Here is a 60,948-nt window from a genome sequence, read left to right as displayed (position 1 = left end):
CGTCAAATCACGGTATCAAGGTCTATCATACAGAAACATTGACATTGCCCCCCGTTCCAGTCCGAGCGGAGCGGAGGAAGTGACCATTTATGACGACTATTTTAAACTGACCGACATGTGTAGGCGGCCCATTAAGGTTAGTAAGCACGGGGCATATGTGTAACTTTTTGACTCAAGAATGTTTTTTTATTAAAAACAGAAATGAGGAATTGGCTCATAAAACGAGCGTTATTGATCTAAACAAGAGAATTGCAATCGCAATCCAGCGCGGGAATGCTGCCTGCGTGTTGGGCGCCCTCCCGAGGGCACCTTTTGATAGGTATTCTTAATTTATAGTTTTAGTTATTTTAATTATAGTTAGTTTTAGTTTTATATTCCTGTTTATGACCTTTAATAATTTATATTAATACTTACCCCCTTATTCATAAACGTCTACTAAAGTTGACAAGCCGATAATAATCGTTTGTAGAGATGCCCCGAATAGTGAATTTGGCCGAATACTGAATATTCTGCCCCTCTCTCGGCCGAATACCGAATATTCGGCGACCGAATATTCGGCATGATATGCGAACATTTTGAGTCACGATTATTATGAAAATTGTTCGCCAACAAAGCACAACGTTTGCTAAGATGTTGAACTGAATTAATTAATGTAGTTAGAGTCAATCAAATCAGACCCATGATAAAAATAAAATATTTTGTAATCAATAAATGCTCAAAAACGTACCATCGTGTCTAACTATACTTTCCAAGAATACATTTCAAATATCAAATATAGGTACCTAGTTTTTGGTTTTTCATTTTAGGTAGGTGCAACAGATATTCGGTATTCGGCCGAATGGTAGGCAACATTCGGCCGAATACCGAATATTACGCTAAGTGGCCGAATAGGCCGAATACCGAATAGTTGCCAAATATTCGTGGCATCTCTAATCGTTTGTCCCTTTCCGACGTATTGATGATATGATGGAAAGGGACAAACGATTATTATCGGCTTGTCAACTTTAGTAAACGTTTATGAATAATTTTTAAGAAAAAAAAACCGACTTCTGTGGGGCCGGTGAAAGATTATGGTAGATGGTACACTATGTAGAAAAGGAGGTAAAACCTCCCACTTTTCTACTAGCATTTCGGTTCTGTAAGGGTCGTAGTTCTAGCCTAACCTAACCCTTGTTGGGTTCTGTGAGGATCGCAGTTCAAACCTAACCTAACCCACTAAACGGCGGGGGTTTAAGCGGGAGGGGCTAGTAAGATTGGTATCATCATACTTTATACCTACATTTTATGGTAGGTAATCATAGTGGTTTATTTAGTTAAGGGTATCATAGTGGTTTTCCGGGTCAAGGTCCGGGTCCGAAACCGAGTCCGAGTTCGGGTCCGAGTCCAGGTCCGAATCCGGGTCCGAGTCCGGGTCCGGCTCCGGGTCCGGGTCCGGGTCCGGGTCAGGGTCCGAACCGGATCCGGGTATGAGTCCGGTTCTCGGTCCGAGTCCGGGTCCCAGTCCAAGTCAAAATCGAAATTCGTAATCACGAAACGTGTACTCTATGCGTCGTTGAAGAGTTCTGTTCTGGTCATCATCAGCAGTTTCACTTCATCAAATGCGACAGTTTTTAATGAAAATGCTTGATTTTATGATGATAATACAAAAATCTCTATACGCATGCCTTTAATATTTGAGGAGTTCTCTAAATTCCCTATGGATCCCATCATGAGAACTGGAGCTTGACAAAAATGTGCCTTAAAAACTAAACTTGCTTAACAAACATAACGAAGAGGAAAATTCGCCAAACGTGAACTATGCGTCGTTGAAGAGTTCTGTTCTGATCATCATCGGCAGTTCCACTTCATCAAATGCGACAGTTTTTAATGAAAATGCTTGATTTTCTGATGTAAATACAAAAATCTCTATACGCATGCCTTTAATATTTGAGGAGTTCCCTCGACTCCTTATGGATCCCATCATCAGAACTGGAGCTTGACAAAAATGTGCTTTAAAAACTTAACTTGCTTAACAAACATAACAAAGAGGAAAAATCGCCAAACCTGAACTATGCGTCGTTGAAGAGTTCCGTTCTGATCATCATCGGCAGTTCCACTTCATCAAATGCGACAATTTTTAATAAAAAAGGCTTGATTTTCTGATGTAAATACAAAAATCTCTATACGCATGCCTTTAATATTTGAGGAGTTCCCTCGACTCCTTATGGATCCCATCATCAGAACTCGAGCTTGACAAAAATGTGGGTTAGAAACTTAACTTGCTTAACAAACATAACCAAGAGGACAAATCGCCAACCATGAACTATGCGTCGTTGAAGAGTTCCGTTCTGATCATCATCGGCAGTTCCACTTCATCAAATGCGACAGTTTTTAATGAAAATGCTTGATTTTCTGATGTAAATACAAAAATCTCTATACGCATGCCTTTAATATTTGAGGAGTTCCCTCGACTCCTCATGGTTCCCATCATCAGAACTCGAGCTTGACAAAAATGTGGGTTAGAAACTTAACTTGCTTAACAAACATAACAAAGAGGAAAAATCGCCAAACCTGAACTATGCGTCGTTGAAGAGTTCTGTTCTGATCATCATCAGCAGTTCCACTTCATCAAATGCGACAGTTTATAATGAAAATGCTAGATTTTCTAATGTAAATACAAAAATCTCTATACGCATGCCTTTAAGATTTGAGGAGTTCTCTCGATTCCTCATGGATCCCATCATCAGAACTCGAGCTTGACAAAAATGTGGCTTAGAAACTGAACTTGCTTAACAAACATAACGAAGAGGACAAATCGCCAACCATGAACTATGCGTCGTTGAAGAGTTCCGTTCTGATCATCATCAGCAGTTCCACTTCATCAAATGTCACTTTTTTGGATGTATATGCTTGATTTGTTGATAAAAACCCAAAAATCACTATATGTATGCCTTTAAGATTTGAGGAGTTCCCTCGATTCCTCATGGATCCCATTATCAGAACTGGGTTTTGATAAAAACGGGACCAATCTGTATGCATATACATTCAATCAAAAAAAGAATTTTCAAAATCGGTCCAGTAATGACGGAGATATGGAGTAACAAACATAAAAAATAAAAAAAATAATAAAAAAAAACATACAACCGAATTGATAACCTCCTCCTTTGGGATTTGGAAGTCGGTTAAAAAGGGGGATAAAATTTAGTTAAAATGTTGGAGTATTGCATAAAAGTTAGTTCCAAATTGAGGAATACTTGCTAGAGTCTGTGCGGAAAGAGAAGAGTCGTGGGATTTGAGGGCGCGCCAGTGCTATTTTATGGTTTTTGCCATGCTGACAACACTGGTCACGTGATTATAGTACGACACTAAAGGTCATGATACTTGAATCCCTTTTGTTCCGGTTTATTACCACGGCTTACTAAACGGAGCCTGGTGGTGGTGTCGGCTCGCCAACTCAATCCCCTGATTTAGCGCAGGCACTAGTTTTCTTTTTAAAACACACTTGTTTTTATGTCTCAGATACTAAAAAGTGACAGTGCGATTGACAAAACTGCTAAAAGTGTTAAAACTAGTTAAGGCACTGGTCCCACCGCGAGCTAGTAAGCTATGAGCTATCGGCTATAAACACGAACAAAAGATAAGCACTCCCGTGTAAATAAAAGAGACACGGCGATATTTATAGTTACTCGCCCAGCGGTGAGCTATAAATATCACCGTGTCTCTTTTATTTACACGGGAGTGCTTATCTTTTGTTCGTGTTTATAGCCGATAGCTCATAGCTTACTAGCTCGCGGTGGAACCAGTGCCTAAGAATCTGCCCAATACAACTGTAATTTTAGTACCAAACAAGATAGAGTCTCATTTATGTACTGCCTAATCTGTGCAGTCCAACAGTTATTAAAACCGGGTAGATCGGGTAGAAATTGGGCAATAGAACTGTAATTTTATCTGGGATATATTTCACCCATTGTAAACTTGACTTGTAATGTATGTGTACATTATTAATAATAAATATGGATATGAATAAAAATAGTGCATAAGGGATCATCCATTAATTACGTCACACGAATTTCTAGGTTTTTTGACCCCTCCCCCCTCCTTGTCACACTTGGTCACATTTTGCAAATCCCTCCCCACCTTGTGTGACGTCACATTTAGGCAATTTTGTTTTCAACGAAATCGGCAATACTAACTCGGCTTTATTTTTTTTATAAAAAAATATTTTTGGTAAAAGAAATATGTATTAGTAATTTTATAACGCAAAACCAATTAGGAACGAAAATTACCTACCTACTTCCAAAACCTCATTACTTAAATGTACTGCGATTAAAAAAATATAAATTAATTTTCGGTTACTGATGAATATTGATGAAGTTAAAGTGACGTCACAATGTTTATGACTCCCCCCCCCCTATGTCACAACATGTCACATTTTCTTGACCCCCTTGCACCCCCTAATCGTGTGACGTAATTAATGGATGGCCCCTAAGTAGATAGGCCTTATTGGGATATGTCCGGTTCTCTCATCTCACGATATTTTACTTCACCGAAAAGTCACTGCTAAATATGAAATATAATTTCGTAACTAACAGAACCTACAAATAAAGAAATATTTTATTAGAAAAAGTTTTATTCTTTGTAATCGAAGTCTGAATTAAAATATTCAATGTCACTTATGTTTGAGCTAGCTTCAGAACAACCAGGGACACTCATAGAACTATCTTCATCTGAACTCGATGTGCTTGAATCCGGCACGCAGATAACGAATTCTTGCGTATCACCTACTTAGCGGTCTTTTATTCGAGATACCGTAGGTACTTTTACACAAACCTGAAAAAAAAATTACATATAAATATGCATAAAATGGCAAGTATCAAGACTATTTGTCAGTTATTTTAAAGACCATGAATGACCTGCATATTTATGAAAATTAATATTTTTTGAATGAATATACTTACCGATTATGTACCGGAGACAAGTTACTTAGGGGGCTTATTAAATAGGTAATTATTTAATATTAAATACAACATCAATACCCGCGAATAGCGGAAACACGTTCCGCGACTTTTTGTAAGTCGATAGTCGGCTTTTAGCCGTTTTCTTCCCGCTGACAAAACCGAACAATGTTAAATATAATTTTCCTTGTGGTTTTATGTACGGTTTTATCGTGTTTTGAAAATATTTTATACATAAAACTTGCGGTTTTTGTTAATAAATATACAATGACAGAAGTTTGTTTACTTTTTACATGACAAGGTGTCAAAGGTTTGATTGCCATATAAAATTTAAAATGTTAGTTCCCGTTTCTGCCACGACTCTTCTCTTTCCGCACAGACTCTAAGCGGGCGGAGTGTTCAACATGATCTTGACGCGATTTAATTGTTAAGACGAAACAGGAGCTGAGTTTTAAATATTTTAGGTACATAAAATACTTATACCCGTCTCGCTAACGGAAGCGGCTCCTAAAACTATAAACTATAGTGCGATAAGGACAAGGCGAAAATTCCTGCGTAAAAATCTCAAAAATCGTGGTTTCGTACTCGACTGTTTCCTCCTCCAAAACTTAACCAATCGTAACCAAATTTGGAAACTTAAATGATTATGAAATTAGCTGTGTCGGACCGTTTTGATTTTTTGGCTAATTGATATCAGTTTTGAATACTACGCCTCTCATTGCGGCATAGTCAATGAGGCCATTTTGGCCATTTTTGAAGGGCTCTAGCGCCTTAAAAAACAAAAATATCAAATAAAGCAAAACGGTCCGACAACGTTCGATATTGACAATATTAATCTGTGTTGAAAAAATAGTCGAGTACGTTTGTATGGAGAAATGACCACTCCTGTTGGCTCTTAAGGGAATAAGAGTGCGTAAAGGTATTTTTGAACAGCTTGCCCGCTTAGCAACTTTTGCTGGCTGTACTGTACGTGGTTAATGGTTGGGGTTTATCCTTTTAAAATAAGAACACAAAAACTTATCTTATTGTGCAAAAGTGCTCTGCGAGAATTTTGAAGAGCATCTTTTAAACGAAATGACTTGATACAATTCATTGTTTTTTTGCTCTAACTCTGATTCATTTGTACGTCAAGTGAGTACTTAATGTTTATTAATTAAACCAGTACAATATCTATGTAGTTTATATAAATACTTTACCAATTATATTAATGTACAGTCATTGTCAATTTTGTAGTCACGGTACATTTACTGCCATCTATCGACACACGATTAAAACTTAAAATAAAATTGAAAATGTATAAAATAATCAAAATATGTTTACGGATAAATGATTCTTAATTTTTATTGTTCCATACTGGCCCATGTTCTTTCACTGATGTGTTAAAATTGTTAAATACCAAACGGTGTCGTTAACGCCATCTAGCCGAGAATAGGCCAAAGGTAATGGCGCCATCTATTCGAGAATGACTTTTCCTTGGCCGTCCGAGGCACGTGTTTTTCTTAGACTTTATTTATCTTATACGGAGTTATATATATATATCTCTGCTAGTACTAACATTCATTAAAGCAATTAATTAAATATTAAGTAGGTAAGGAACTTGTACTTATCACTATCTCTATCACTACACTTTATAAAACAGAGTCCCCCGCCGCGTCTGTCTGTTTGTGTGTATGTAGGTATGTTCGCGATAAACTCAAAAACTACTGAACGTTTTCATCTATCAATAGAGTGATTCTTGAGGGTTTAGGTATATAATTGATTACCTACGGTTTTGTGTAACCGGTGTGGGTCGCTAGTATAATGCTAATTTAGTTATTCCTGTTTGGTATTGTCTACGTGCTGGCTCAAACACGAAAATCAATCGGTTGAATTATGATTCTCAATTGACACGAGTCTCGATTGTAGTTACGCATAATACCGTGTCCTACAGACCAGGACGGGCACAAACATTCATAATCGAAATATTGTCCGACTATCCAATCGACATTTATAGGTACTTACATAAACCAAACTTTTCCATACACTTTTCGTCGGGTAGATGCACAAATCTCTGTTTTGACATTTTGCTGGGACATCAGTCAGCCGCGACCACGACCAGTGAAACCTGTGTCGAAACGTCGGTAAATCAAGGTAATTGAATATAATTCGCGTTAGACCCGTCTATAATGTGAGTTAATATGTATTCAAAACGAGAAAGTTTAAAATATTATACTTACATAAAGTTAAAATGCTGGTTTCAATACTTTAACAATTACCGTGAAACGTAGCTCAATTTCCTGTCAATTCAAAAAGATGCGTTCAACCGTGCGATGCCTGTGCGATCCATTTGAATAAATATGGTCTTCCGCCACAGAACTTTATAGAATTTATACTGAGTAGGTACTTTGAAAAAAGTGATACCGAAAAATTGCATCTCGTACGATTAAAGGATGACTCACGTTAGACCGGGCCGGGGCCCGGTGCGCGGCGCGGGTAGGTACTAACAGCCTGCTTACAGCACCGTCATCACCATTACATGTTTTCTATTGTATTTTATGTGCATTTCAAACACAATCTTGTGTTGTTAATGAATAAATAATTAAATATGATGACGATAATGATGATGATGATTACACGAGCGAGGTGATAAGGGTCAATTTTGATTAGCAATAGGTAGTACAGTCGCCATCAGATATAAGACATCAGAGCGGCTGAGGTGCATAAAAAAAAGTTTATGGCAAAAATTTCATTTTTGGTACAAGCTTTTATCGCTGACTGTACTTTTCTTACGACAGGCAACTAATACTTATCGAGACAATTCTAAAAACCCCTAACACAATTATCTAATTTGCAAGATTTGACAGAACGACAAACATCGGGACAGGTGAACCTAAATAAAAGCTTGTAATACTAGAACACGCACTCTAACGCGCGTTCAGATATTTGTGCGCACCTTGGCCGCTCCGATATACCTATCTGATGGCGTCTGTACAATCACCTGCAATAATATGTTACACAACGAAGACCGCAAAAATATCTGATAAGCTCTTATTTGAAGAGCCATAAGGGTGGAATCACATCTATCAGCATCGAGCCGCATTTTATATTATGAGAAATCGTTCGTTAGTATGAAGATGAAAGCTGAAAGCATGCGTAGGTACGCATCTTCGTACTAATGAGCAATTTCTCATATATAAAATGCGGCTGGATGCTGGTAGATGTGATTCCACCTTTATTAGGGTCACATATTTTTGCGGCCTTCGAAGAGTAACATATTATTGCAGGTGACAGTACATCCGCGCTTTCCGCTTCGTCAGTACCATGCCCTTGGATTGTTTAAACAGGGTGATTAAAAATACGGGCACGTATCGCGGGTTTTTCTCGAGAACCTGTCGCTGTCGTTGACGTGACGAGAACGTGATAGAATGAAACTGCGATTACTTAAATCTTTAGTGAACCTAATGCGTATTTGTGATCCCGTCAAAAAAGTCTACAATCATTATCTGTTTCTCCGTCGCTCTTACATGCTCTTATCCCTTCGGGTGGCAGCACCTCCGGTTGAACGGCAGGAGAAATGGCGCGGCCATTTTTTAAATATGCCTTTGCGTGGCAGAGGCCGCGAGAAGGTTCGGTCATAACAAGCCCGTAATTGGCAGAGACCGTCTCGCGGCATCTGTGCGACGCTGCATTTTGCGCCTAAAATAAAACCGTTAAAACTATGCCTTGCTTGCTCACTCTTGCAAGATGCATTCGTCAATAAACAAGGATAGTATTCCCTAACGGTCGAATTCCCGCGTAAAACAAAGTCACGCGCCAAATTCGCGATGATCACCCATTGAGGCCCCGCCACTTGACGTAAGTATATTTTTCCAAAATGGCTGCGCCACTCAACGGGCTTGTTATGTCTGTCCTCCTCGCGGCCACCGCCACTTACCGTAGAGACCTCGAGGAGGACAATGCCACTCGAAGGGTTATCTACCTGATTTTATCTGGGAGTGTCATTTCTAGACATACCTAGAGATTTTTCTAGCACGAACGAAGCAACGCTAGTAACTTCCTTCCGATATTTGGTTTATCGATACTCGTAATACCTAATCTTATAAGTTTCATATACAAAGGCCGTATCTTGGTCTGACTCACACAACTAGTTACGGTTTAGACGTTTAGTTTACGACGTTGAAGATAGCTGCATGGCAAATGAAGTGATAGCTAGTCCTGCACGAGATAAATGCCAATCACCAAGACGACCGTCATGTTCGTATCAAAACCAGTACGGATATGATGGTCCTTCTTGTCTACCAGATAGCTTGATAACACGATGTCCGTCACTTTCTGTCCCACGGAGATAGATACTGCGGCAGATTACTGCGCACCTGGCTAGGTAGTGAAAATACCAACAAGTCAAGCTGAACGAGGCCATGCGTTGCATCTCTGGCACTTTTAAATCTACTCCGGCCCACTAGCTGCCGTTCAAAACTATAACAAGTTGTTATATTTGTATCGGGCCCCTATTCTACGCTTGGGCTGCTAAACTATGTTACTACATACAATGTTATTGTGATTTTATCTTGAAACAAATCCTTTCCAGCAACATAAAGGAACGAAAACTTTTACACAGAATTGTCGAGATTGTGAGAGCCAAAAGGTGTTCGACAGACCATTTGGAAGTAACGGCCTCATACATTTTATCTGCGATTCTCATCTTTGCGGTTAGGAGCTTTTACGTGCGGTAAAGCGTTTTGTGGATATGGTGGTTGTCAACAGCGCTGGGGCCGCATTAGAACTTTCAAAATATCAACTTGATTTGTTAATAAGTTTATTGGCAAAAATTTGTTTAGATACAGGCTCTCTAGCGCTCGAATACGCAAGAGGGATAGAGAGGCAGATAGGAACAGTCGAGTGTAAAAATATGGGTGCACACATCATACCCAAAAATATGTCCCATGTCCCACAGCTCTTGAATATGCCAGCGAATGAATAACTATGGGACATATTTTTGAGTAAGTTATAATACTTATAATTGTGCAATCATACTTAAAGCGTCGGGCGTAGCCCGACCTACGTGGCGCGCCGAACGCGTACCAAACCCGGGCGCCTTCGGCGCCCTCATACTAAGAGTGTCGGGCGTAGGTAGCCCGACGTATGTGGCACGCTGTATGTGTTCCAAAACCGGGCGCCTTTGGCGCCCTCATACTTAAAGCGTCGGGCGTAGCCCAACGTACGTGGCGCGCTGTATGCGTTCCAAAACCGGGCGCCTTCGGCGCCCTCATACTAAGAGTGTCAGGCGTAGGTAGCCCGACGTATGTGGCGCGCCGTACTCATACTAAGAGTATCGGGCGTAGGTAGTCCGACGTACGTGGCGCGCTGTATGCGTTCCAAAACCAGGCGCCTTCGGCGCCCTCATACTTAAAGCGTCGGGCGTAGCCCGACCTACGTGGCGCGCCGTACGCGTCCCAAAAGGTGTTCGACAGACCATTTGGAAGTAACGGCCTCATACATTTTATCTGCGATTCTCATCTTTGCGGTTAGGAGCTTTTACGTGCGGTAAAGCGTTTTGTGGATATGGTGGTTGTCAACAGCGCTGGGGCCGCATTAGAACTTTCAAAATATCAACTTGATTTGTTAATAAGTTTATTGGCAAAAATTTGTTTAGATACAGGCTCTCTAGCGCTCGAATACGCAAGAGGGATAGAGAGGCAGATAGGAACAGTCGAGTGTAAAAATATGGGTGCACACATCATACCCAAAAATATGTCCCATGTCCCACAGCTCTTGAATATGCCAGCGAATGAATAACTATGGGACATATTTTTGGGTAAGTTATAATACTTATAATTGTGCAATCATACTTAAAGCGTCGGGCGTAGCCCGACCTACGTGGCGCGCCGAACGCGTACCAAACCCGGGCGCCTTCGGCGCCCTCATACTAAGAGTGTCGGGCGTAGGTAGCCCGACGTATGTGGCACGCTGTATGTGTTCCAAAACCGGGCGCCTTTGGCGCCCTCATACTTAAAGCGTCGGGCGTAGCCCAACGTACGTGGCGCGCTGTATGCGTTCCAAAACCGGGCGCCTTCGGCGCCCTCATACTAAGAGTGTCAGGCGTAGGTAGCCCGACGTATGTGGCGCGCCGTACTCATACTAAGAGTATCGGGCGTAGGTAGTCCGACGTACGTGGCGCGCTGTATGCGTTCCAAAACCAGGCGCCTTTGGCGCCCTCATACTTAAAGCGTCGGGCGTAGCCCGACCTACGTGGCGCGCCGTACGCGTCCCAAAACCGGGCGCCTTCGCTTGTATTTATCGGTTAAGTTAATGGTAACATTCCATTTCTGCCCGCAGCTGCACTACTAGTAACGTCTATGTCTCGATATTAAATTTGTAATTTAAGTTGTTGGTTTGACGTAAATAAATGTATTTTCTTTCTTTCTTTCTTTCTTTCTTTCTTTCTTTCTTTCTTTCTTTCTTTCTTTCTTTCTTTCTTTCTTTCTTTCTTTCTTTCTAGTACGAACGCGTCGGTTTTATAGTCAATTTCCATAGTAAAATTTGGTAAAATTAATGGTAGTGCTGCTGTCGTTCGAAATGGACTGTCACCTTAAGAGTAGGTAACTGTCAAGTAATTATCAAATCAAGTTAGAGTTGATAAAGTCGTAATGCGGCTGCTGTTGTAATGTGGGCTTCAACGCGCGGTAATGGCTATTTGATGGTTACAGTATCCATATGGACCATTTGTGCGATATTTTTTATAAAATGTGTGGTGATGTAACGTTCGAACAAAATATTATGTGGGTAAGTGTAGGTACCAAAGTAGTACAGTCAACTGCAAAAATATGGGTGTAGCCAACTTATTACAAAATATGTCCCATAGTTCTTAATTCGCTGACATAAGAGCTATGGGACATATTTTTGAGATGATTTGTGCACCCATATTTTTACAGTTGACTGGACAATCAAAGAATTTAAATTCCTACCCATTTGTACTTTGTCACACTGACAATAGTATGACGTCTCTAGTCACTAGCGACTTTTATACCGGGTGTGGCCTGTTATATGAGCAAAATAATAAACTGTAGGCTGTACTCCTCATACTGAACAACATTTGTTCAGCGACTTTTAAAAATAACTTGTTGATTTTTAATAAATTTGAAAGTTTTTTCTAAGACGCAAAGTATTGCGAATTTTGTTATGTTTAAGGCGTGACAAGCCACGTCAATCACAATGATATGGCGTGGCGATGGCGTCCATTGAATATAATATTTATTTTGTATGAAAAATAGGGAGCCTTATAATTCATAATTTTTTAAAGTTGTCGAATAAAAGGGTCACCGTTTGAGGAATACAATCTATGTTTTAATTATTTGCTCGTGTTACAGACCACACCCGGTATTCATTGTCACTGTGACAAGGTACGATATAATATGGGTTGGAAATTAAATTCTTTGACTGTACAAAAAATACACGTTAAATCAGTCTTACATTCTTCACTACAAAAATCTATATTGGTGATAAACTCAACCACAACTCACTCATTTGCCCATGAACTTGGGTCGTCTATTTTTGTCGAATAAGTGAAAAGGGCGAGCATGATTAACTCACACGAATGACATTTGAAACGGACACGTGTGATCTTAAGGTGGCCACTGACGAGCCTTCTAACAGTCCAAATAGCGTGGCTGCAATCCAAAATGGATCCGTGAATGTCAAAAACGTACAATGTTTAATATTAGGATGCCGTCCATTTGGATGAATCCATTGTAACGACATCCATTTGGAAGGCTCGTCAGTGGCCGGCTTTAGATTCTGCCCTACAATCTACAACGCATGTAGGTACAGTCAGCAGCAGAAGTTACTAAGCGGGCCAGGTGTTCAAAATGAGCTTGACGTGACTTTATTGTTGAGAGGATAAAAGCGTGTCAAGGTAATTTTGAACACCTCGCTCGCTTAGCAACTTCTGCAGCACTCTATAGATACATTTTTCCGGCATTGGTGTATTTGGTCCAAGGGCCCAACGTTTTCTGTTCTCTTTCACGACGCAGCAACTAGTATCATTTCTCTCTCCTCGCTCTTTTAAAATGCCGTTTGTCAAAAAAGGACAACCATACTGTTGACAAGGTGGACTTCAAATCAAGTGTTGCCTTCAAGGGCGCAACCTTTTCTGTTCTCTTTCACGACGCAGCAACTAGTATCATTTCTCTCTCCTCGCTCTTTTAAAATGCCGTTTGTCAAAAAAGGACAACCATACTGTTGACAAGGTGGACTTCAAATCGTGTTGCCTTTCTTGATGCGCCCAGGCTGTGTATGTGTGCGTAAAAGCGTATATGTGTGCTCTTTTAGGGATGTGAAAAGTCGATTTTAATCATGTTATATATCGATAAACGCTACACAGCGGAACGAAATAGCGATTAATTGAAGCTTCAATATCTTCGTTAAACATAAACATAATTGAAATGCTAATGGATAATGAATATATTATAATATAATAATATAATTCAATTATTGCGGAACACCTATTTTAGGAGGTATTTATGTATTTTAATTAAATATCTGAACTTTCCCTTGGTTCCCTGCTGGGGCGTGACTATAAAATTGTGATATGATAACCACAATAAAGAATAAAAGCGTTTTTGGTCATTTTAGGTATCGTTAAGCCTTTGAAGTAAAATTAAAATTGCAAGAAATGTCGATAGTTTATCGATATGATTTTATCGACATGGCTACAGCAACGTGGGCCTCATTGTTAATCGTACACTAAACAAAAGTGGCAACAGTGACAGCTCGCTGAGACACCGTCTATATATATATTATGTCTATGGTTGCCTTTCTTGATGCGCCCAGGCTGTGTATGTGTGCGTAAAAGCGTATATGTGTGCTCTTTTAGGGATGTCAAAAGTAGAATTTAATCATGTTATATATCGATAAACGCTACACAGCGGAACGAAATAGCGTTTAATTGAAGCTTCAATATCTTCGTTAAACATAAACATAATTGAAATGCTAATGGATAATGAATTTATTATAATATAATAATATAATTCAATTATTGCGGAACACCTATTTTAGGAGGTATTTATGTATTTTAATTAAATATCTGAACTTTCCCTTGGTTCCCTGCTGGGGCGTGACTATAAAATTGTGATCTGATAACCACAATAAAGAATAAAAGCGTTTTTGGTCATTTTAGGTATCGTTAAGCCTTTGAAGTAAAATTAAAATTGCAAGAAATGTCGATAGTTTATCGATATGACTTTATCGACATGGCTACAGCAACGTGGGCCTCATTGTTAATCGTACACTAAACAAAAGTGGCAACAGTGACAGCTCGCTGAGACACCGTCTTTATATATTATAAGTCTATGATTTGGTCTATCTATAGTTGACGCCGTACTTACAGCGTCTCGTTCCATGTAGAAATGCCGTGGCTTTGGCTTAGCTTCGAATTCGATATTATGACATTATGAGTTTATGACACTGTAACCGCATACGATGTTAACCAACGTAAAGTTATGTGATGACCTCTTTTCCCGCGCCAGATTTTAGGCCACGGCCCATATTTTAAGTGTCACAAGTCAATTCAATTCTGTTAAACAATTATTCAGATGCCTGTAACTTCCATAAAAAATTGTCTAGACTGTAATTAAAGCTTCCGCTACATGTAAATTATGGGACAAACAAAGCTCACATTCTGAAAATAAAAAAGATCTTACAACTATCGAGTATTCGAACGAATTGCAGCCCTAATAATAAGTGACTTATGGTTGAAATTAGAATAACGTAAGGAAGTTGTAGTAAGCTTTTTAATCACCAGTAGTACAATGTAAATGACGGTTCAGTACAAGTTGCATGTATTGTTGGTGCAGTTCTATTCAACTGTCACTGCAGGCCGCGACATGCAGCGTGAGATGGGAAACTCACTGCAGAATACAGGAGCTGATAGTCCAATGGTGAAGTTAAGGTTACGATAGATTAATAATAAATGTATTTCTATAACGGCCCCGACACTATCATGGATACTGACATTACTTTGACGGAATGACGTTTTTAGTGATAGTGTAGGGAGTGTCATGAAACTCATGAAGGAATGACGGCAAGTAATGAAGTTTATTTTAATAATTTCCGTCAGTATTGGAGTTGTGTCAAAGTAATGATACTAGAAATGACATTATACTGACAGTGAAATGATTAGAAAACACAATACCTGTATTGTTTTTTTGAATAAATATAATAGGTACCTATACCTTATGACTATGACCATTTTTTCTCAGAATTTCAGCGCCTGAGTTTCATGCGGCAATGACCGTTCACAAAATTCAATGAGTAGAGTCTGTACGGAAAGAGAAGAGTCGTAGAATGTAAATGAATTGGACCCAGGATTGAACCCCATACTTACATTTCAGGTCTTTTTTCCCGCGCAGACTCTATACTCTTGCGAGTTGAGTATGTGTTGTGTACCTACTTACCTACTCTAAATTCCTTTCATTTTCATGCCACAACACAACTCATTCCGTGGTTTTTTGTGTTGAGTCGCTACTCGCTCGGTCATTTTATTGACTTGTTGGAAAAAGATACCTATTATGTACTTATACAACTAACACATCTCGATTTCAGGATTCAGCTTATTTCTCATCCAAGGGTAATTATTATACAATTACCATTGTTATCATAAGGAGTCGTGACAATTACTTTTATGGGTAGGTACATACCTATTACTAGGTAGTAACCTATCTAGGTATAAGAATGCTTCATTGATTGGCGTAGAATGAAATTAATAATTGCCGATATTGTACGGTGTCGCTATTAATAGGTACCATTCATTCACGCAAAGGCAATTCAAAATAATCACAGTGCAATTGATCCAATTGTTCTGGTACTTGTTCAGGGCGTTACGTAACATAGCTTATTATTAAACACTGCATGAGAATGTGTGAACTTTTACTCGTACCTGCTAGAAGTAAACTTACCCTTAAATAGCCTAATTTAAGCTTATAAGACAAGTAGGTAGACTAGGTAGTACAGAGTGACTCAAAATTACGTTGACTAAAAGGCCGTCATTTACAAAATATACCTAATTAAAAATTTTACCTGAAATAATTTTTACTGAAACAAAACCGGCCGAGTCGGACTCGCGCACGAAGAGTTCCATACCATTACGCAAAAGACGGCATTAAAAAACGCATTTGTTGTATTGTATGGGAGCCCCACTTAAATATTAATTTTATTCTGTTTTTATTACTTATTTCTTGTTATAGCGGCAACAGAAATACGAGTACATCATTTATGTGAAAATTTCGACTGCCTAGGTATCACGGTTCATGAGATACAGCCTAGTGACAGACAGACCGACAGACAGACAGACGGACAGCGAAGTATTATAATAGGGTCCCGTTTTTACCCTACGGAACCCTAAATATATTAAGCTATCTTCATAATATTTTCCTCTGACTTTGATACACAAACGTTTATATTTTCAAATATGCGGAATACTTGAGGATTTATTTTAATTGCCGTCTGCCTGCCACCAACATCGAAAAATCTAAAAAGTTATCTACCTCTCTATCGCTTTTGCTAATTCGAGCGACAGAGAAGTAAAATAAAGAAATATCGAATTTCGGTTTTCGCGGTAGAACCTCTGGGGGCCTACCGCGAGCCCCATAGTTCGCAAATGCGGTCATCTTTTTCTATCACTCTAATTACGCCTTAATTGGAGTAAAAGAGAAAGATGCCTGCAATTTGAGAATTACGGTTTTCGCGGTTAGCCCTCTGATAAATCATTTAAACGACAAATAATAACCATTTGACTCGCGTTTAATTAATTTACTCAAACAGTTTGCGAGTTTGTGGGACGTTCCGAAATAGTAAAAATAAAATATTCAAAGCCCTTTTTTTGACTCCGCACTTGCGAGTGATGAATAGAATAGTGCAGTAACCGTTTTTGCATCAACATATTCTAAAATGCGAATAATGTTTTAATGTTCCAATAAAATTCCAAAATACTTTCACTTACTGTTGCACTATTATAAAGATTTTAGCTTTGGAACGGCCTCTTGTTTTCTTGTTTTTGACGTTGACAATGACATTATTATTTGACAGGAGACGCAGGGACGCAGGAGATGAGAAGAAATGAGTGAAGAAGTTCGCGGGTAAAATTTCGAAGTAAATTAATAAACTAGAATCCTGAATCATTTTCTAACTTTCCATTCAATCGGCGAAGAAAATAGAAATGAACATTTCGGACTTTGCACTTGAAGAAATAAAGGATCTTGTACCTTCATGTGTACTAAACGAAATAGCATGTTTCGTATTTTACGACGACCACCCGGCACAAAGTAAGATATGCGATATCACAATATGTACGAAGTATGGAGAAGTTAAAGAATACTACAAGTGTGAAGAAGTATCGTCCCTGTGTCTTGGCAGTGAGATTCAATTTACAAAGATGAGTATTCTTAGGAATAGCCAAGGACAGCTTTTCTACCTGTTAGCGTCACAGAATGATATTATAATTTTATCCAGAAAAGACAAACTTGCAGTTCATAAAAAAGTATCAAACGTTGATTATTACGATATTAGTGATTGCGCGTGTAGAGGTGAAGCGTGCCTTAAAATTGTCTTAAAAGATGACGCGGTGCCTCTAATATTTGATGATAACTTTGAGAATTTAGGTGAAAGAGCTGCAGCGCTAAGTGCGATGCATGCCGATGACTCTTTACCGATTCTCACACAACTAAAGAGGAAACTCAGTCAGGCTCGATATAGTATACAGTGCAATGAGAAGACTCTGAGAGAATTTATGGATCTGCGTAAACTTACAGCTTTTGCTGCGGCAAAGAAACTGCACCCAAATTTAGATGATTCCGTGATAAATGATAGCTATAATCAGGTATTTATTATCAAATTTTCTATGCATGTACACCCATTACATTTACACAAGTTTCTTAATCTGATTACATAAACGTAGCTGCTACAATAAGTTATTATTTTAGTTTCAAACAACATTTTGAAATTTTACATACAAAAATACTACTCACTCTATTTTGTCTGCATGTCATTTTAACGACGAACCTCAATGGAAAGAACTAGAGGAGGCCTTTGCTAAGCGGCACACTGAGCTTAGAGATATACTCTAACTCAGAACAAAGGGACTAGATAGATAGCTATATAGAATTTTAACGCATTCACTGCCAGGGGGCGTGGCCTAGGAACAAACTTGTATGACGGTGAATGCACATGTGCGTCAGGGACAGCGAATGTGTTAAAATTAGTGTGTAACTCACTGTATGAGAGTGGCTGTTTCGCTGTGGGTTTGTGTGACTCTTAAGAATTCTTAATAAATGCCTATATTTATTTTCGTATAATTGTAAAATGCTATTGTAAAGATGAAGCACAATGTCAAATGAAATTTTTATATTTATTAATTATTCTGCCCTGCGTTAACATAATAGTTTGTTGGTCGGCCCTAAAGGTGCATCCACACCTCACTCAACTTTTGTGGAGCAACACTGTGCAATACGGTAACATTAGGAGTTAACATTATTTTACCTAATTACTGTTGTACCACCCACATTCTTAACTGTCCATCGGTGAACCTTATGCCTTTTGGAATAAGGGCCACCGATGGACAGTCAAGAGTATTGCTGTTTGTACAGTGTTGCTCCACTAAAGTTAACTGTGGTGTGCATACACCTTATAAGATGAGAAACAATTACCTGCATATTCTGTGGCCCTAGTGAAAAAGGGTACAAGTCTCACGCAGCTTAGGAGTAAAAGGGCATAGGTGTTACTTGGAACTTATACCCATTTACAACCGCGCTGCCCGAGACTTATACCTTTTTTCACTAGGGACACAGAATGTCTCTTGAAACTATGTCATACAACTTGTAAGCTGCTATGTCCTATATGATAATTAATATATAAATAATAATAGCTATAAATGACTCAATTTCCAGGTTTCTGAGCAGCTGAAACTGATATCACAGACTCCAAGTGTTGCAGTTTGTAATAAAAAAGTTGTTATCACACTGAATGTTATCAATAAGGGTAAAATGTAAGTATGAACATTTTCTATTATTTATAGAAAACATTGAGGTATTTTTTATGAGTTTGTTTATAGGGCAGAGGGAATATATTTCCTACAGTGATTTTGAACTTTTGCATAAATTCTGAGACCCTTAGGGGCTGTCCATAAATTACGTCATCGATTTTTGACGATTTTTGCCCCCCCCCCCAAATTATCGAATAATCATGCTTCAAATGACCCCGTTTCCTACATCATGCTGCCGTCATCCGAGGTCCAGACCCCCCCTAATTTCAAATGACGTAATTTATGAATAGCCCCTTATGTCTGTTAAAGGGTAAATCTTAACTGAATTCAATCTGGGCCACTTACTAATATTCAAACCCTCCATAATTTCATCACGATTACTTTCATCATTTCTTACTTTTAATTTACTTGAATATAGAAAGATTAGATAAATATTAGCATTGCCTACTTAGTGGAAGTCTGCCCATGACTTTTCACATAGATATCTACACTCGCAACAGTAGTACTGCCTGCCATACATAACTTTTGTACCCTTTTTCATGATTCTAGGGATAAAAAGTATCCTACATTATGTTAATCTAGATTTATACCCTGTCAAAAAAGTATTAGGTACTCTCAAGCTCAGTATTTCCAAGTTAAACATATTTATCATCATCATCATCATCATCTAAGCCATAAGACGTCCACTGCTGAACATAGGCCTCCCCCTTGGACCTCCATTCGTACCGGTTGGAAGCGACCCGCATCCAGCGTCTTCCGGCGGCCTTAACAAGGTCGTCCGTCCATCTGCTAGTCCGTGGTCTCCACTCAAGCACTTTTCGACCCCATCGGCCATCTTCTCTGCGCGCAATGTAGCCTGCCCATTGCCACTTCAGCTTGCTAATCCGGTAGCATATTTTTATCTCCAACTTAATTACATTTTTCAGGTCCCTCCACGATGTTGGCATACTCCTCCACTCCGAACAACCATCAATAGTCTACACCACCCACCTATACCAACACACAACCGTCAGTCCCCGCTGGAAAGAAGTACACGAGCTACAACCAAATATACAAACAGCCGTACTAGCTGTTGTTGATCTAACTGAACTGCAGTATAGCACAAGTAGATTAGACTTTAATGGAGTAATTTCGTATAAGAGAGAGGGAAAGGATTATTTGATGCCGTTTGATTCTGTTGTGTTGTCATATTCTGAGTTTATGGGGAAAGAGTATGATGTGCTAGCTAATGAAATTAGTAAGTATTTTAATGATTGAATTGAAATAGCCTTTATTTCAGATAAGTATTTTGTAGTACATTTCATTTTGTTGTTAACATATATATATATCTAATCTAAATTTATATCTGTATGCATTTTGTAGGCAAAGGCCTCCCCTAACTCTTTCCATTCATCCCTATCCTTTGCTATTGTAGTCCAGCAACCTCCTGCTGCGCTCTTAATCTCATCATCCCATCTTCTTGTTGGCCGGCCACGCTTCCTTTTTTTGTCTCCAGTAAACCAGTACATTATTGCTTTAGACCACTTTTCTCTCCCTCTCATTGTGTGACCTGCCCATTTCCATTTTAACTTCTTAATTGTTGTAGTAATATCTTTTGTTTTAATGATAGTAATTAATAAAAATATTCAATCAATTCAATATTCATACTTTTATGATGACCAGCGGGCGCAGCATGGTTCCATTTTTATCGCCTGTCACTATGTCCGTCACTTTCGCACTTGCATACTTGTTAGAATGTGACAGCCTATTTCGTCTAAGGCTGCGTTTCCAACAGAGATGTGCGAGGATGCGTAGCGAGGGATGTGTTTTTAAGAACCAATATGTATGTACAGTCGACATCAAAAATATGTTTACACTTTTCGCCTTATTGCAAAGGAGTAAGGTGCAAAAGTGTAAACATATCTTTGACGTCGACTGTACAACATATAGAAAAAGTAAAAATCTCTTTTATTGAAATTACCTGTTTTCGTTGATTTGAAACCGTTTTTATTCTTTAGAGTCAGACCGAGAAAAGTCGGCAGCGATTTTGATAGCCCATGCAGTGCAAGTGTCATTTAAACGTCAAACTTCCATGAAATGATGACGTATAAATAACACTTGCACTGCGTGGCGTGGGCTATCAAAATCGCTGCAGACTTTTATTGGTCTAGCCCTAAAATCTTCTATTTATCCTTTTTCAGATGACACCAGCATCCTTACAGTTCTGGCCACAACTAAAAAGTTAGATCTGACATTAAGAATAATAGACAACGCGTCAGGACTGACATTGACTGACATTTTCTGTCAACACATGGCAATGGAATGTGTGGCTGGAGTAAGCAATGTGGTTATACATAAGATATCACCATATCATGTGCTGAATGGTGTGATGGTGGTGTTTGAGGATGAGAATGCCTTTCGTACGCCTATAGCAGTGTATGTCAGGTAAACTGAACTCATAATACTGGCACTTGTACATTGATCAATAGTGTTTTTTATTGGAGGCTCATAAATGTCAATAATATTGTCCACGACAAACCATGAAAAATATCTTACCCAATCAAATTTGTAGAGGCAGAAGAATGTGCAATTTTTTTCGCGCTTTCTATGTGCAAGTGAAAATTATTGCAGGTACAACTATAAATATCGCCAGGCGTGGCTCACTCCGCGATTTCGTCGCTTTGCTACATGTAGCTAAAAGTACATCCATTCGACCCCAATTTTGGGGTTTGCCATAAGCCGCGCGTGGCGCTGTCGCCACCTAGCGGCCATACCTGTGCTGATCGTGACAGACGCGTTTTGTTAGAGAGTGAGTCTTCTGTACCTAGTACTATTATTTATTCTGTGCCCGTACGCTGCTTACAGCGTCTCGTTCCATGTAGAAATGCAGTGGCTTTGGCTTGACTTCCAATTCGATAGAACATTATGATTTATGAGTCTATGACACTGTAACCGCATACGATGTTAACCAACGTAAAGTTATGTGATGACCTCTTTTCCAGCGCGTTTTGTTAGAGAGTGAGTCTTCTGTATCTAGTACTATTATTTATTCTGTGATATCGCTAACATAAGGATCATTAGAGGCAAAAATAATGCTCTCATGGGGCAACTGCACCTACTCTGACCCACCCTTACCACACTTTTCCTTTTCTTACTTGGAAAAGAACCTCTAACTCTTATGCCAATGTGACATCTCCATTCGCTACGGTAACTGCTTGCCATCAAACAGAATGTGTGCTTGTTTGTCATGGTTTATGTGACGTGGTGTATGAAAAACCGGGCAAGTGCGAGTCGGACTCGCGCACGAAGGGTTCCGTACCATAAAGCAAAATAAAACAAACGGAAAAAAATGCAAAAAGAAAACGGTCACCCATCCAAGTACTGACCACGCCCGACGTTGCTTAACTTTGGTCAAAAATCACGTTTGCTGTATGGGAGCCGCACTTAAATCTTTATTTTATTCTATTTTTAGTATTTGTTGTTATAGCGGCAACAGAAATACATCATCTGTGAAAATTTCAACTGTCTAGCTATCACGGTTCGTGAGATACAGCCTGGTGACAGACAGACGGACGGACGGACGGACGGACGGACAGCGAAGTCTTAGTAATAGGGTCCCGTTTTACCCTTTGGGTACGGAACCCTAAAATCCCCCAACTGATCTTATACTTACATGAAAAATGTACCTATACTATTTATTTCAGATCATATAGTCAAGTGCTACCACTGATACACTACATCCACGAAGCCATTCCACATCGCATCATAATCACGCCACCGGATCACAAAATAACAGCCACCGAACACTCCCTAAGCAAATATAATGAAGATGTCACAGAAAAGAAAGAAAAAGTAGACTATGCGAGCTACGCTCCATCTATGCTACGCCAAACGGCTACGATTTTAGACTATTTAGATAGTTGTATAGTGAAAATGAATGAAAGCAAAGATCCTAAAGTGCAAAGCAAAATTGGGAAAGAAATTGATTTATTTGCCGGAGGATTGGGATTGTTTACGGAGTTTAGAAGCGAATTGTTGGCCGAATCAAGAAAAGGTGCCAATGCCAAGTGTTTGAAACAACGTGAAGTGAAACCAGTGGATATTGAGAGCATGTTTCTCGATACTGAGTGAGTTTTGTTTTATACCTTATGTTGATCGGAGTAAGGTTTAGATTAGCGTAATTGTCGATTTTGCATGTACTATGTAGCTGTGATATTATGTTTAAGAATAACTAAATCTGACTATGAATCGGTTTATTTTTATAATAAATGAAGTTAAAAACATGATAATTGTTTTCTAAGTTAAAGTAAAAGAAAGGTCTGTGTTTAATAAATTTTAATTCTTGTTCATCACTGTTTCGAATTAAATAAGTAAATTAAAACCTATGTAAAATAATGTTACATAAAAATAAAAAAAATAATTAAAATTCTAATTTAAATTTGTTGATAAATTAACATACATTAAATCTTACAGTCAGACAATAAAAAAGGGAGCATTATAATATTTATTTCTACTTATAAAATTCATAATTTAACTAGAATACAAAAATATTTTACAGTAATAACTTCATTTATATTGTAACAACAGATATCTTGTTTTGAGCATTAAATGTCACGTATTTCTATATTATTTATTTAACTTAAATAATGTCCTTATAAATTATATAATACAAAAATACACACAAGAACAACTTGTATAATTGTTTAAGTATACTAAGTACCCGGTTTTACCTTTGTTCTCATTAGCACCATAACATCAGCTTTTTAAGTAGCAATATAAAATATATTAAACTGTACAAAATGAATTCACTACTTAAATACAAATTAAAATATCAATAATGTTTTAAACAACCCACAACCGAAAAAATATCTATAGTGTATTATTTTAGGTAAAATAACAATATATATGTCGGCGGCCGATCGTAAGATCAGGCATATCGTGAAATTCCTAGGCATATCGTGAAACGTGTAAATCTTTGACTCGTTCCCTGAGTCGATGCATCCCTATTTCTGGGCAGTTTGCCCTTCGGGCATCTGAAGCATCCTAACGCTACGTCTTACGTAGGCGAACAACGCGCGAACGCGGCGCGGCGCGGCGCGGCGAAATCAATCCTTTGATGCCCATAGAAGTGTCCTACGTAAGCGATCTCGTTGCGAACGCGGTGCGGCGCGATTTGCACGCGAATGTCAGGCGGCGCGGCGCGGCGCGGCGCGGCGGCGGCCGCTTTCGCCGCGCCGCGCCGCGCCGCGTTCGCGCGTTGTTCGCCTACGTAAGACGTAGCGTAACGAACCTATCCTTCCTATATATATTGGTTTAATGTGACTATCATCAAAACATTGCACAGGAACATTACGATCTGCCTAATCTTACGATCGGCCGCCGACATATACACAAACAACATGTGTATTTCAATTTATTAAACCACAGGACTCGTTTGTTAAGCCAATGATAGTATTATTGATCGAAAGAACGACGCACGAGCGAAGCGTTTTCGTTTTTCAGCTCTGGCAAAAAATCCTTCGTATACCTGCCTGGCTGTTCTCTTTTACAGGTCGCATTTCTTTATTAATTATCGTGAAATTTTGTAAGTTCGATAATTATATGGTATTTTTTGTTCATTCGGTTTTTACAATTAGCCACAGAACGAGTCACGTGGTTTTGTTTCTATATACGTTCTACAAAATACCTAAAATAACTGACTATAGCAATTATTGGCAACAACTAAGGTAGGTGATGAAAACTTTGATCATGTTTCGATGTTTCCAATATTTTCAAGGTATTTTCAGTGTCATTTTCTATCAAGGGAACTAACTATAATGATGTCATAAGATATCACGAGGTAAGTAAATTAAATTTAGTCCAATTTGATGTCGTTATTATTAAAGGGGCCCACTGATTAACAGTCCGCCGGACGGTATCGGCCTGTCAGTTGTTCGGAACTGTCAAAATTTTGTTCTAACTGAGAGGCCGTTACCGTCCGGCGGACTGTTAATCAGTGGGCCCCTTAAGGAGGAGGGAGGAGTCGGTTCACCGACAAAGTTTTTGAAAAATCGTAGCGCTTTTATTAAACCGTATGTGGTTGGCGTTCGGAGAAGAACCTGAACTCACTGCACCCTCGACACCTATCAATCAGGTTTAAAGAACAATATTAGTTGTTGCCAACAACACAACCAAAACCCATTTGTGCTCTAACCTACAGAGGGGACTATCCATTCCTTTCAGGATTGGCTCCCGCTCCGGAGCACCAATGATTGTCAGGTACTAGGAAGCATTAGCTGCCTGACTCTTTCAATTGCTTAGCTAAACTTAAGTATAATAATCACTTGAAACTCTTTATCCTCCTGAGTCCCTGAGGCCGATAAAGGATTGAATCCAAATGGAATTTTGAATGAAAATGGAATATACTTAACATGGTTCCAAATTCAAAACTGCAATAATGACAAGGGGGACTCGGGTGGCTATAGTACTATAAAATATCTAAAGTTTTGAAAGTCCGAATTACATTTGTATATCGGATTTAATGTTTCGTTTAGAAACCGTGAGCCGCGTATAGACCTAAATCTTAATTAAAAACCATCACGTAACCTTTAATATCAGTGTGTTCGAATATTTGATGTAGCAATTAGAACGTTTCGGAACGTACCTTTAAATTTTAACGTCTTCTGTAATTTATTTAAAAACTGCCTTCAAATCGGCCAAACAGGTTTGGAGATAGATGGGAAGATCGAATCGTGCGCACAAACATACAACCAGCCTCCGACTAAAAAGGCATAATAATATACCGTCTCCATTCGGTTGGGGTGAAAATTTCAATCGCCCTTTTTTGTGTTTTATATTTATTTCCAATATGCTATAGAGTTTAAAGATTCATCATCATCATCATTCTAGCCTTCAGTCGCCCACTGCTGAGCATAGGCCTCTCTTCGTGTACGCCACCCAATCAAAAGTCACCCAAGCAAAAGTCTTTCATTAATAAAGGTTTTTGGGATTTTTCCCCCATCCATGCTACGCAAGCCTAATGCCAATGCGGACTTTACACAGATACCCACACACGCGCGCACGCACACAGTCTTATTTAATTTATTTTAAAGTTTCACTTCGAATACCACACACATGTAAAGATGTAGTGCTTAAGTACATGATTATTCTCCATCGTATTTTCACGGAAACATACGAATGTGTCTTGCTAAGTATTTCAGTCAGTCTCGGTACAAAAAGTACTAAGATTGACTGATGTAGCATGACAAATACGAACGTTGCCGTGAAAATATTACGGTAAACAATTATGGACTACATCTGTACCTGTGGTTACACTGGTTACTTTCACAAAAGTAAGAATAGAAATGAGTTGAAAACCCTGTGATGTTTACAACATCAAAATAACTAGCTTATTCTATTATTGCATTGCACAACCGGCCATTTATTTATCTAGGTACATTATATCTACCTAAATACTATTGATTATTTGCAACGTAAATAAATAATAACTATTAACAACTCTTATTAGAGGTATCGTGTATCAGTACTTGTGTATTTTACAAACAATAGTAAATTTTAATTAAGAATACATTTAATAATTACTTACAAATGGATATTGCACATTATATTGCACAAATATTTTTTTGTTGCTTATTGTTATCACTGTAAATTGTTTCTGAAACGTCTTCCACTACTTCTTGCACTTTTGTCATACGTTAGCATTTTACTGTCACTTTCTACAACATTTACTTCTTGCTTTCTATAGCTATCGAAATACACCGAATGTGTCTCTACGCTCTCTGCACCTGATTCACTCCTAGCCTCATTTTCAGTGTCATCACTTTCACTACAACTCACTATTTTAGCTATCACTAATTTTCTTTGAACTTGTCTTGAGCCAGCGGAGTCACTACTGAGATATCCTGAGTCTTCAACGTGTTGTCCTTTTTTGCGTTTCATCCTAAAAGTTTTGCCAGAAGTTTCTTTAGGTTCTTTCACAAATGTGTTGGTGTTTATTGGATTGCTGCTGTATCTTCTGTCTGTCCGTCTTCTATTAGATATCCTACATAAATCTTCAGTCTCTCTTGCTGCTCCTTCACACGCGTCGACAGTGTCAATGTTTTCGTAGTCCGAGAATGGCATTTGGGCAGAAGCTCTCGTTGGACCGCAAGGATGTCCTATACTAGATTTACGAACGTTACTATTTCTAAAGCTAAGGTCAGTTGTCGTATTCTTCGTAAATGTTCTCGGACTGAGGCTTCTGCCATTCAAGTTTTTTGAAAGATTTTCTTGTGGTAATCTTGCACTTTCTACTCTGCGGGGTGGAAAGCTCGGCTGTTCATATATTGGATGGTCATTTGTTGGAGGAAGTGGAGGCAGAATGTCTGGTCTTGCTAGACTTTTCATTTGCTTTATAGTTGGTGGTGTACATTGCCGTTGTCTTTTCGAGTGCCTGAGTTCTAGAGTAAGGATACGGCCTTCTTCTGTAGCCCAGTCCGCTGCGACCTCTTCCCAGGCTTCCGACGTATCGTCTAGACTTTTAGAATCATTGAATGTGGTAGGAGATAATTTAGGGCGCTCATAAATATTTTTTCGGTACTCGTAATCGTTTCTTAAACTATTGAATTTTGACGCGCTGACCATCGCTTCTGATTTTTTGAACGTCCCGCTGCTGCGTAATTGAATACGTTGATTGACAGGACTACCGTCGATATCAATGTTTTTAATGAGGTCCTTTCTGCTGAACTGACTATTTTCGTCTGTCTGTTTAAATTTGGAATGTTTGCGATCCAATGTGTCGGGCTCAAATCCATCTGATTCATGAATCTTTATGTAATTTTCAGGAGGATCTTTAACTTCAATAGTAAGACAGCCAGGTTTTTCCTCGGAGTTATTGCCAGCGTGACGTAATTTTCTGCTTCCCATTGAACAATCAGATCCACTTGGTGAAGTAGGAGTACTACCAAAGTTGTAATTATTGTTAACATATACCTCGCTCACTAAACTATAGCTGTTGTTTGGGCTGTTGTTGTTAGCTTCTATATTATTGACGTTATTTATTACTTTCTTGGACTCTATTATTTCATAATGATTTTGTTCAATGCATACATCTCTTTGTGGGGAAGGAGTGTTGCTATTGCTTCTCGAATGCGTCTTATAAACTGCATTAGTCATTGTAAGTTCTTCTTCTAATGGTAAAGCATTGCTCAGGCTTGGACTAGCTTGAGAAGACGGCACATCAGGGTATTCAGGGGGAGTTGCCAACCCCTTTTTGGTTGATGTTCTCTCTAAACTATCAGTTTCATAGTCATTAATGGGTGGGCTTTCAGAGTGCTTTCTAGCAGAGTTCGTACTTTTCTGACAGACTCTTTCTTCGTCAGAACTGTTGTGGTTGTAGGATTTGCCACAGTTTTCAAGAGCTATAGCTTCATTGACCATATCAGGAAGAGAATTTTTATTGGTTATAAACTTATTTCTGTGTTGGTTAGTGATAGGGTTACTTCTTAGACTCCCGGTGCGATAATCGCACAGTCCAATTGGTCTGATATCATCTATTCTGGAAATAGTCTCTCCATAGTAGTTCCTGTTGTTATTATGTGTAATTTTATCAAATTCAGGTAAAGGTAGATTATAGCTATATGTTCTCAGTGGTGGTTCAGATCTCACAGACATAGTTGATGTTTTTCTAGACTTTGTAATGTTTTCAGTTAAATTCATAGGATTTGACGCTGTAAAACTGTTTTGTTTTCTTAATTTACAATTTGTTTCCGCACTTGGAAGAGTTAAAAGAGAGTTAACTAAACCATTCTGGGTAGCTGGTTGGAAATCATTATAGAACGATTGTTTTCCAGTAGGAATGTTTTCTAGCCACTTGCGAATGCTGTTTTGCTTTTCTCCTTTACTACTTAGGCAGCTTGAGCAGGCAGGTATGTCATATTTTATAAAATTATGTACTTCGCTTCCATTTTCCGTTTTACAACCTGGACATCCTACGCAATTTATAGATCTCTTTCTACTATTTTCCCTCTTAAGGCTGACAACGCTTCCGCTTCTCTGACTGCCTAAGCCTTGGTATATGTCTAAACTGTTTCCATGTGAGGGATAGGTCTCTTCTTCTGGTATCTCATTTAGAACTGGCTGGAATCTTTTTGCTGCCATTTTATGTTTAGCGACTGCGATGACTTCTCTAATTTTAGTCAGGAATTCTAAAGCTGCGGGTGGTGGCTCCTGTAAAAGAAAATGTATTTTCGTTTACTCAGTGTATGTTATTATGGTTCCCGAATATGAAACATTTAAATCATACTACTGGCGTACATATGTACGTACATAAACAAGCGCTGGTGGCCTAGCGGTGAGAGCGTGCGACTTGCAATCTGGAGGTCGCGGGTTCAAAGCCCGGCTCGTACCAATGAGTTTTTCGGAACTTATGTACGAAATATCATTTGATATTTACCAGTCGCTTTTCGGTGAAGGAAAACATCGTGAGGAAACCGGACTAATCCCAATAAGGCCTAGTTTACCCTCTGGGTTGGAAGGTCAGATGGCAGTCGCTTTCGTAAAAACTAGTGCCTACGTCAAATCATGGGATTAGTTGTCAAGCGGACCCCAGGCTCTCATGAGCCTTGGCCAAATGCCGGGATAACGCGAGGAAGAAGAAGATAAATCATACTACTGACCGCCATGAGGTGTGGTTCAAAATAAGCCGGATTAAAGTATAGCTTTCTTCTTGTAGTGCCGACTGGCCGTGCTATTTCCCGGTCGTCAGTTGTTTCCACGATGGATACATGTTCGTCTGGAAGGCGTTCGATTCCCGACTCATCTCGGTGAGTTACGTCAGAACAACTGTTTCTAATCTTCACTTCTGAATAGTGGGAATGTATAAGAGCTGATGTAGTCTGGTCCTGAAAAAAAAGACACACCATTAAACATGACCATAATGTTTGTTTAGTTTAATTGTTTTTGTATCTTTTTGTTTTTTATGACAGCACCGAGAGGTTTCTGAGAGTTCATTCTGAGCCAAAAAAAGGACTAGTTAGTGCGAATAAAACTTTCTTATCTTGTTCTTGATGGCTTTCTTGTTTCTACTTACGTTGAAAGTGTGATCTTCGCTTCTAGCGCTACTCTCAGCAAAGTCTTCCGAATCAGACATGGTACTGCCAGAATCACTTGGAAAGCTGTGCTTAATCTGATGAAACGATCGACTCATTCCTATCAATGGATTATTTTTGACTACACCATCATCAGTATCCAAAGAACTCGGTATTGACTGGACTCTTTCATTGTTGATTCGAACTATGTCGCGTTCCGTTATGATAGAACCATTTTTGTTCTTCAAACTTTTCAATCGTCTCGAGCTCGCTTCGGTTGCTTCAGAGCCTTTCTTTCTTTTTCGTATGTGTAGGTAAAGGAAGACTGATGCAACATAGATTAGACCGAGAAGGAGAGAGCTGATGCCGATCGCAACATATTCTGTGACAGTTAGTCCTGATGTGGCCGTTGCTCCTGATGTCTGCGCGTTTGGAGCAAATTGGACTTCAGTTACATCTGAAACAGATATAAAAGATATATCGATACTGTTTTCATGATTCTCAGACATGTTTTCTTTAGATTTTATAATAGTGTCTTCTATGGAATCGACGCACTTCGTGAAGCGCACTACAATCATTCGTACTACTGCTAACGTACGAACTTTAACGCCATCCTTGCTCTGAAGAACTATTTTCTATATTTAAATAGTTTGTACTTGAGAGTGGTTTAGGAGCGGTCCCTTGCACCCTGAAGGCGACGCATGGCGTGAAAACTCCCCTCAAGTCGAGAGGAGAGGCGGGAGCAGCGGCAACATCTCGACACAGCAGGCGCACCACCATCATTCGGCCCGACATACTCGCTCGCACGTCGTCCTCACCGCTCCACTGGAAATATTATAATAATTGGTCAGTTTATTCTTATTCTCATTCACTTTCCTTACGTGAACGGATAAATTAAAATTCTCATTGCTATTTTTGGGGCAGTTTGCATCGGCTTGGGGCTTTTATAAAGATCTTTATGGTATGTGGTTAGAAAACGACGTCATCACGTCAATTACATTATTTTGTCAATTTGCCATCGTTTTCCAATCTGAGGAGGCTATTATGTATCTTCTCTATTATGTTAAATGCAAGTGAAGTATTTAAAATCATCTTTTACAGAGAGAGGTTATCCTACTGTTTGCCACAAACTTTAAACTTGCCTTCTCTCACTTTACGGCTTCATCATCTTGTAGAACTTCAACAATTTAACATTACTAATACGATGACATTTACCTGCCTATTTTGCTTGTAAAAGTTTATCACATGTAGATTGCTTACCTGTAGAAAAGTCCGCCCCTCATCGCGAAAAAGACTGAAAGGAACGTCTGCGTCTAGCGTGTTGCGAAGATCTACGAAGCCTTTTGGAGTAAGGAACTGAGCACCAGACACTGCGCATATAGGAGTCTTGACACCTGTCAAAAATAATTTAAATATAACCATTTCGAATGTGCTATATTTATATACAGGGTGATTCATGAGACGTGAGCAGGACTAATCCTGCACACTCAGTAACTGATAATTGATCGATCACCGTCGTATTTAGGTGAAACAACCACACTTTTTCCTATTTTTTAACTTTTTGGCGAGGGCAAATTTAATTCTGTACAATCATGGTCACCCTACAAGACCTAATTAATAAACATAAAACCTCTTTAACCGTAATGAGAGCATTATGATTACGAAGAAAATAAACTGTCAAACTTGAGTGAGATACGTGTTTTCAAAAGTAAACAGACCGTAATGACATTCAATTTGACACAGAATATCGGTAGTTTAGTATTCCAATTGTAGAGTGACCATGCATGTCGTAAATAAATTAATAACTTTTTTTTTCAACACGACTAGAAAATTAACGTTAACCTCACTAATACTGATACGAAACAGTTGCTTATAATTTAAGAAATGCGCAGTGTTAGTCCTGCTCACGTCTCCTGAATCACCCTGTATATGTACTAAGTTACATATTTGTTAGACAGCAAAATATTGGAATAGGTTTTTTTACACTAAGTATTTTAAAACTTAGTGGAGAAACGTAAATACATCTTACATAGGAATTAAAAAGTATGCAGTGAAATATAGTTCAGCTATCAAGCGTTCCTAGATGTACTACTTGTGATTCGACTTGTACTACATAATTAAAGTTGTTTTGTCTAGATACCTATGGTAGAGTCGATGCGGAAAGAGAAGAGTCGTAAAATGTATTGAATCCCATAGATTTCACAACTCTTCTCTTTCCGCACAGACTCTACCTACATACCACTTATTTAATCAACTTAGGCTTAGTTTAGAAACATATGCATTGAAGAACGTTCAGGTAAGATTTAAGCTTGGCACGGCAGGCTTAGCGCAGAGTTCAACGCTTGAGCGCTGTCACACAAATAAGGACTAAATCCTCACCTTGAAAGGTAATATCCCTCGACGGATGAATGATTTGTCCTTTCAGCGGCAGATACACGAACGGTATCCGCTGCACGCCCACGCCCGTCCCGAAGCTCGCCAGCGAACATTCTGCAAATGAAATTAATCCCTTCATAACAAAGGCTTAGGCTCGTATTCAACACATGTAATTGTCAAAGCCGATTAAGCTACCAATTTTTTTGCGCTTTACTAAATATACACACAAAAATAACACAAAACCTTAAGAGTGCACAGTCGCTTATGGCGTTGTTTCTCGATATCTTCGCTTATTAAGCTCCTCATTTGTAATGGAATTAAGACTAATACCTGACCGTGCAAAAGTTAAGCTTATTTCGGAAATTCTGTATTATTAACGGTATAAATTAAAACATATATTTTACGGCATCCGGTTAGGTAGTTGATGCGATTACAACTCCAATTTATGCAGATTAAAAATATTGTGTATCGCGAGCTTTATATGTGTCCCGCCGAAACACTGGACAAATACTTCGGAGTGTGCTATTAAAATGTCCTATAAAAGCTTTATCTCGTTATGATATAATTTATCGTGGCGTCTTATCGTATGCATTAAAATATTTTCGAAGAGGGCCCTATTTCATATAATAGTGGCAATATTAGGTACTTTGTCACTTTCTGAAAATCTTCATCGGCATAGTTTAGTCAAAAGGGCGCGGGTCATTGGTCGAGTGTGTGTCAACTCAATCGCATCAAAGTTACAGAGGGGTACCGCGAAAACCGAAAATCGCAAATTGCGGGGATTTTTCTCTGTCACTCTAATTACGCCGTCATTGGAGTAAAAGGCTTGCTACACGGTCGCCGACAAGCCCTCAGACCGCGTGGCCTTGGCCGGTCCCGGACCGTGTAGACAGTTGTTACCAACAAAATTTGACCAAAACTGACCAAGGACAGACCAAGGTCAGACGGTTAGAAGGCTTGTCGGCGACCGTGTAGCAAGCCTTTAAAAGAGAAAGATCCCCGCAATTTGCGAACTTCGATTTTCGCGGTTATAGCCCTGTTCGTTGCTGTTAATTGTGGCTACAAGGCTAACCGTGTAAGCGTGTAGCTTTATAAAATAAGGCCAAGATTTTCATTAGTGCTTTGCGTACCGTAGACGGGTTTATACTGGACAGTTTGAAGGGTAACATGTCCATGAGGGTTCGGTAGTGTGGGCGAACGGAACGTGTAGTAATGTCTTCACATACAACGTATGCAACAAGGCATTTGATAATAGATAACACAGCGGGAGGCAACGCACAAGTGCCGCCTTCACGTGTTTAACTAAAACCGTCGGTAATTTGTCTAAAAGTTTTGTTCGTTGGATACTATGTCCCAATTTTGTGACAACAATTTGGTGAAATACAACGCTTTGGCTCTTAAACTACAACAGCATCATTGACCCCATTCTGTTTATCCGTTTAACGTTCATTTCGACAGAAGCGGTATCATGGTCGCATTTTAATCACCTGTCATGCCATGCGTCACTTTCTCACTTACCCATTTGTTAGAACGTGACAGGCATGGTGACAAATGATAAAGAGCCGACCATCTTAGCCCTACTGATCGCAACTACGATGACAATGCAATAATCAAAAACACTCCATTTAAACCGTAATTTTTACCTAAACTTATTTACGACGTCGATGGGCGTCGAAGTGAGTTGTTACTCTAAAATTCTATGTTTGCCGGATTTTTAAGTATCCCAATGTTTGGCCAACACCTAAATGACTCGAGTATTTTGAGACGGTGAGTAAATACGTGTCTTTGTCAAGCAAACGAAGACTCAACTGTGTCTACTTAAGAAAAAGCAGGTGTCTTGGCGTTGGAGACGTGCTTGTGAGACAAGCATCTAGATGAGATGACATCACGAGTAACGCGATTTCGATTATGACGCACTTTCTTGTTTTTTGTACGAACAAAAAGAAGAAATTAGTGAGCGTTTCGTCATTTGACGTTAGCATGCTAAAAATAGATGATTTCTTTCTAAACAGTTATGAAATTTTATTTATTACGCCTGTTCAGGATCCTTAGGTTTTATTAAAATTAATCTGTTGGTTAATTTTAGTTTTTGGTCCTAGGAAGTGACACAATAATGAAAATAATACACGGACACGGCGCAGATAGTCCGCCGGTTCCTCTCTCTGCAGCCCTGACCACGGGCAGCTTGGGCCTTGCCCCGCTGCCGGCGGCACCCTAGGTTAGGTTTTTTATAATGTGTTTATTTGTATTTTCATTGTTTTGTGTTTTTACACTTTACTTTTATATTAAAAACAACCTAACTTGAGATGAAGAATAAATAAAGTTAAAAATAATAACGAACAAAGACAGCGAATATAGTTAGCGGTGACGAGCGCGCATACGGAAGTTTCAGAATATCCTGAAAGCAGATTCACTCTCAGAAGCGAGAAAAAAAGGATAATAAAAAAATACGCCTGTACATGTTGTCGAGTGAGAGTACCTGGCAAGTCGTCGACGCACAGTTCCCGGTCCTCTCTGAATAGTGGCGCTCGGTGCGGGCACGCGCAAGTGCACACGGCGTCGGCGGCGCGCGCGCCGTGCTCCGCGCATTGCGTGGGGCCGCATTCAACACCTGGAATATGATGAAATTCAATCTTGACGAGTGTATCTGGATGTTAGAAAAAATAGACAAGCATTAGGTTACAATAAGAGTATAATTAAAGATGCTCACGCTGGCGCCCGCCGCGCTCGCTAGCCCTAGGTCTTAACACCTCGTTAATAGTAGACCCAAATAAAAGGGACGACCGGGGTCATATCGCGACCGCACGAGCGTGAATGAGAAGTTTTACGACCCCGGTATCCGTTTGGTTTGGGTCTACCTACTATAGTGTCCCGGCGCGCTAGCCCAGCCTTGACCAATGCTCATGTCATGTCACGGCTAGCTCTCTCACGCTGGCGCCGGCTGGTGCGGCCGCGCTCGCTAGCGCCAGCAGCACCAGCGGCAGCATGTTAGCCCACGCTCGCGCCTGCACTGATCAATGCTCATGTATGATCATGATAGTCACCAGTGAGCGAGAACACGTCGCCCGTGTCCCGGTGCGCTAGCTCGCTCACGCTGGCGCCGGCCGCGCTCGCTAGAGCCAGCAGCACCAGTGGCACCATGCTAGCCCTCGCCCGCGCCCGGCCATTCGACCAATGCTCATGACAGTCGCCAGTGAGCGAGAACACGTCGCCTGTGTCCCGGCGCGCTAGCTCACTCACGCTGGCGCCGGCCGCTCTCGCTAGCGCCAGCAGCACCAGCGGCAGCATGCTAGCCCCCGCCCGCGCCCGGCCATTCGACCTATGCTCATGATAGTTACCAGTGAGCGTGAACACGTCGCCTGTGTCCCGGCGCGCTAGCTCGCTCACACTGGCGCCGGCCGCGCTCGCTAGCGCCAGCAGCACCAGCGGCAGCATGCTAGCCCCCGCCCGCGCCCGGCCATTCGACCAATGCTCATGATAGTTACCAGTGAGCGTGAACACGTCGCCTGTGTCCCGGCGCGCTAGCTCGCTCACGCTGGCGCCGGCCGCGCTCGCTAGCGCCAGCAGCACCAGCGGCAGCATGCTAGCCCCCGCCCGCGCCCGGCCATTCGACCAATCGCATCGCTCACTCCGCTTCTGTGAACAAAAAAATAACTTTTGATTATCTTTGTACCTTTAAGACTAAGACTATCAATTGGGAATTATTTTATTATTAAAACTAACACATTCCAAGGGTTCCTTGGCGAATCGACAGTTACGAGAGTTTGCTAAGAAACTTATAGGTAACGATTACAATAAATGAAAATGTCGCATTGGAATCATGTAACTCTATGTTTTAATGTAAGTGTGAATACCAGTAAATTCATCCGCAACCTGTTTATTAATTAGTTGACACATCATAAAAGTGATATTCTATAAGTATTATTGTAAAAGTTTGCAAAATGCAATTTTATTTCACACCTTATTTTTAACACACCGCTCTCTTCAACTTGAAACTCGTTTAAAAATACATGTTAAATAAGAATTTATATTAATTTAAACTTAAGTTATTCTATTAGGTAAGAACAATATTAAACTTTATCTTAGCATTGTTTAACCCTACCTGTTAACATCAAATTCAATTGTTTTTCTACCACAACTATACATATCCTACACACCTAACGATCACTTTCCGTTGGGATCAAAGTTAATATTTTGCATGACATCTGAATAGGCTAAATAAGTGAAAACAAGCGCTGAAGCGAGGCAAAAGGTAAAAAGAAGTGAGTGAAAGCTCGCAACGTCGCAAAAATTCATTCATTGTTGATGGGCGATTTCACTCGGTTCACATGATTTCCTCTACCTTGGATATGGGAGCTGTGGTGGGTAATTATTTTCTTTATCACTTAGCCGTATGTTCCTATTGCTACTTAGCGTAGGCGAGTCGAAAACTCGTCGAAAATGGCCTTGAGGTAGAGGTCTGCTTATCGGCAAGCTCAGAATATGATGGTCGGTCTACGTCAGTTTCTCACCTTAGCGTTTATCCCAGTTACTGCTTCGGAGACAGGGATCCGCACTGGATCGGGCAGTTCGCACGGTTTTAAAGGGATATAGCCAAACATTTGTTACCCGCGTACTCTTAGCTATACTCGTACTAGCTAAGATAACAAGTTTTATCAGTAACAGGAAAATAAACTAGCTAATATATACTCAATAACCCTTTTTTTGGCGTTATCATACTAGCACAACTAAGAGAAAGTATGATTCTTTCTGCCTATATATGCTCCTTCTCGCAGTAGGGTAGAGTAAAGGTTAGTAAAATTTGATTACCCGTACTTTAGTAGCTGTCACATAAAACCTTATTTACCTATTCCAAAAAAGTGGTAAACATGTTGGTGTTTTATTATTCATTAAGTTATATTCGTATGGCTTACGGGATAGACCCTTGAGGTAGAGGTCTGCTTATCGGCAAGCTCAGAATATGATGGTCGGTCTACGTCAGTTTCTCACCTTAGCGTTTATCCCAGTTACTGCTTCGGAGACAGGGATCCGCACTGGATCGGGCAGTTCGCACGGTTTTAAAGGGATATAGCCAAACATTTGTTACCCGCGTACTCTTAGCTATACTCGTACTAGCTAAGATAACAAGTTTTATCAGTAACAGGAAAATTTACCTCGGGCCCTTTTCCCAAACGGTACCTATTAGAAAATTAAATATGATAATTCGTAATTTACTTTCTAAGAAAAATTAGAGAAACCAACCCCTGCCCCCGCGCAGAGTCGTGCTTCGGAACTTTCAGAGTTATAAAATATACCTACTGCTCAGTCCTTGCAGGTCGTATGTATGTATGTAAACACTTTATTATCGTCTAGGTACCTTAGAAGCGAAAAACTGCCATATTTAGGGTTACCAGATGACAGGAATTTTCCTGACATGTCAGGAATTTTGGCCTTTTGTCCGGAATGGGACGGAACACGAAAACGTCAGGTTTTTTTTTTATAGACTTTATTATAAAGTACCTTTTTATTTACTTAAATTAATACAAATAACAAATTTAATTTAATAGAACGCGGTATCGGCTCAATCGGGTGGCCATCGCTAACTAACGGTAGCTAACGGCTAGACATCAGCCCCCCCCCCCTCTCAAAAATATGAATGTCAGGAAAAAATGAAGGAAATCAGGAATTTTATCAGGAAATTCTGATTTTGTATCTGGTAACCCTAGCCATATTGGTCCTCGATATCGATGAGTCATAAAATCTTTGAAATCTCAGTGTGTCTAACTTAAGTACCATCGCCCACACTGTTAATCGTACATCGGACACCTTATGCCTTTTGTAATAAGGTCCACCGATGTACAGTTAGAAATGTTGCTGTTTGTACTACATAGATAAATGTCAATTCCGGTCAAAAATAACATATCGATCTTTCTATAGTTTACCCAGTCCAAACAGGAATTAGAGTGGTGGCAAAGTCAATGGACTAAGCCCTGTCACTGTCGAGGCACACGACAAATTGTTGACTTTTTGTAAATCCGTATTTGTGACCACAGATTGGTAGATATTTGCCTAACTGTCTCGCGCAAACATGCTCTAACTCAACGGCTTTATATATTATTGAAGTGTTAATTTTCCGCGGTGTTAACTAATGACTTGGGCTAACTCGACGCGACGCACACGGCGGTGGGCATCTTTTCTCTGACTAGACGTGTGAAATTACTGAGCTGAGTCGAACGCCAGCGTAACTGTGACCTCAAGTTCCTTATTGACTATAAGCAATCGAATATCGCACTTATGCTGGTCCGAGCAATCGCTTACTTAATCGGATCGGGGTACTTCCCTTCCCATAGTTAGTTTTAGTTCGCCTTTCTTACTCTCATTTGATGCTGCGTAAGCGTGAGCGGGAGAATCAATAGCAATCTCATGCGAAATGTCTCGTAACTCCGTAACTCAAGTGTAAGATGCCCTGGACCCCCATGACAGCTCGCACGTCTTTGCGCTAACTTGATATGAAAGCACACGATCCATCTTACAATATTAAAGTCTTAACACTCCTAGCACAGGTATGACTGCTTAGATGAAGATAATGTTCTATAACTCTAGTAGACTCAAACCAAACGGACGACTGGGATCATATCTCTATCTCTCTCACCCCAGCTTCAACCGTGCGAGTGTGAATGAGAAGTTTTACGACCCCGGTCGTCCGTTTGGTTTGGGTCAACTATAGTTTGAGGTTGTCCAGAATGCTAAGCTTGTTAAGCCTGAGAAGCGAAGGATGCAAGTGTTGGTGACGTTTAGCGTATGCAGATTTAATAATTTTTGTAACTATAATTAATAACGGCAAAGACAGTGACTGAGGCAGCTAATACAAGTTTTTTTTTAAATTCATTACTTACTTCTTGTAGACCAACTTGTTTTTAGTTTTTTGTTCGACTGCCTAAACTTCTTCAACAGTTCTTTTTTTCCAATTTAACTGAAGAATGGAATCCATAAATAAATAACGGTAAACAACCTAAATTATCATGGGCAATACATAAGAAACTTTATTTTATATTGAACTTTAAATTATTTTGAAGTGATAATTGTTAGTCTCAGAAAACATAATGTTCGGATCTAATCAGAAGTCGTTCATGTATTTTTGTCACTACTTTATGAAAAAAAAGTCAAAACAAAGTTAAAGCTTAATTTATTTCCCTTAGCTCTACAAATCGATGGCCTTATCACGGCGCCGCGATCGCATTTCAATATTCAATATAGCAAATATGGACAGTCATATACGGCACGGCAAATACCTGTCTTTGCAGGGTGCTGTTACGGCCCGCCCCGGAAACGGGCCTGCTCTGATCTATCCGTCGATATCCAACGTAAAGATAATAATTGATGCATAACAACCAATGCAAATAGATCTGTGCTGTCCGATGCGGCGTGCAGATATTGAAACAATTCAGTTGCGACTCGTATGAGTACGGAAAACATATGTTTATGATTTCAATCGATTCAATTCAGTACACGAGAGGATTCAATGTTTCCAAGGAATCTAATCGCATCTAGGTCTTGTACTTGTTCGAAAATTGCGCTTAAACGTATATTTTTTCATTGAGTGACGAGATTGACGATGTATTTAATCGTTTCAGCAATATTCTACCGCCAAGATAATTGATTTTCCCGAGTTTTCACGCCTTTAATGAAAGTAAAAAGTGAATTTTGACCATCTAACTACGTCTATCAACCAGATAGACTTTTAATGCATTTATGTCCAATTGTTGTTGCTAGGCATTCATACAATACCATCAGCTTACGTGTCTTTACAAACTTAAAATGACACGTTGTTTCTGTGATTCTAGTTTCAATCCCACGGTGTTAAGGTTGACCCAAATCCTCCCATATATTTGTCATGTGTTTAAGGAGATTACAGTATTTGTGGGAAAGGCCTAGGGCGCAAGTGACACCGGTCCAACTGGTTAATGCCTAGTATTTGTTTCTAGTTCGTCTTATGAAGATTAATGAGTGGTTAGGGCTTGCTAGTTCTTGCAATTAGGTGGATTCCTACGTGGAACTACGATATGAGCGCTTTCCGGTACCATTCAGAAAATAGTATCGACTCAACCCACATATGTACAGTCATCAGCAATAGTATCTTACACAACTAGGGCCGCAAAAATATATGACACGATCTTAATTATTGCGCTCCAAATAAGAACGTGTCACATATTTTTGCGGCCCTAGTTGTGTAAGATACTATTGCTGATGACTGTACCATCATCTGCCTCGCGTTGTCCTCTCATAGGAGCCTGGGGTCCGCTTGGTAACTAATCCCCAGAATTGGCGTAAGCACTATTTTTTTATGAAAGCGACTGTAATCTGACCACTGTCATATTGTACATTAGGAATTATTACAATTTTATTATCGATCGATTTTATATAAGTATCTAGAATAGGATCTTTGATCTCAAGTCCCAAACTCCTGATCCGCTTAAGGCGTTATCTTGTATCTTATGCCTCATTATTATGTCTTCAGATTGTTTTTATGATAAATGATCTCAAATTAACCAATGTTACGAATCGTTAACGTCTCAACAATATGCGCCCTTTTATTAAAAATAAATTATGTACTTCTACCGAACAATGTAGTGCATTTCTGATTAAATTAGTTTAAACTCCGAAATAATACATTTTGTTTTTCTGTAAGGTCATCCGCATACAAAACAAAACCGGCCAATGGCATCGGGGCCTTGCTCAGTACATCGATACCTACCATTTAACTAGACCTACCTACTTCGAAAAAATGATCTACATTTCACGTGGTGACCTAAGCTGTTCCTATAAAAAGATTATTACAATCTGAATACAATTAGAAAACCAGTCAACTATTAGAAATCATTTCAATATTGAGAAAAGACAAGTGCTCTTAAGTGCTCTTGTTGACTGAGTTGTTCATCTCAAATGCACTGCTTACAAAGACGGAAATGACGCCATATCGCTATGATGGATATACGCCATTTTGTTCAAGTAACGGCGCACGCGCTGATGACAATCCATCGAAATATAAAGATTCTTGACCATTCCGTTCATACGTAATGGCGCGTGACAGAGAGCAAACGAACAGGAGGCCGATTATGTTTAATAATTTGATATGGTTTTCATCTCATTTTGATACGACGTTGAGTCTTGGTCACCAGGCATCTCACGCGGACCAATAAATGCGAGCGAAATGTCTAAGTACCGCGAAAATTCAAATTTCGTTATCTGGCTCTCTATCACTCGAAATTGCAAGAGGGATTTAGATTTTCGGGCTATCAGAATATCAGAGGGCTGATAGCATTTCATCAGGACCAATTAGTTTGAACCGCTAACGCTGATTAGCGCTCACAGTGAATGTTGTATCATAATAAGATGAAAACCATATCATATTTTAAAAACAGAACAGGCTTATTTAAATCCGCTGTTTGATAAATACCAAGATTCCGATGGTTACTCGTACTAGACCGAACGCTTGTTTTATCGGGATGAGGGATAATAAAAGCAAACTGACTATATGTGCTTTAAAGCTCTGTCAATCGGTCTGTTTATACACAAACAATCGAAATCTTATTTGTGGATCCTAATGACGCATGACATAATGAGTTTAAGTCGATTTTGTCTTTCTCTTTAAACAGTAATGCAGTATGATTCTCCTGTTAGTTACATACTATTAATATTTGCCAATCAGCCGTATTCGAACAATGAGATACGTCAAATACTAGATATTGAAACGATATGGATCGGATATGTCAGTGTCAAACAAGAACGTCACTTTTGATACTAATACGGCTGAATGTCGTTTTCATTGCCACAGAACCGAGAAATATACGGGAATTTATAAAAAAAAGACGCGACGAATTGAGAACTCAGATCTTTTTATGAAAACTGTAGTAAATCATGTGATTTTAAGACTAGGTAGGTAACCATTTATTTTTAATACTTACCAACCAAATTAAAGTAAAAAGCTATCCAATACTAGGGCGGTCATCGCTTGATTTGTATGACTTGTATGAGTTACCGCAGTTCATGCAGATAACGATATATCTGACTACACATACTCACCTTTGTAGACTGTATTTCATTGCAATAAAGGTTACAATTGATTGCCCAAACACATTCGTATAAAATATAAGCTCTTGTTTGTAATTTCAGCACAGGAGCCCGTTCCAAGTGTTTGGCCCAATATTTGCAAATGTTTCCTACTCTAACTGTATTAAAACAGTCATAGAAACCATTAGCTAAGGCCGACTAGTATTGTTCAACACTAATTATATGAGAATACAAATAAATGCGGCCAACTATTTAAATAATACATTCCAGTTGGTTGCGTTCATGACCTGTCTAGGCTTAACAAGCAATGGTTACGTTAGAAAAAAAGTTAGGTGACACAGAATTTCTAAAAAACACATATTTATCATTTGTACTTTTAAATACATCATTGGGTAGTTTAAACACGCCAAAAATATATTACTAGTCCATCCATCCATCCATCGCTCTAAGTGGCGTTGATAACTTTTTAATTTTAATAATTCGTAACTATAATTAATTCCATATACTCCATATAGAGTCTGTCCGGAAAGAGAAGAGTCGTGAAATGTATTGGAAACCATACATCCCACGTCTCTTCTCTTTCCGCACAGACTATACACAATATTATTATCCCCCGAGATTCCATTTGTCTAGGTTTCTCTATATAAACCACTTATCTTGTAAATATAAGTGCATTACGAAGTGCACTCAATTAAAACCCGATTACTTCGTCACCACAATCATCTGGGTGGGCGTCGAACAAATTAATAGCGTATGCTAATATTGCCTCTGTCATCCATTAGGCTCGACAACTTATTAAACCAGCGTTAGCTTAATGCCGATGATGAACAGCGAGTTAGCTAGATTAGGATTACGGTAGCTGCTTATAATATTATGATAATGTCGTGCGTTCATCGATCATACTTGAGGATAGGTCAAGACATCTTCGTTCTAACAAAGATTCTTAGTACGTAAGTAAGTACATAACTAACAGGATGCAAAAGGTAAAAAACCGGGCAAGTGCGAGTCGGACTCGCGCACGAAGGGTTCCGTACCATAATGCAAAAAAAAGAAACAAAAAAAAGCAAAAAAAAAAACGGTCACCCATCCAAGTACTGACCCCTCCCGACGTTGCTTAACTTTGGTCAAAAATCACGTTTGTTGTATGGGAGCCCCATTTATATCTTTATTTTATTCTGTTTTTAGTATTTGTTGTTATAGCGGCAACAGAAATACATCATCTGTGAAAATTTCAACTGTCTAGCTATCACGGTTCGTGAGATACAGCCTGGTGACAGACGGACGGACGGACAGCGAAGTCTTAGTAATAGGGTCCCGTTTTAACCTTTGGGTACGGAACCCTAAAAAACTAAGTTGTAAATTGTTATCCTAGCGAGATACGTTCGTGTAACTCAATTTGGAACAAAATGGGAGTCATTAGGCTCATTGGGTACTTTTACTTCGAATATTTTACTCTAGTGTAAAAATGACGTTAGTTTGGAAAACCCTCATAAATGAAAGAAATGTTTTTGATTTATTGTTATAAATAAATAAATAAATATTATAGGACATTCTTACACAGATTGACTAAGTCCCACAATAAGCTCAAGAAGGCTTGTGTTGTAGGTACTCAGATAACGATATATATAAAATACAAATACTTAAATACATAGAAAACACCCATGACTCAGGAACAAATATCTGTATCATCATACAAATAAATGCCCTTACTGGGATTCGAACCCAGGACCATCGGCTTCGCAGGCAGGATCACTACCCACTAGGCCAGACCGGTAGTCAGAATCTCGTATTGTCTCGTTAATCTCTTGTTCTCTTTCTCTCACCTACACGTTTATACGTAGGTTGTCAGCTTCTGTTGTAGATTCCAGTCTGATGTTGTAAACAATTCGACCTCAAATCATATAGAAGTCTCATCTAATAAGAACTACTTAATTAAAATCTTAATTTACCCAACTAGGGGCCAGTTGCAACCACAGTTAACAGACTGATCAACGTCACCGAGCAGAGATCTATGGAACTTCCCAATACAATAAAATTTAGTGAACGCGTGACAGACGATTTGGTGCAACGGACCCTAGATGTTCGTGTATAGGTTCTTATCACCTTGCGTCCTAAGCTAATTTCACCGCAGTCAAATTCCAAATTTAAAATTTTGCTAAATAACACGTTGTTGAGTTCGATTTAGTGCCTATTCGCACCACTGTACGTGTTAATAAGCGGTGCAGTAATTACGGGTAACGGCTAATCATTTTTCGCGGCTTGATGTCAATGGGTATCGAATACCGAACTCGTATTCGGAAACGAACATTCGATAAAAATATAATTCTAAATCGTGATGAAAATCTGTAAAAGTAAAATAATAAGGAACTTCGTTCCAATAATCAATTCATCTCCACGTATTTTGTTCTGTCACTCTGACTCTTGGTCTTGTCATAGAGAAATAAGCAAAGTTAGAGTACCTCCTCAAAACTCCTCTAACTTATTAATAGTAAGTTTTTCCATATATCCCATACAACTTATTGTTATTATTCAGTAAGAACAGCTAAGTATGTAAGTACGGAGTAAGCACTCTAAGCTTACCGACTTATTTTTCAAAGGTCTAATGTAGGTAGCTCTGCAAAAAGGAATGTGATATTGAAATGAAATTGGTGGTGGCTTCTTTGGTTTGGTAAATCTGAATAACTTCCAGGTCTCTGCGTATTTGATGTCTTCCATAAGAAGATGTTTTCGTCAATTACACTGCGACATAATTAAACGTACAGTAATTCTATATTGGAATCCCTTAAAATTGCAGTAAAATGTAATGGGTTGTAAATTTTATCGATGTTATAATAAGTTTGGCCTGTGAGATGCGACGATCGTTAACATAAAAGTTTTAAAACGCCAACAAAATATGTCGTATAAAAATACCGACGAAATCATTTAATTTTGTCACAAGTAGAATGTTTGGTGCGGTACGGTGTCAATGTTCTTTCGGTGTATGTATGATTGGAAGTCTATTTTTTTGCACACTTTACCGTCCAATCGTCTTGACGATTTTTTACGTGAAGATGATGAGAACGATATACGTATTATACGTAAGCAATATTAATATAATTAGTGGGTTTTTACACTTGTACAGAAACTTTATAGCAAGGAGGAAATTCTGCCTTGCGCTAATGACGCATTAAAATTTGATGCGATATAAATACGCGGCCTAGTTGAATTTGAACTAAATTCCCATACATCACTCTTCAAAAGCCACACTAACAAAGCCACTCATTGACTCTAATTGATTTTTAAGACACTACCTATATGTTCCTCTAACTGTACAGTGTAACTATACTCCCATTTATAGTGATTTTTGTAATTTTCTGACATTACAGCCAGCAACAGAAGTTGCTAAGCGCGCCAGGTGTAAAATAATCTTGAAGCGACCATGAATTCCATTTTGGTTTTAAATTCTGCAGTAGTGTTAAGGGAATAAGAGCGTGTCAAGATAATTTTGAACACCTCGCCCGCGTAGCAACTCCTGCTGTTGACTGTACAAAGTTTATTCCGGTAGATGTGCATGTCACGACCAATAAGACAAAGCATTTAGAACCTTACGTGCCCCACGGAAGAGTGGTATCATTTCTTTTTAACTATTCAATCAATCATAGCACAAATAGACATTGATTGCATGTAAGCAGCCGCATTCGCCTAAAGTAATTAGACTAATTAGAATCAATCACGGGAGACGTCTAATTAGAATTACTGGTTTATTAACTTACCTTTGAGAATTCTTTGTCATTTAAAATTGTGTGCCATTGTGTATTATAATAATTTGGCACACTTATGTCACCTACTTTATGAGTATTATGTAGGTCGGTATCGCAAATCTTGTTCCCAGTTGTTAAGTGACTTTGCATTATTAATATACTGTTAGAGATATACAGGGTGTTTGGTAAATCGTTTGCCAAATTAAAATGGCAGATAGGTTGAGTCATTTGCTATCTTCTCAGGCCTAGAAATTTTAGATTTTGGTGCAAAAAGATTTTTTCACTTCTATGACAGTTGTCCGTAAGTTTCTAATTTTTACTTGCGTAGTAGTAAAAAAAACCATGGCCAATATTGTTTTTCTAGGCCGGAGAAGATAGCAAATGACTCAAGCTATCTGCCGTTTTAATTTGGCAAACGATGTACCAAACACCCTGTATTATTAAGAAATAATTTGTAGTGTCAGTCATTGATCAGCAAAAGATGTCTTTGTGTTGGTACCAACGCGATTGATATTTTTATAGTATTATCTGTCGCGTATTGCATTGTCACGCTCTGCAAATCAAACACCATTCGTCAAACCGTACAGTCAAGTGTAAAAATATGGGTGCACAAATCATACTCAAAAATATGTCCCATAGCTTTGTCAGCGAATTAAGAACTATGGGACATAAATATTTTTGAGTAATTTGACTAAATAAACCCTATATTTATAGTATTTTTACACATGACTGTACCTTGGTTTGTAATGTAATGTATGTACGGTTTGACGAATGTTTGGTATGTACCTTGGGGTCTAGTCAAAATGACAATAGTTGATAGAAAACGCCCATTAAAACACAGGTAAATAATGTATGGAAATACACTCACACGACTTTTTGTAGCGCTGGTCATCGTGGTACATTTTTATTTTTCGTTTGGCGTTCGCCAATTGTATGATTGTCATTTTGATCTCAAGAGCTATTATAACTGGTGGCTTTGAGACCTTTCAAACCCCCATGGCTCCGACTTTTAAAAAAATCGGAATAATCATAACCATTATCTATTCTTTGATTTGACATGCGTCAAACTACTGTTTATGCCCAAAAAATCTCATTATCTACCATCTGGCTTTTCCCAAGAGGTTGACCCATCATAACATACTACCTATGAATCAGCTACAAAAAACATATCTGTCTTGCAATAATGAAAGAGATCATTCAACCTCCGTACCACCCATTTTGTATGCTAACAATCTATTCGAATACCAAATATTTAATTGACTTCTGTCATAGATGATAGCGTGTACCGTCTGTACTATCGACTGACTATAGGTGATCCTTATTCCAATGGCACAGGGTTCAGATATGGTATGTGAAGTGTTGTGCGATGCCGTGTGAACGTCGGTCTCATCGTATGTCGAATGGGGGCACGTCAATTGTCAATCGGCTGCCGTTGGGTTGGGATACTGGTGGATCGGAGTTCCCATCACAGACTTGAATGTTGGTAGACCTCGCAGACACAGCTTGCGTTCTTACACTCCATTATGAGACTAGTAATATACCTACTTATATATATTTATTTATACTTTTTTATTGCATAGACAATGAAAAATGTACCAATGGCGGGTTTAATGCCAAAAAGCATTCTTGTTATTTAAATTACCTATATTATATTAAGTTGGTAGTTACCAAAAATAAGTTATAGTAATCTACTTATTTTTAAGTTTTAGTTAAGAGTTTTGTAAGTGAGTACGCATGCACTCGCTATACTTACTGACAATTTATATTTAGTTCTGTTGTAAGTAGTTAAGTTTATCTGAAGTAAAATGTATAATTTCTCTGAGGAAAATAAAGTTCTATAAACCTAAATTTATTTTCATCATAATCATCAACATCATGCGACATGTAACAAATAAAAAAATGTCTTCCGCACAGAAATCACGCTGGACATGGTCAGCAAAAGTTTACTTTGGTTACTTAAAGCAAACATTTTTTTATTAAATGATTCATCCAATGGTGATCAAATCGTATATTCATTGCATTGACAAAAGAAGGGTTATTTCATTATTTAATGGACATAAATCTATTTCTATCTCTATTATTGTATTTGATTAACAAGATTTAAATTAATTCCGTTTTAAAATTGAATAAGAAATTGTCCGATACACATGCTAAAGTTAAAATTGGCAAAATGTTAGGAATGATCAAGCTTAGTGTTTATAAAATTGGTAGATGTAGCATCTAGTTATTATTTGTCTGTGGTTCCCGTGATAGCGCCGAAAGCATTTCGCGCGAGCACGATATGTGGCGTAGACTTACTAAAAACCTAATAGTGAAAACGCATTGTTGATTCTCATACACATACCTACATGAATCAAATAAGAAGAAAATATAAGAAATACCTACATAAGTAAATTTCTAATTGAGGGAATAAATGATGCCCATTGAGCAACCCCTATTAGATAACTTTCAATGGGTTATTCCCACTAGTTACCACCAAGTTTTTACCAGTGGTAACTACTGGGAATTTTTTTCCCACCTTTTACCACTGGTAACTACCGGGAATAAAAATTCCCAGTAGTTACCACCAACTCGGGTTAGTGGTAACTACTGGGAATTTTTATTCCCAGTAGTTACCTCCAAAACTTTGTTAGTGTTAAATACTAATAAAAACAGTAGGTATGAATAGTATAAATAGAGTTATTTTGAATTACCTAATAAAATCACTTGAAAAATCATCTAAATGGATTATTAAAATTATCCTTTAGTGCATATATCATAGTTTTTGTACTAGTACCGGTTAAACTGTTTCAATATTTTTGGTCACTTTTAAGGGAGTTTACTAAAACACTAATCAACTTATAATTATTTATTAAATTACTCTATATATTTATACTACACTATTTATAGTGTTTTTATTAGTATTTAACTCTTAACAAAATTTTGGTGGTAACTACTGGGAATAAAAATTCCCAGTAGTTACCACTAAACCGAGTTGGTGGTAACTACTGGGAATTTTTATTCCCAGTAGTTACCAGTGGTAAAAGGTGGGAAAAAAATTCCCAGTAGTTACCACTGGTAACAACTTGGTGGTAACTAGTGGGAATAACCCCTTTCAATCCGTAGGTCGCGGGTTCAAAATCCGGTTCTTACCAATAATGAGTTTTTCGGAACTTATGTACGAAATATTATTTGATATTTTACCAGTTAATTTTCGGTGAAGGTGAGGGGAAACATCGAGAGGAAACCGGACTAATCCCAATAAGGTCAGATATGGCAGTCGCTTTCGTAAAATCTAGTGCCTACGTCAATTCTTTAGATTAGTTGGCAAGCTGTCCCCAGGCTCCCATGAGCCGTGGCAACATGCCGGGATAACGCGAGGAACAAGATGTAAATCACAAAACAAATTAAATACACATTAATAAAATATCGTCGTTTCAACTGATTATTCGTGACTCTTATTACAAGGAGATAAGGTTGAATAAAGGTCAAGTGCGTAAGTGTCACGTAGGAAATCTGCTTTTATGCCGTTCAGCTGTCAGCCACCGGGTCGTAAAAGGTAAACCGTTGCCGTTTTTTATTGTGGCGTATCGTTGACAATTTAATCTTGTTTACTTTTTTTAGAGATCCGTGAGCGATTTTTCAGGGTACCTTTTTAGGGTTCCGTGCTCCGTAGTCAACAAGGATCCCTTAAATTTTTGCTATGTGGGTCGGTGCTACGGTCTTTCCACAGTTTAGGAACTATTCAAATTATGATTTGGATGTAATTAAATCTGGTTCTTTCTCGCTTGTTCTTATACAAATGTTAAAATCTCACTTGGCAATAAAAAAAATTACGTGTCATTGCTTATCAGTTCCTACAATACATAAATATTTTGGTAAGTATATGGTAAAATTACGAACTGACGAGTAATTCCGTTTTGGTTTTAAATTCTGCAGTATTTGATACATTAGTTATTATTGATAACTGTGTTATTTATATTTCTCGTACCTTTTTAGGAAGATTACCGCTAATGATTAAGGAAAAGTGATGTAGGTGGCTAAAGTTATTAACGAGGCTCAGATTTATTTCTTAATTTGGCCACGTTCTTATCATGTCGTCAAATGTTAAACCCAATAAATTAATGTTGTAATAATGATTTTATGGATCGAACATAAATATAATTGAATAAAGATATAAAATACTTGTATTTTTATTTGCGATATAATTTTTCAGCTGCCCCGATCGCTAAAAAAGAGGAAAATACTCTGTTGATCCACTTTAGTGAAGTTTTTATTTATTAATTAGTTTATTCTCTAAACATTACTTAAGTACACTGTTTCAGCATTATGTATGACTACATTGGTAGTAAAAATACATACTTAGGTACATATCGGCACTATTTCGAAAAAAATAAACTAGTATCTTGTTGTGTCAATCAAAAGAAAAATGTGGTACCTACCTATGTATGGGATTAATGGGATGCATACAGAGTTATTATACCTTCTGACTTTGAGTAGCAGTGTGAGATACGAGATCTTTTCAAAGTACTGACGATTACCATATATTCAATGATACGAAATTCAATTATTATGGTAGCCGAACTCACAGGGTGCAGTGTGCCAACGGATTTTAAGAAAAGCCGTTTATTCTTAAAAAAACATACAACGTTACTCGTTGTATGGATTAATTTAAAGAAATAAAAAAAAAAAACATATTGAATTGATTGTTGAATTTTAAGAAATGAAAACCATTAATCATCTAAATCTAATTTCAAAAAATCTCACACGTAGTAAGACCACAAATAATTTTAATTTGTATTAACATGCAGATTTAAAAAATACATCACCTATGACCGTGATCATACAATCATAACAGTGTGTAAAGAAAAAAAACAGTAGCGAATGCTATACAAAGTTTACATTGGTTAACTTGATTTTTAAAGACGTAACTGTCATAAATTTTACTTCCAACGCTTCTCTCAATAGGCAATTTAGAAATAATCATATTCGTTACGTTTTAATTTCATTGATTGTCAGGTCGACACTCACACAAACAGGTAGTTTTTTTTTACTTTTATAAAATTTTGTATGTAACTAAACCATGATTATTTGATGTACATTATAATGATCTGAATATATAAAATAAGGTTATGTTTCCTTTGTGTATTGTGTAAGACTTATCTAAATCTATAATTTATACATAAACTCAGTACAATAGTTCATTTGCCTGTATTAACATAGGTACAGTAGATAGCAGTGGTATATGTCCATAGGTAAACCACAGAAAATTTGACTTACACTTTCGTCCGTTGGGTGGGAAACGGGCTGTATGTTCACCTCGCCGCATAAAACTAGTTAGTGGTTGTAGTCAGATAAAGATTAGCGGTCATCAAATGAGACTAATTCGACGGCAGTCCCGACACGGTTACGATTAAAATGAAAATGGAATTAAAAGAACCTAGGACAGACATTCAGACCGACATAGATCATCTTATACTTCGCAAAGACGGGCCTTACAGGCACAACAAAGTGCGCAAACTGCGTTTATAGTAGTACCCATGTTCGTTGAAGTGCATATTCGCTCGGCATTAAGTATAGGAACGGGCCTATATTGGCTTTTGAAATATTTTCCATAGACCCGTAGTAATAATAACATCGACTGTCACTGTCACAAGACTCGTGTCTTGTATTCATGTAGGTATAAAACCTACTAATAGCAACACTGTTAATTAACCACTAATGGTCCTTATGACTTTGCAATAAGATTTACGAATTGTCGGTCAGTTCACAATGTGGATGATATATAATGTTGATTACATCGCGTATACGCGTCGTTTTCGATGCCCACCTAGGACAGGGGGTCAGGCAGCGTACAACAAGCGTTTACGATTTCTCAGTAAACTTAGAACGTTACATGTTTTTTTGTCTGGACTAGCACGAGTTTTGTCAAATTCTTCTGGACAATGACCATCGTTAGCCGCCGCCATAACGGCCATGCCCCCCTGACCCAAAGTTTTATTTTTTGTTAATGCTAAGATCCGGGACTGGAGAAACTAGCTTCGGTTTTTACGACATGCTTTACATTTTTGCTCAAGTATTATGCCTATGTAAATGATATTATGATTTAAGGGCACATGCTCTGGGGTCATGTTTCTTGGGAACGAAAAAAGTTCCAAATGACATTTCTATTTCGCACTTAATAGTGTTTTATGTTAACTGACAGACGTTAAAGTTAACAATTGTATTACAAAAGTAAAAGTGTGGTTTTTATTTATCCAGACGGACATCCGATTCGTACCACCAACCGAATCCATTTCTGTTTCAATTTTAAAACTTTTATATGTCCAATTTTTGCACATATCAGGTGTGGTAAATCTGGTCATAAATATACTTACGTGACACGTACAAGAACTATACGTACAAAAACATTCTATTGGCCAATATAGTCTGCGACATAATCATTCTTAAAACGTCAATAAAATCCAAATAGAGCTCCTAAACATTTTAGTAGCCGTCATACGACTTCTGGTCGCCAAACCAGTATGTGAAGCCTTAGATTTTTATCTTAAACAATAAAGCTCCCAACGAAAGCCGGGATTGGCGTATTTTATTGTGCTTTTGCAAACTGGCTTAGATATATCGAATCCGGTCTAATATGGAATTGAGAATGCGCGGTGAATGCATTATAAAAATATGTTTTTTTAAGATAATAATTATTCCTATTAAGCTCCTTTGCATTTCGACTATAAATTATAGTAGGTACATTTTATAGCAACTACAAGAAATAAAAGGTCAAGCATACAGGTAAGGTCAGGCATATAGTGCATAGTGTAGCGAATCAAAGACAAGGAATTTAGATGTTTTCAGTTCATCGGCCTACATCATTAAGTTAAGTACATAATTATCAGACCGCAGTTTGAATTCTCATCCTTGTAATGGTGTTCTTAGGCTTTAAGAAACCCGATGTTGCGGCTGAAAAGTGGTGCCATTGAAGTTGCCTAGCAATGATCATACTTGCGCCATGGATCTGTTCAACTTTGATATTATTATTAAGGTCAAGTTTTTACTATCAGTTACTCTTTGTACAAAATACCCAAAACTAACAGGCTACCCTTGAATTAATCTTAAGATTTTCATTATTGCTTTGAGGCTTCGACGTAATACACTTCCAAATAACAGCAAATAATGACCAGGAAATCTTAACAATCCGTATGGACCAATTGACATGATAAATTCGCTACGCATTTACGTGTCGATATTAGTCGTGCAACGGTGATCCTGAATCGAACACCTATCTGGTATCTGGTCAACCGACAATGAACCCTATGTCGAAGGGATAAGGCTTAGATCTTGTTTTAGTTGAGGTATAATTTGGATTAGATTACACACGCACTGTGCCGACGTGACATTGCGCGGACGCTAGTGTCCGCTCCTGTGGATAATAGGGACCAAGTAAATAATAAAGACTTCCCGTCCGTTCAATGTAACGAATGCGGAAATATATGGTTGCTGCGCGTTTTATACAAGCCTTGCATGCAAATTGCATGAGTGCAAAACAATAATTTGTGCGAGCATTTCCTAGATCTGGATACAACTTAAGACCTGAAGTAGGTCTTAATAGTATTAGTAGTCAGGTAGAACATTAGAAATCTTGCGTTACAAGTGTTTCATTGCCATTTCCATGTACTTACTTAGTTCTTATCATCAATGTAGATGGCGTATGGCTAGTGACTTAACTAGGCGCTTAGTTCAGGGTTTTGTAAAGTGCTTTTTTTTAGCCCTTTTGACGTGATAACGTCTTATAAATCGATGAACACCGGTAGCATTCACGAAAAAGTGTCACGATGTGGACGGATCTCCATGGTAACGTAGTGGACGGATCTCCATGGTAACGTTACTTAATGTAATGGTAATGTTTTCTATGACGTTATCACGCAAAATTATCGTCCGTAATCCGACTTTACAGACAACCACATTTTTTTTTCGGATAGCAATGTACACATATCTTTTTGCTGATAAATTGCGTGTTATTAAGTCCTAGGTACAATGACGGAAGGACCCCCGACGGGCCCGAAACATGTCGCCAATAGCGACTAAAAATTCAAGTGAGTGAAACCGTTGTCGTATAAGCATTTTAAAATATGTCTCACGACAGTTTAATATCGATCCTAGGTACAACTAGATAGTAATCTACAATAATTATAAGGAATGCGACCTTGTATGAACATTGGCAGTCTGTATAATTTCCCGGTCTCTGATAATGCTTATTTTAATCATAATCACAGAACAGAGAATTGACTCGGGAAATTAGATCCGGTGGCAGAGATAACGTTACTTTTCTAGTTCTAGATATTTCCTCAGTCGCACTGTAAGTTGTAGAAATTGTAGCAAAAACGCTGACAAAAAACAAAAAGATTTGTATAGAACCTTACTTAATTTACTCTATGAAACCATTTTTATGCGGAATATAGACAAAAGGAAATATTCCATCATATAGCTGTTTCACCACAATTTATTTGATATAAGTCCTTACATCCGCTATCTCCCAAATTATTTACGTCCACCTTGGAACAGGCGTTCCGTAAGCTGGCGACCGAATGGGAAGATAGGGGCGTTGAAGTCGGCGGCAGACGGTTAACAAACCTTCGCTTTGCTGACGACGTCGTCCTTTTCTCAGCGTCGGCTACAGAACTCGAAAGCATGCTCCAACAACTGAGCACTGTAAGCCTTGAGATCGGACTGCAAATGAACATGTCAAAGACCAAAGTAATGACAAACTGCGCCAAACGTAGGATTCAAGTAGACGGCGGAGGAATTGAATATGTCCATGAGTACATTTACTTGGGCCAAATAGTCTCTTTCCAGGCACGACAAGACAAGGAGGTCGCAAGACGTACCGAAAATGCCTGGAAGAGCTACTGGTCCATGAAGGAATACATGAAGGGAGACCTTCCTATATCGCTGAAACGTAAACTCATGGATATGTGTATTCTTCCGATCCTCACCTACGGCGCTCAGACTTGGTCTTTGACTAATGCTCAAAAGCTTTCCCTCAAGGTTTGCCAGAGAGCGATGGAGCGCAGTATTCTTGGTGTCAAATTGACTGACAGAATTAGAAATTCCATCTTGCGCTCCAAAACCAAAGTAGCCGACGTAGCCCTGACAGCCGCCAAGCTTAAATGGGACTGGGCCGGACACATCTGCCGTATGCCAAACGACTTGTGGGCCAAGAAAACTACCGAGTGGACACCAAACATAGTGCGGCGTCACGGCAGACCTAGAAGGAGGTGGCGGCACGATCTTGACGTCTTTCGGAAAGATTGGCCCAATATTGCCATAGAACGAGACGCGTGGAAGAAAGAGAGGGAGGCCTTTGCCCAGCAGTGGGACACAACAGGCTAACAAATAAATAAAATAAATAATAAGTCCTTACATAATTCAATGGATCGACTTTAAAAGCCTAATTTTCTTCTTGGACCCGTAATGTTCAAAATTGTTACTCCTTAAAGCTGTAGGCAATATGAATGTACCCAAATCATATTTCCCTTCCAATATGCGTTGCCCAATATATGTCTATCATACAATATAAGAAATATATATTTGATGTTCTTTACTCATTAAAACCCATTAGATTGACATGAAAACATCAACATTTCACTCATAATTAATAGTGACGTTAAGCTGCATGTTACCCATCGTCGGCACGCGTCTCGCATACAATTATCGATCTTGTACTTAATATGGCATAAAGCGCTCGCTACACTAATTTGGTACTCGTCCGCCGCTCTTAAGGACCACAAAAATTGTTGGCCGCTCGCTTTTACTCAGACAAATCACTTTGTGGCTTGATATGATATCAACATAATATTTGCGTTTTTAGGTTTCCGTACCCAAAGGGTAAAACGGGACCCTATTACTAAGACTTCGTTGTCCGTCCGTCCGTCCGTCTGTCCATCTGTCTGTCACCAGGCTGTATCTCACGAACCGTGATAGCTAGACAGTTGAAATTTTCACAGATGATGTATTTCTGTTGCCGCTATAACAACAAATACTAAAAACAGAATAAAATATAGATTTAAGTGGGGCTCCCATACAGCAAACGTGATTTTTGACCAAAGTTAAGCAACGTCGGGCGTGGTCAGTACTTGGATGGGTGACCGTTTCCTTTTTGCATTTTTCCGTTTTTTTTTTGCTTTATGGTACGGAACCCTTGGTGCGCGAGTCCGACTCGCACTTGCCCGGTTTTTTTCTTTACGAACGAAAGCGATGCAACGCACTAATAGCAAATAAGGCTTTTTCAAGCGAAGTCGGTACTGCAAGCTGCTGCAATAACTAAAATGCCTAACTGCGGGCCGTGCTTTTTAGGATGTAGCTCGAAAAGTGCTCAGAGGGCCTACCGCGAAGTCCGCGAACCACGTTCGACCTGTTGCCTCTCTGTCGCACTTGTGAATTCGTTTTTAAGTGAGACATCCCGGGAGGCAACACTTAGTAGGCTCTCAGATATCGAAGAATAATAAAGAGAAGCGACTGTATGGTGAAAATTGACTTTGCCATATTTACGTCAAGTGCAATCTCTCGCATGTTTCGATCTTTATATTAGGAATAATATCGCCAACTCATTTTGTGGTTTGGGTTCGCATATAAAGTTAGTGTTAATAGAGAGTAATTTTATAGAGTTAGCGTTACTTTCTTTTAAAATATAAAAGATATAACAGGAATGTTCAATTGGGGAAATCCCGATGACAAACCACGAACCCCCATTCGGAAATAAAGTGTAGTAAAAACCACCATTAAGTGTGATCACTCAAGCAAATAAGATACGCGAGTGTAGTGGGCACATTTAATCGCCGATCGTTAAATAAGGCGAGTTCTACAGCTGTCATTAATAATCGAAACTAGCATTAAGTGACGTTTGTATCAAATCATGCCGCGTAATGACTTCCCAAAACTGCCTACTCTGATTAGGAATGATTTTCTGTATGTAATTCGGTAGTAATTTCGTGGGCTCGTCGTTACTGTCATACAATTCTGTCGAACTATTCGTATTTGATAAACATACTACATCGACATGAAACTGTCCAAGTGCGAGTCAGACGATGTGGTTTATAAGTAATCTGGTGTAAATTTTGAGTTGTTTTCTTATGTTGGCTGGTAGAATTGACTTTTAATTTACCTTTTTTGTGTGACCGTTATTATTTCGATTAAGATAATTCTCTATTATATAGCTCGTAACACAGCTCACTGACAGACGGAAGAAACGAACGGTTCGTTACTTGGTGGTTACGGAACCTAAAAAAACCATCGCATCGGCATTAAAGCATCGGCATACACCGTAACTCTTAAACTACTTAATTAAAAATAGTTAAACGTAAATTGATTACATCGGGACTAAGTATACAGTTGACCTGTTACGTGTCTGTGTATTACTATAAGCACATGTGTTTGTTATAAATACTCTTACCTACTCACTGAACCAGAAAAATTTGTTGTTGTTATAAATAACTCTTACCTACTCACTTAACCGGAAAAATTTGTTGTTGTTATAAATAACTCTTACCTACTCACTTAACCGGAAAAAATCTACCTATCTATAACCCAAATTGAAATTACTTTGGTAAGCTCTATATGTAAAAGAGTTCAACGCGAGCATTTTATGAACTAAGGTTGTACTTGCGCAAGAAACTAGAAAGGCCACCGTTTTATTTGTTACTTTTAGTTAATATGAACTTTCAGTTATAACATGGACGCAAAAAGTATTTGGGCTACTTTTTCTAATATTATGTCTAAAACTAACCAGCCTGATTGAAAATGAACACAGCTAGAGATTTCCCTTCCCAAGCTTTGCATTGGCGTGTTAGAAAGCATTGTCGCATCCTTGCTCAGTATTCCGCAAGCAAAACATCAATTGAATTGTGTCCATAAATTGGGACTACTTTCAACTCCTGCCGACAACCTTTAACGCCTTACTTGCTCACAAAGGGCCGGCTATGCAAACAAACCCAGGCGTATTCCCAACACTTACTGGCTGAAACAACCACCGAACCAACTACACCGGAATCCAAGTGAATTTGCTAGTTTCCAACCTTACATGGTGTTTTCTTCTTCTTGGCTAGGCCAAGGCATAGTGTATGCATTACCTCGGATAAAGCATATTTTGTTACGACTGCGGGTCAACTTAATACTAACATTGACTCTATAATCCAGTATAGTGTTGTGAATAGATCAACTTGGTTAAAGCAAACGAGGTGTTATTCCAACGTACGCCGCGTGTTCTGTAAGTTCTGTTCACAATGTTCACATCTTAATTGGCAAGACATCCTTTGAATCTGAATAAGGCCGTTGAGTTACGGGTGTTGAGTTTTACTGTAGCATGAAGAATAACTAATACGAACGCCTATAGTTCGTTTTTTTTAGCATTAGAAAGAACTTGCAAGAAGGTAAGCGATCTTGACATGTCTTTTAATTGAAAACCGATTTTTAAAAATCAAAAACTATTACTTATGAAAGCAGAAGAATATAAAGATCGTATTAGATTCATAATTGTTACATATTTGCCGCGACGTTTTAAACGTGTTTTTCAATTAAAAGACACATCAAGATTGTTTACCTTTTTTCTAATGCTAAAAAAACGAACTATAAATAGCTCTAACTAACCGTCCACGTACGACGTCTTACATAAGGGAGTCCTTTAAAAAATTGGAGCGGGCGATGTAAATAGCTAATTGGTAGTAAATTAGGTCTATTAGTTAGCTAAGATCTTATCTTAGATAAATAGCGTGGGATTAAGAGATTTACACTAGTTTTAATCACTTCCTAATATCGTATCTTGTATTTATTATTTTTGTAAAAGACTGTTTGTTTCTGAAATAAATAAATAATAAATAATCTTTGGAAGATCTATATAAAATATGTACTGATTTAAATAGAGTCAACTACAATAACAACACGTAAAAAAAAGAAAAGCCGACTTTAAACGGGATGAAATAGAAGATTATTCTTCCTATTTGGCTTAGCACCTACCCCAAACATACCACTTGCTAATAGCGCATAATAAAAGTAGGTATAATATTATATTTTACCATTTTTGAAGTCAGTTTTTCTTTTTTCGTGATGAACCTTTCGATAGCCGATCTACTTATGTCATCTTAAAAATACCAGGCGTCAATAATCTAGTCAGTGTCATATCATAATTAATAATTATAACGTAATCGAAAATCTAATTTAAACATTTTTTCAATGTTCCGGTGTTTCTGCATCAGAAACTTATTCAAGTATTTGCAGTTCATTTTTGATTTATTATACTTTAATAATAAGGAAGCGTAGATCTATATTTCTGTTTAATGTTAATTATTTCGATAATCCTTTAATTAGTTCAGATTCTAAGTGTATAATAACATGATAATGATAAAGATGACCCAGACATTTGAAAACAAATGACCATGAATCACAATTAAAGTAAAACCTGTTACGAATAAAAATTAAATCCGTTAGCTTTTTATAGCGTATTAAAAGTATCTAATTACATAAGTAGTAGAAACATAAATTATCTAGACACGCGGCAGCGTGTCAAGCCAAGTTCAAGCAAAGGAACTGGCTAGCCAGCGCCGAGTGTAATATTACACGAACCACTTGGTGCCACTTTTGACCCTTCTATAACTCAAAACATCTTTGACGTAAACACATAAAACTACGTGTGTTTAATTATATCCATAAGGATATCTAGAAGCCCAAATTTCATGAAGCTAGCTCAAACGGTTATAAAGGTATGAAGGTCAAAAAGTCGTAAATTTTAAGACTGACTTATGACTTATAGTACCTAAACCTAACCTACTTCCAGATGACCTAGAAGGATGAAATTTGGAATCCAGCTTGGTTATTGTGTGTAACCGTAGGAAAAAATCTAAAAATAAAATAAAGTTAAAAAATAGGGGGGGTCCCCATACAAAAAACCACTTTTTATTGGGACTGACATATAAGTACCTAAACCTAACCTACTTCCAGATGACCTAGAAGGATGAAATTTGGAATCCAGCTCGGTTATTGTGTGTAACCGTAGGAAAAAATCTAAAAATAAAATAAAGTTTAAAAATAGGGGGGGTCCCCATACAAAAAAAACCATTTTTTATTGGGACTGATATAAGTACCTAAACCTAACCTACTTCCAGATGACCTAGAAGGATGAAATTTGGAATCCAGCTCGGTTATTGTGTGTAAGCGTAGGAAAAAATCTAAAAATAAAATAAAGTTTAAAAATAGGGGGGGTCCCCATACAAAAAAACCATTTTTTATTGGGACTGATATAAGTACCTAAACCTAACCTACTTCCAGATGACCTAGAAGGATGAAATTTGGAATCCAGCTCGGTTATTGTGTGTAAGCGTAGGAAAAAATCTAAAAATAAAAAAAAGTTAAAAAATAGGGGGGTCCCCATACAAAAAAATATTTTTTTATTGTAGCGTTGGAACCGTTACAAGCAGATATTTGAAACTACCCCAATATATGTATTATTATATTTGCTATATTAAAATAAAGTTTAGTCAAAAAATAAGTGGTGCCCCATACAAAAAACTTTTAATACGCTCTAAACAACCGGCCAACGGTGTGTCGTCGGCGGCGCGCGGTACCACATAATTATACAAAGAACAGAAGTAAAAACCATACAGCGGAAACACAAGAAAAAACATTAAATCTCAATACCTGCCTAGTTTTCTTTACAAAAAGTATTGATATCCCACCAAAAACATAAATGTAAAAAAGGAGAGCCAAGTTCAATACAAAAATTATGCTTGGCTGTGGGGCTCGCCGCAAAAAGAATGGAGATCTAAATGAGT

General features: G+C 38.5%; 2 protein-coding genes across 2 annotated transcripts; one reads left to right on the top strand and one right to left on the bottom strand.

Annotated features, from left to right (window-relative positions):
- The first annotated feature begins 17,016 nt into the window (after nt 1–17,016).
- Nucleotides 17,017–23,139, top strand: LOC134672002 (uncharacterized). The gene is made up of 5 exons (XM_063529901.1): nt 17,017–17,784; nt 18,851–18,948; nt 19,872–20,182; nt 21,126–21,369; nt 22,629–23,139. Exons 1-5 carry the CDS (start codon nt 17,125–17,127, stop codon nt 23,053–23,055), a joined length of 1,740 nt encoding a protein of 579 aa, XP_063385971.1. The 5' UTR covers nt 17,017–17,124; the 3' UTR covers nt 23,056–23,139.
- Nucleotides 23,140–26,269: 3,130 nt separating this feature from the next.
- LOC134671989 (uncharacterized) lies at nt 26,270–35,521 on the bottom strand. The gene is made up of 8 exons (XM_063529886.1): nt 35,411–35,521; nt 34,846–34,977; nt 32,370–32,480; nt 31,251–31,384; nt 30,647–30,815; nt 29,993–30,447; nt 29,580–29,804; nt 26,270–29,130 (listed from the first exon to the last, which is right to left on the bottom strand). The coding sequence occupies exons 1-8, from the start codon at nt 35,505–35,507 to the stop codon at nt 26,563–26,565; spliced, it is 3,891 nt and encodes a 1,296-aa protein (XP_063385956.1). The 5' UTR covers nt 35,508–35,521; the 3' UTR covers nt 26,270–26,562.
- Nucleotides 35,522–60,948: the final 25,427 nt, after the last annotated feature.

The sequence above is a fragment of the Cydia fagiglandana genome, chromosome 16 (genome assembly GCF_963556715.1).
Source record: "Cydia fagiglandana chromosome 16, ilCydFagi1.1, whole genome shotgun sequence".
NCBI lineage: Eukaryota > Metazoa > Arthropoda > Insecta > Lepidoptera > Tortricidae > Cydia > Cydia fagiglandana.
This window is presented reverse-complemented; position numbering and strand designations above follow the sequence as displayed.

What these genes read in the sequence shown, in the direction of transcription:
- LOC134672002 (XM_063529901.1), top strand. Translation starts at nt 17,125, where the DNA reads ATGAACATTTCGGACTTTGCACTTGAAGAAATAAAGGATCTTGTACCT. An exon ending in TAAATGATAGCTATAATCAG is followed by an intron (nt 17,785 to 18,850) that starts GTATTTATTATC and finishes CTCAATTTCCAG; the next exon opens with GTTTCTGAGCAGCTGAAACT. An exon ending in CCTATAGCAGTGTATGTCAG is followed by an intron (nt 21,370 to 22,628) that starts GTAAACTGAACT and finishes TATTTATTTCAG; the next exon opens with ATCATATAGTCAAGTGCTAC.
- LOC134671989 (XM_063529886.1), bottom strand. Translation starts at nt 35,507, where the DNA reads ATGGTGCCACTGGTGCTGCTGGCTCTAGCGAGCGCGGCCGGCGCCAGC. An exon ending in CGACGTGTTCTCGCTCACTG is followed by an intron (nt 34,978 to 35,410) that starts GTGACTATCATG and finishes ATCATATTCCAG; the next exon opens with GTGTTGAATGCGGCCCCACG. An exon ending in TTGAACCACACCTCATGGCG is followed by an intron (nt 29,131 to 29,579) that starts GTCAGTAGTATG and finishes TTTCTTTTACAG; the next exon opens with GAGCCACCACCCGCAGCTTT.